At 38.2% G+C, this 72,089-nt stretch overlaps 2 protein-coding genes across 12 annotated transcripts; one reads left to right on the top strand and one right to left on the bottom strand.

Annotated features, from left to right (window-relative positions):
* Nucleotides 1-27,545: 27,545 nt before the first annotated feature.
* On the top strand, nucleotides 27,546-48,897 carry OCIAD1 (OCIA domain containing 1). Of its 4 annotated transcripts, XM_081050222.1 has the most exons (9): nucleotides 27,546-27,803; nucleotides 29,170-29,235; nucleotides 29,646-29,726; nucleotides 33,665-33,718; nucleotides 39,740-39,787; nucleotides 40,785-40,920; nucleotides 41,610-41,785; nucleotides 45,796-45,948; nucleotides 48,395-48,897. In XM_081050222.1, the coding sequence occupies exons 2-9, from the start codon at nucleotides 29,175-29,177 to the stop codon at nucleotides 48,430-48,432; spliced, it is 747 nt and encodes a 248-aa protein (XP_080906348.1). In that variant the 5' UTR covers nucleotides 27,546-27,803; nucleotides 29,170-29,174; the 3' UTR covers nucleotides 48,433-48,897. The 4 variants fall into 4 exon arrangements, 3 of the variants coding, with proteins under 3 accessions (XP_080906348.1, XP_080906350.1, XP_080906349.1); XM_081050224.1 differs by lacking the exon at nucleotides 45,796-45,948 and having other exon boundaries at nucleotides 27,584-27,803; nucleotides 41,610-41,830; XR_013993462.1 differs by lacking the exons at nucleotides 45,796-45,948; nucleotides 48,395-48,897 and adding an exon at nucleotides 42,234-42,312 and having other exon boundaries at nucleotides 27,587-27,803; nucleotides 41,610-42,069.
* Nucleotides 48,898-56,302: 7,405 nt separating this feature from the next.
* Nucleotides 56,303-71,859, bottom strand: OCIAD2 (OCIA domain containing 2). Of its 8 annotated transcripts, XM_081050144.1 has the most exons (8): nucleotides 71,654-71,675; nucleotides 70,709-70,961; nucleotides 69,267-69,390; nucleotides 64,710-64,806; nucleotides 63,058-63,111; nucleotides 62,331-62,378; nucleotides 61,109-61,226; nucleotides 58,283-60,182 (listed from the first exon to the last, which is right to left on the bottom strand). In XM_081050144.1, exons 3-8 carry the CDS (start codon nucleotides 69,330-69,332, stop codon nucleotides 60,101-60,103), a joined length of 465 nt encoding a protein of 154 aa, XP_080906270.1. In that variant the 5' UTR covers nucleotides 69,333-69,390; nucleotides 70,709-70,961; nucleotides 71,654-71,675; the 3' UTR covers nucleotides 58,283-60,100. The 8 variants fall into 8 exon arrangements, with proteins under 8 accessions (XP_080906267.1, XP_080906268.1, XP_080906269.1 ...); XM_081050141.1 differs by lacking the exon at nucleotides 70,709-70,961 and having other exon boundaries at nucleotides 56,303-60,182; nucleotides 71,673-71,859; XM_081050142.1 differs by lacking the exon at nucleotides 70,709-70,961 and having other exon boundaries at nucleotides 56,303-60,182; nucleotides 71,654-71,721.
* Between the last annotated feature and the right edge of the window lie 230 nt (nucleotides 71,860-72,089).

Raw genomic sequence — 72,089 nt, 5'->3', positions numbered from 1 at the left:
TCAATAATTTCCATTAATAGTGCCGTTTCATTCACGTCCTCTGTGTTGTCCTGGCGTTTGTCACAAGAGCTAAGTTTCTCTTCTGAAAAGATTGAATAGATGGCCCCCCTCTTTGCCAAAGTTGATGACGTCTGTCCCCCTTGCTGGAACTGTGGCGAAGGGAGCCCAGGTTGACCCCAAGCAAGCACAATAAGGCTATTCCTTGACGGTAAGGAGCTTGGCACCGGATACCTAACCCTGCAACAAAACCTCTCCAAGAAAAGGGAGATTCTGCGGCCGCCGGGTGGGTGCGTTAGGATGTCCTCAGTTTCCCACCGGAGCCGTAAGAACCGAAAGGGTTGTGAGTACTGAAATGGGGTAGAGTGAGTACTTTGGTACTCGTCTGAGAATGTTAGGGGGAAATGTTTAAGTTTTCCAATGAAGTTTGAGACTTTGGACCTCAGGAAATGTAATGCATTTGCAGTGATAGCCCAGCAGAACTCAGTAGTGCCAATAAAGTGGCAGTGCTCGGCAGTGCTCCAGAAAGGGAGAAATAAACAGCGGTGGTCGAAAAGACGTTTCCGCGAGTGCAGGTGAAAAATCTCCTGGGGGAGATCCATTAAAATAATATTAAAGCGTGAGAAAAGAGACACGTTGTAGATGGTTTAGGTGTTTCTAGTGGGGGCAAAGGACAAGGAAATATCTGGGTCATATGTATATGGCCTCCATAGGTACATGTCTCATTAAGTGTCAATGACTAAACCCCTATTTTCAGTCTATTCTATTTGTTGGGTTTTTTCTTTTTCCTGAAGTCAAGGTAAAATGACACTCCTGGTTTTCTCCCGATTTACTACTCTCAAGCTTTGAGACTGCTTCTGTATTAAAAGAAAATCAGAATAAGAATATTCTACATTCTAATATCTAGCATGATCTTGAAATAAAGACATCTAACCTAGTATTCCAGATGTGTGCACAACTGCAAGTTTTTGTTCAAGGTCTAGGTGATGTTTTCAACTTCCTTCTAAGACACCTGCTTTATGAGCTCCAGATTGTTTTGTTACACTAGTACATTGGACTCATAACTCCAGAGGACAGTCTACAGTAACCTCTAAATTGTCTTCCTTAAACTTAACTAACCATGCTGAGATCATCACCCTACAAATATAATTTATATTATTTTTTTTTCTATTTCACACTTGCCCACAATAGCATTATTTATCACTTTTTAGCTCATATACCCAGCCTCTTGGTACAACTACTCCTACTGGTATTTCACATGGAGGAAGAATTTAGAAAATCTGCAATCCTGGAGCTTCCAATATGTAGATCATTCTAAAGACTGTTCAGTGTTACTACACATGGCCCCAGTTCTAATCCTGGAGAAATTTACAATTTGCACTTTCCCCTTCAGAGATATTTTATCTACTACTTTCATTTCCCATATCTAAGCCAAATCCCCATTCTTTAAAAAGAAATATTCCCCCAATGTGCCAATATGACTAAAGCTTTTTAATATCCTTGTATCTAGATCTCTGTTAAACTCATTTAGAGAGTGAAATACATTATGATCACTTATTCTCCCTCTTTATATACAGAGGTAAACCACATCAGAGAACTACCAGTTAAGTTAATAGTATTCCTCAGGAAAAAATGTTACTATTTATATAGAAATTTCTTTTTAATTCACCATACATATATATAGTAACTATTATGTGTTGAATAAAGAGTAGGGAAAGAAATGATAAATGTATCTCCATTCTCCAGAGAGTATAATGAATGGCCAAATTCTATCTGTAAGTGGCACAATTTTACCCCTCACTCAGCAACTGTGGATACCATCTATTAACCAATGATTATCTACAGTAAAATTAAGAGAAATCCAATTACTAAAAGCTGTCAACCAAAATCTCTTCCCCTAGCCCTTTATTAATATTAACAAGAATGAAACAGATTAAGAGAAAATAAGTTAATAGCAATTTGAATTCATAAAGAAATTTCAACAGTTCCTGAGTCTATAGAAGAAGGCCCAGATCCTCCACATATATTTCAATGTGTTCCTTTGTGAAATGAGAACTGACATTCATTGAGTCTATCACTGAAAAATCTTCAATCATTGGCAAAAGATTCAATTATGTTCAGTACATTCTCCTAGTGTGTGTGACATGCTGTTGAGTGGGCTCGGACTCCTGGAGACTCTATCAGTGAGTGATGTCCACACCATCCTGTCCTCAAAAGTCCTGCTCAGCTCCCGTAGACTCATGCCTTTGACTTCTTTTAGTCAGTCAATCCATCTCATATTTGGTCTTCCTCTTTTCCTGCTGCTATTCTACTTATGGAGACAGAAAGGAAATACTAATACATTTTCAGAAAAGTTTCCAATTCCTTCCTGCGTAAAACCCTTCCAATTCCTTCCTGCGTAAAACCCTTCAAAGATTCTCTAGGTACATATTGAATATAGCCCAAGCATCTCAGCAAAACATACAAATCCCTTTATCATCTGACTCCAGGCTACCTCTCAGATTTTTTCTCTGGCCACGTCTTCCTTGGCTACTCCATCAATAGCAATGATCCTGCTCTTTCAAGACTCAGTGCCTTTGGGCACACAGTTCCCTTTGGGTAGAACAACCTTCTAGTCTATACTCACCTGGAGGACTCTCCATTCTGTCCATCAAACCTCAACAGAAGCATACCCTTCTTTGTGAAGACTTCTCTGGTTGCATCCCCTTTTCCTCACTTATTTCTCTACCATGTACGTACATCCAGCATTCTAATTCACAATGAAGACAGAACTTAAATGTTTCTTTTTCTGTCTCTTGCACTAATCTGGTTTGCTCTCAAAAGCAAAGGCCATATTTAACAGATCTTTGCATCAGCATCGTTTCAGATGATGCCTAGCATAACTGAGGGCTTTCAATAAATGCATATCAAATCAAGTTGAATGAGCAAGGCTGAAACAAAAAGGTTAACCTACAATGTGGAAATCTAATTAATTGGAATACTATTCCAGGAGTATTCTAATTAATGTTTTATTGTAAGTCTAGCTTAACAATTAGCCTAGATCACTGGTTCCCACACTTTTTAATTTCACAGATCAGTAAAATTTGCATGGAATTTTTGGGAACTGATACAGGCTTAACAATTTTTTATTTTGCAAAGTAAAAATATAAAAACAAATATAAATAAATCCTCTATTTATTCTCCCCCATTATTTCATTAAATAAGAACACTTTAAAACCGAAAATTGGGAAGGTTACAACTTCAGAATGAAAGTCCTTTCATTAAATTTGACATGAAAAACTTGCACAAACCTCCAACTGAGTCTAGAATACTCACTGCTCTTCACATTACTGATGCTTCTTTTCATCTATTTTAAAGGTTTAGAAATTAAAATATGCCTAAGGTGTTTTTCCCCCATATTGTCCATGGGGAGGACACTTTGACTTTTTGTTAATTTTCACTCTGTTAATGAGTAAATATTAGAGTATCATCACTAATTGACTTGCTAGCTTCATGCCAGAATATTTGCAGAGAAACACTTGGTTATGGAGGCTCTTGCAAAAAGCTTCTTGAATTCCTTTTTGCATTTATCATGTCTCACAGAGTTCCCATCCTTCCCTTTTGAGAAGCTTATCACTCTTTAAAAACCATTGCTTAGTCCTTAGGAAATCCCCCCATTGTTTGTCAATGCATTAAATAATAAAATTTAAGTGCTTTTTAAAATGTTTTTACCCATATATTTTCTGATCTTCCAAAAATTTAGGTTAAATGCCTGATAACTATCAATGACTATCACAGGGTCTAGGCTGCATCATAGTTATGATAATGATAATATGAGCTATAGTAAAATATAGAGAAATGTTTGTGTTATATTACTGAAAATATATATGGGGGTACCAAAAAATGTATACAAGTAGACACTTTGGTCAACTTTCCTTAAGCAGTAATTCGCCATAATCAAAAGTGTCTGGACGCTGATGGTAACCACTTTGAGCACCTCTTATAATTGCAGAAGTTAAACATGACTTGTATTCATCTTTTGTTATTGGTATATGTTGACTATTACAATTTTAATACAGTTTTTTCTGTTCTTAAAATTTGTACATATTTTTTGGCACCCTGTTTGTGTGTGTACACAAACACACACACGATGTCTGACAATTAAGTTCGCTAACTAATCCTAGAAAAACTGCTACATACCTCATTGCTGAATATCACTACGGTTACCTTCCAAGTACTCCCCTTGGGAAGCTATGCACTGACGCCAGTGCCTAGTCCACCCTTCAAAGCAATTTTGGAACTCTTTTTCTGGAATGGCCATCAGAGCTGTCGTCATATTACCTTTGATGTCCTGAATGTCATCAAAATGTCTTCCTTTCAATATTTCCTTTATCTTTGTGTAAAGAAAGAAGTCACTGGGGGCCAGATCAGGTGGTGTTCCAATACAGTCATTTGTTTACTGGCTAAAAACTCCCTCACAGACAATGCCGTGTGAGCTGGTGCATTGTCGTGTTGCAAGAGCCATGAATTGTTGGCGAAAAGTTCAGGTCGTCTAACTTTTTCATGCAGCCTTTTCAGCACTTCCAAATAGTAAACTTGGCTAACTGTCCAGTTGGTACAAATTCATAATGAATTATCCCTCTGATATAAAAAAAAAGGTTAGCAATATTGGCACAACAAGTTTGCGAACTTAATTGTCAGACCTCATCTACACTACATATATGTATATATATACACATACTTTCTTAAATAGTGCAACCCAATCAGATATACATTCTTTATGATGGAGGAGCACATAATGGCTGAGCATCATATAGAAAAAAAATCTTCTGATGCCATGGTAAATGTCTAGAAATACCACCTTCTAAACTGGGTCAAATAATTGATTTCTTGTCTTATGGGATACAAAAATAATATATATGAGATCATCTTCTATTTAATAAAATATAATATTAATTAATCTTACTTTAATTTCTATACCTATTTTAGATCATTTAGGAGCTTTACATTTTAATATTATTTTTATTAATTTTTGTATCTTTATTAATAAGCTCTTAACTTTATCCAAAATACATATACTACTGCTGGTATATTAGTATTCTGCCTATTTTTTTCCTTTTATCATTACAAGGGACTTCCACTGTAAACAGATCCATTGCATGAAAATGTGAATTTAAAAAAAAGGGAAGTCAAGGATTAAATATTGACTTCACAAATCAATTACTCTGAGGGATTTTTTTAGCACATTATTCAGCTTAGATCTCGTTCCACTCACAAACAGCTTTTTAGAAGTAAGTCATTGTATAAAGAAAGACACCTATATTCAGTACAATTTCCTTTGTGTCCTCTATCTCTAAAAATATCTGAACTCAGCAGCCAAGAACATAAGACAGTGTGGTTACTTTTCAGTTTAGATTTTTAAATTAACTTATTTAAAGGAATGAACAGTTCATCTGTCCATGTTGGGATGGTTGTCTAGTACTATGGTGAAATCCCTTTGAAACTGTCTTAAAGGCTTGATAGATTTTAATGTGTATTTTTAAAGTGTTGCTCTGGTAAGTATGAATTTGTAACTGGAGAGAGATATAGTCCCCTTAAAAGAAGATAGAAAGCAGTTTTTAATCTGTTCCCAGTATATGAGTTGAAGGAAATTGGTGGGAAAATGTCGACACTCTTTTTCTAATAGTTCATTGCTACCACCTATCAACTCGTTATCTCATTTGGGAAAGGAACTCATGAATTATCCAAAGAACTGGGAAATAGTGTGACTGTACAGAAAACAGTTACATGATCAAACCACTGGCAGAAGAATATACCATATGACTGATCTCCTTTGGGGGGCTTCTGTCTGTTGATAGAAAAGCAGAAAAACAAAGGACAAAGGAAAGTCTCTTTAACTAATCCTACCAACTAAGCAAAATAAATAGATCACTTGTTTCAGCAACAGAAGCAAACTGTTAACAATTGAGAAAAGCCACCTGCAGGTGCTTTTGCACACAAGCTTCCCCAGAGCCCAGAACTGCTATTGTTGAACACGAGGGTCAGCAAACTTTTTCCTCAAAGAGCTAGCTAGGGAATATTTTTGGCTTTGGGGTCTATATGCTCTTTGTCACAACGATTCAACTCTGTCACTGTAGCACAAAAGTGGCCATGAAGACTACATAAATGAACATGCAGGGCTATGTTCCAATAAAACTTTATGGACACTGAAATGGAATTTTAATTTTCATGTATCAAGATATATCATTCTTATTTTTTTCAATCATTTAAAAATATATAAACCATTCCTAGCTTGTAGATCATGCAAAAAGAGGTAGTGTACTGAATTTGCCTATGTATTGACCCCTGGTCTCAACTTAACTCTAATTCATTCATTTAAACATTTGGGGGTTTTCTTTTTTTTTGGTTGAGTATCTAATATGTGCCAGGTACTATGCTAAGCCTTAGGGATATAATGGCTAACAAGATAATGAGGTGGGACAATTAAGTTCTTGAACTTGTTGCAACCATGTTGCTAACTTTTTTTCATATCAGAGTGATTATTCATTACGAATTTGTACCAACTGAACCAACACTTAACCAACTTTACTATTTGGAAGTGCTGAAAAGGCTGCGTGAAAAAGTTAGATGACCTGAACTTTTCACCAACAATTCATGGATCTTGTATCATGACAGCCAGCTCACACGGCACTGTCTATGAAGGAGTTTTTAGCCAGTAAACAAATAACTGTATTGGAACACCCTTCCTACTCACCTGATCTGGTCCCCAATGACTTCTTTCTTTACCAGAAGATACAGGAAATATTGAAAGGAAGACATTTTGATGACATTCAGGACATCAAGGGTAATACGATGACAGCTCTAATGGCCATTCCAGAAAAAAAGTTCCAAAACTGCTTTTAAGGGTGGACGAGGTGCTGGCATTGGTGCATAGCTTTCCAAGGGGAGGACTTCGAAGGTGACTGTAGTGATATTCAGCAACGAGGTATGTAGCACTTTTTCTAGGATGAGTTCACGAACTTAATTGTCTGACCTCATAGACATGGTCCCTGTCCTCGTGGAGCTTATGGTATAATAATCACATGAATAGATAATTAGAATAAACAGTAATAAATAATTATGAAGGAAAAGTACAGCTGAGAGTTGTAATCTAGAGTAGGAGGTCAGAGAAGGCTTCCCGGAGACAGTATTCTTTGACAAGAACTGAAAAATTAGAATAAATTGGGGTGATGAAGTGGGGGTGAGGAGGAAAATATTTCAGGCAGAAGGGACAGCATGTGCGGCAACTCGATGGCACTAAAAGGCCCGTGTGCTTGGAAAATACAAAGTGAAGGGAGCAGAGATAAGCAGTTAAGATGGAGAAGTAGGTGAAAGCAAAAGCTTCAGAGCCTCGTCAGTCTTCATTCAGAGTAGTAGAAAGCCATTGGAAGGCTTTAACTCAAAGCTATGAAGTGATCAGGTTTGCATTTTTAGAAGATCACTAGCTATATAGTATGGAGAGTAGATTAGTAAAGGGCAACTGTGATGACTGTAATAGTAAAAGGCACCTAGACCCTAGAGTCACCATTACTATTTTACCATGCCAAGTGCTGTTCTTAATACTTTACATGTATTAACTCATTGAAACTTCACAACCACCCCTAAATAGGCATTATCTTCTCTTTATGGAGGAGGAGACTTAATACATGCTGCTTCTCAGTTTCCTCCCTTAATGCACCCTCAGCGGCTTCTCATTTACAGAATTCTGGGAGGTAATTGCAGGAAAAAGGTAAGAGTGAAGAAGAAATAGGAGGCAGAGAGAAATTTAAAAGGTATGTTCTGTGGGACCATAGCCTCGGCTCAAACCCTGTCTTTTTTCCAAGAGATTATATTGTTTACTGGGGATGAGGCCTAAATTAAATGAGGTAGCTACCTTGGGTGCCTGTGAAAGCCCTTGTAAGTACTCGTTCCTACAAAAATATACCCAATGCAATGTTTGGCATATATGTACACTAAAAATGTCCCCACTATTGGTCTAAAAGTCAGATCTAACTGGAAATCCTGTATGTTATCTGGCAAGCTTACACTAAAAAAGCAAACACATTCCTTTCCCATAAACACTTCAATATCAGCTAGACACACCTGGACCCTTAATACACAGGAAAGGAGTGCAAACATCTTATACAGGTCCAAAAGCCTGCCCAAAGACTTTTGTGGACTACCAGGCCAGGGGTGTGGGACAGGGAATTCTATTTTCACCTTTGCCTCCAGGTTCATTCTTTCTCCCTAAAGACTCATTTCTGAGCTCTTCCAATACCAAGAAAACCAACAAACATTATGGAAACATTATAAGAGTGGTAGATTTCATGGGAAAGCTGGAAGTTGAAGAGAGCAGTCCCGTTAGTCACAGCCTTGTAAATACTGAGAGTGCCAAAAAAACGTATACGTATTTTAAGAGATGGCCAACGTTGCTCAAGCAGTAGTTTGCCATAATCAGAAGTGTCTGGATCCTGATGGTAACCACTTTGAGTGAGCACCTCTTGTAATTGCAGAAGTCAAACGTGACTTGTATTCATCTTTTGTTATCAGTATATATTGAGTATTACAATTTTAATAGTTTTTTCCTTTCTTAAAATGTGTATATATTTTTTTTGGCACCCTCTGTAGTTTGAAGTAGTATTTTCTTATACTCTCTTCTTTCAACCACCAATATGTTCTCCCGGCTCCCTGCCATGATCCCTGGGTCATTCTCCCCGTCTTGACAGGCCCTTTTCCCTCCTCCGCTTTCTTCTGCACATTTTCCCAGTAACCAAGAATTTTTCTCCCATCAAGCAAATTCCCAAACTAAGCAGTTCTGATTCTCTCTCTAAAGCTTTGTCACCAGCTGATCCAAGACCTCAGGCTCTCAATCACTTATTGAGGCATTTTTTCCAAAACGACAATTTGAAATTCTTCCTAAGAATTGTGATGCCAGCGGTTGAGACAATAATCATTTTTTCTTAAGTTATTGTCACGATACCTTTTTTTTTCTGCCAGCATGCAGGAAAAATAAGCCTAGCTCTTTTGGTTGTATCCCATGGAGCCCATTTTTACTAGTTACATCTTTGTTTTCTTGGGGAAAGTATGATTCCTCTTTGCCTTGTGGCTAGATACATCAAAAGTTTAGGAAAAACGTAATGGGCTGCATTTTAGATTCCATCAAAACTTTTTTTTCCCCTCTACCTTTAACTCTTATTGAAAATTAAAGTTGATTATGTTTTTCAAGGTAAAGGAAGAATAATTTACTATAATTTACTATAGTAATAATTTACCATAATTTACTATAGCTGAAAGCACTACTTGATTTTTATTGAAAAAAAAAATGAATGAAATGTACTATCAGGAAAACTCCTCAGGTTAGAGAGAGGAGAGAGGAAGCAGAATGGTATGAAAAATATGGTCTCTGTGGAACCACTGTGTGTGCCTTGACTTAACCCCATTCCATTAACATTTCCAAGTTTAGCTTATAAATTTAGCTTTACTTGCCTATTTTCCAGACGGTTCCTAGATAAACCACACAAGATACTCAAATATAGTAATCCTGCTAGTGAATTAGAATAACAATAATAAGAATACAAAGACTTACAAATACATATTTCTGTGAGGTCATCTAAAGGAAATAGAGAATTTGATCAATCATATGGACACATTTAAAATTATCTCAATATTTAGTCATCTATTGATTAGTATCTGTTTTTTGTTTGAACTATAAAAATCGTAATGCTTTACAAATAACACCTTAACATTTTACTCCCTTTCTGCAGGTGTAAATTTGGCCTGAATTTTAGTGTATTGATCACTGACATTGAGACTAGATGTATATTTATATTTCTATATTACCCATATATTAATTATGTAAATGAGAAGCTGATAAGCAATATAGTAGCCACACTGGTAATATGATAATGCACCAGAAATTGTTTATCTTCTACATATAATAAAAGTATCAACATAGTAAATATTTTTATAAATCAACTAAAAAAATAAAATCCTCTTTCAGTCAACTACTCCTTTAATATAGAAAAAAAGTACATAATAACTAAATAATAGTCTAAATTTTCCTTCAGGAGACATCATATCTTTAGAGAAATTGTTCTTTCAGTGAAGCAATTTAAATCTTTATCTGTGAGGGGATTTTTTCCCCCTGAAGAAAATCTTCAATTTTCCATATCCTGGCACTTTAACAGGTCACATTTTCCATAAGACAAGTTTTACAAACTCTATGTAAATATTTGATGACTATTGTGAAATCCCACTCAACACAATTTAGTATTTTGTATCTATTTATAGAAGTCCTGCTATGTGAACATTTTTAGCCTGTCTGATGTCAGCCTGGTAATTTTCTTGCAAATAAGAAAACAGTGTGTTCTAGCCTCCAAAATGGTACTGACATCAAAAGCGTCCTTCACATTGGAGAACTGGTGACTGAAGAAGGTACAGCAGTGAAAATGGTGGCAAATCTGAAGTGGCTCTGCTAATGGGAGAGCTGTGGGTCTTCCCGGACAGCAGAGTGGAGCCAGCAGGAATTGCTGAGTGAGGGCCAGGGAGAAAGCCTCTGTGCTGCAAGTTAATCTCTCCCCCAACATGGAAATTCTGCCAACCTCAGAGAATCTGGGTTAGTGTTGTTTTTAATGGCAATTACATTACAGACCCCAGCCTATTTTTCTAGCACCATTTCCCATTATTCTGTAAAATTTGGATCAAATTGGTGTATATTATATTCCCAGGATTCCTTCATTACTCTTGCCTACATCACAGAGGAAGCTCTCAGAAGAGTAGGGTCCAAGAAGGTTAACAGAGACATCAAGATAGTAGTATTTAATCATGGTGGCTTTAGAGCCACTGAGATAGAGAAGCCTGGCTGTTGCCTCTATGAATTGCTCTAAGAAACCTATAAATGAATCTACGAAAGGTAAGAATAAAACAGAGAACAGAGTCATTAAGACCTTTCAGTTTATTCAATACCCAAGAGCCAAGTTGGGCATAAACTATTGTCTGTGCTTGGAGACTGCATTTAAGTGTCTTAAGGAATCTGGAAATGAGAGGGGTCTAAAGGTCATCTTGGAATTCATTGTAAAACCAACACATAATAATTTAGAGAGGAGAAATCCTAAGTCCCCACAAAGAGAATGGCTCCCAACCCTACAAGATTTGTCTGAAAAGGATAAAATGTGACATCATATTTAACTAAAAAAGAGTCCATCAGAATGGGAATGGTTAGCCATTGGAGGCAGAGAAATGGGAGAGTCAGAAAACTGCAGCCTTCATCCAAGCCCTTTTGGAGAGTGGACACCTTGACTGAAGGAGTCAATTTCTCAATCCTAATGGCAGGAGTACTATTATTACATGTATTCTACATGTGCTACCTTACTGACTTCCTCAAAATACCATGCAATGCTATATTGGTCAAGGTTTTTTCACTGTGAATGGAAGAAACCAACTGTAACTAGCTTAAGCAAGAAGAGTATATTTGTGAGAGAACACAGGGATGTGTCAGAAAAGGTAAAGCCACTGAGCCTCTGAAGGACCTAGGACAGGGAGCTCTCTGCCACAGGCTCTCTCTTCAGTGCTAATGGTCTTAGTCTCTACTTATCTTGGAAAGTCGGCTTCACTCCCCTCTCCCTTTCTCTGCAGACCAGCTTTAACTAGCTCTCGCAGCACATGGACATCATTACTCTATAGTGGCAACCTCTAGTCCCAAATTCATGTCACTTCATTCAAGCAAACAGGGAAAACTGAATGGAATCTCTGGGTCTAATTTGCTAATTTCTGAGAGAGAGCATCTGATTAGCCCCACCTAAATAAGAGTCCATCCCTCATTCATTTCCCTGTGGACAGTGGTAGATGGACATAATATAAAAACACAGATACTAGAGACACACATTTATGGAAGGAAGGAAGGGAAGGAGGAAAAGAGGGAGGGAGGGAGGGAAGGAGGGAGGGAAAAAGGGAGGGAAGGAAGGAAGGAGGGAGAAAGAGAGGAAGGGAAGGTGGTTTTACTTAGAGGAAGTGAACCATGTGACCTGTGAAGACATCCCAAAAGGTATCTTCTACAGGTAGGGACCATTATTCTCCCCATTTTACACATAAGGAAATTAAGACATTGGGAGCATAAGTAATTTGCCCAAGGTCACAGAGCTAGTCAGTGGCAGATAGGATCTGAAGTCAAGTGTGTCTGAGTCTTAACAACTATTTTGTAATGGGTCTACAATCCCTATTCAACAAACAAGCATATTTCATATGTATAGTTATATATTTCATATGTATAGTACATATTTCACATGTATAGGTATTATATACTGTATTCTTACAATAAAGTAAGCTAGAGAAAATGTTACTAAGAAAATCATAAGGAAAATACTGTATTTATTGAAAAAAATCTGTGTATAAGTGGACCCACACACTTCAAAATGTGTTGTTCAAGGGTCAAATATATTCCAATTCTTATGAGGATTATAGTTCTTCTGATCAACTAATAAATTAGCATTCTGGTTCAAATGGCATTATGATGAGTTTGAGTAATGTCAGTCCAGACCTAAGAAATGGATTTGTCCTCAGTATGTTGACAAAATTGGGTTTCAGAGCCTGTAAAAGCTAAGGCTAAGATTCTCAACAATGGACATGATGCTTGTAAATTCCACCATTTGGATGATTGCAGGTCCTAGAGGATTCCTTAAAGGATAGTTGCTGGCCTTTCTGATATGATAATCCTTTTCTTACTGCATGAACCATTTTGATTTCTACAAAGATTGGGTCTTTTTATGTTAGGCCCTAACAAAAATATGCTGCGCTTCTGTGTACAAACTGAGGAATTTTTCTTTTCCATTATCTGTTCATTCCACAATTATAATGAATGCCAATTATATGCCAAACACCGTGCTGGGTACTGTGAATGCCGTGAATAACACAGGCATGTTCTTTGCCTTCAGATTGCTTATAGTGTAGACTAGCTTAGAATTTGAGGCCAGTAAAATTTCTCCTAACAGGTTTTGGGAGGAGAATGAGACTGAAGGGAAAAGAGAAGAAATTGAAAAAGAGATGTGTGGGCCTTTTCCCATAGGAGAGATGAAGAAAGAGGTTGTAGAGAAGAAGAATCCTGAGTTAATTCAACCATAACAATAACAATAGGTTTCATGAGTGCTTATTCATAAATTAATCATGAGAGCGAGAGCGGTGTCTTCTATCTCACATCCCACTGGAAAAAAGGAAGTACACATTTGCATAAATAACCCAAATCAAGGCAGTTTTGATCAAGGAGAAACTAGCATCAGCCACAACCAAAGTACCATAGGTTTGTGAGTTTTCTGACATGTCCATAAAGTTCACTGCCTCATCAACAATCAATGCAGAAATATATACTGCATTTTCAATCATATATATATATATATGAGCATTTCAATCGTACATGATTGAAAATGCAACTTGATTCAACTATTAGATCCATCTGAGCCTCCACATGCTTAATTAACCAAAACACTAAGTTTTTGTCTATCCTAAAAGCAAAATTAGATTCTCTACAAGCTGTATTCCCACCCCCACCTCCATGACAGTAACAAGTTTGGCATGTTCAAAGAAGAGCAGGAAATCCCAGTTGCTAAATCAGAGTGAAGGAGAGGGAGAGTTATAGGGATGAGGTCAGAGAGGAGGGCCATGTCATTAGGGCCTTGTAAACATGGGTAAAGACTGGGTTTACCCAAAAGAAAACCATTGTAGGGCTTTACTCTGATGAATGATATAATCTAATTTACCAATTAAAGAAGGTCATTTTGGATTCCATGTAATGAATGAATTGTGTGAGGGCAAGAATTGAACTGGAGAAACCTGTTAGAAGAATATTGCAAAAGACTGGAGGAGAGATTATGTTAGCCTGGACTTGAATGGTAACAAAGGAGTCAATGAGATTTCACTGGATCCTGGATATATTATGACAATAGAGCTGACAGGAGTTGCTGAGGGGTTGAATATGATGGAAAGAAATAAGTTTAGGATGACTCTCAGGTAAGTGGAGTAACAGGTGAGTGTCAGTTGCCGAGAAGAAAGACACGTGGAAAAGGAGCAGGTTTGGGGAATGAACATAAGAGTTGAAGTTGGAGATACCAAGTAGATATCCAAGGGGAGTTGTAAAACAGGAGCTAGGACATGAGTCTGGAGCTCAGGGAAGCAGATAGGGCCAGAGAGATAAACTGGGAGGCTTCGGTATACAGATGGTACTTAAGGCCACGGGACTAGGTGAGGGCATCTAGGATATGAGCACAGATGAGCATAGATAAAGAAAAGACCAACAACTGAGCCCTAGTGTGCACTAACATGTAACAGTCTTGGAAGAACTGGCCAGTGAAGTAGGAGAAACAGGAAAGAGATGTGATCTAGAAGCCAAGTGAAGAAATATTTAGGAGGAAATGATCATCAAATCAAATGCTATTAAGAGGATAAGCAGGGTGAGAACTGAGACATGACAACTGGATTTGGCAAGAGGAAGGTTATTTGATCTTGACAAGAGTATTCTTGGAGCAGTCAGTGCTAATGCCAGAAATGGAGTGAGTTGAATTAAAAGTATGAGGTGACAAACTGGAGACAGTAATAATAGACAATTTTTAATGAACTATTGCAATAAAAAGGAGTAGAAAAATGTGACATTACTCGAGGGGGACAAGGATACTAGAGAGAATTTGTATCCATCTTATAGCCTGACGGAAATGATCAAGATTAGAAGGGAAAATTGTGGATGTGGGGGAGAGGGGATATTGCTAGACTGAAATCACAGTTGGACCAAAAGGATCTGATGTACATGTAGAAATGTTGGCTTCAGGTGGGAGCACTGATGGTTATACAGGACAACATGAGGAAAGGCAGAGAACATATGTACAGATGCTGGCTTCATAGACTTAGTGAAGATAAAAATTAGGTTATTTTCTTCCTACTGCTTCTATTTGCTTAGTCAAATTACAAGAGCAGTTGTTATCTAAGAAGTAGGGTAGGGATGTTTGGGGTTTGAAGATAGAGGAGAAGTTAGGAGAAGATAGAGGAGAAGTGAAATAATTATCTAGGAAAGTGGGAAAGACCAGGGAAAGGTAGCAAGATTATTGAACAGGTAAGGCTGGCTTGGAATCTATGGTTTAAAATTTTTGAAGTAAGAGCAATAAACATTGTTCTCTATTCATGTTCAACGGCTTAGTGCTGATATGAAGTAGGTAAAGAATTATGTTTAAGACAGCGCTGGGTTTTTCTAGTGAGTCAGATGGAAAGTGAGAGGGGTGAGGCAATGGAGTAATTAATTCCAGTAAGCCACATAAGGTAAAAAGACAGTGGCATAGATAGAAAAATGGACAGTGAAGAATCAGTAGATGACTAGATTAGTTGTTCTAAAGGGATTGATGGGAGGCGCGATGGTAGAGCTAGAAAGATAAGCGATGATCAGTTAGAAGAATATGGAATACTGGAAATCAAGATTTTTGGAGGTAATATAGTGATTTGGTAAGAAGTTCTCCCAGGCATATGACCATATTAGTGTTTTGCTGAAATGTAATAGAGGACAATAACATTAGAAGTCAGAATATTAAGGAATTCAGAGAGTAGGTGTTTACATGGACAATTTTTGTGGATGCTAAAGTCACCAAGCATAGAAATACGAAGTAGTGGTGGAGAGAATGACAAAGGACCAGAATCTAAACTCTTCGTTGAATAAGGAAGTTAGGAAGGGGCTGTTAGATGACTCAATAAAGAGAGGCAGTAATCTGATAACATCTGCTCCAAAGAGGCTGCATTGGAGGTGGTTGTTATTGTTGTTGAAGAAGGAAGAACAATAAAAACATCTCAAAGTCTCAACAAGACTCAAGGACATCACTTCTAGGTCCTCTGTTGGGGTGTAGGAGAGAACACAGCAACCACGTGAGAAAGCTGAGAGGGAGGTAGTGTCTTCAAAGGCTAGCCAAGCTCCAGTTAATGAACAAGGAACCAGACATTTCCAAGCACACAGTGGAGGATTTGGCTGGTTGGGGAGGAGGGGAAGATTGATCCAGATCAGTGGACGTATTATACTCTGTGAATGATAATGAATGACCCAGGGGCTGAGACTTCTGTTTGTGCTACCGAAGAATATAAGACATTTGGCATAATGAGATTAGGTCTGATGGTCACTTAAGAGAAGGTGGGTATGAATCTCCATTGTAACTTCTGCTTTGTGCTTGATTTCTTGGCACTTTGTAAGAGAGAAGCAGGTCGTTTCATCATCATTGGGAGGTGGCAGCCTTGCCAGCTGTGTGTCCCTCCCTTCCATCCTGCTGAAGGTGGTGTGACCGGGAGAGGGCTGCTTTTATTAAGGTCAAATGAGTTCTCCCTCCCTTGCCTTAATTCTCTGAGTCTTTCTACAGATATATTCCATTAAGCCATCAAGAACGCATTCTCTTGGAAAACTCCTTCCTTCAGGGTCCAATGGCATATGCTGTGACTCCCAATCAACGGCTCAATCAGTTCTACTGTAGCCTGCTTATCCTCCAGGATTAGGACGAAAAAGCATCCATCCAGGAATAGCATTGGCCTTTCCTCAATTACACCAACGAAAACTGATACGATGTAATGGCTCTGTCCCAAAGCACTTACATCGAGTCACTAAGAAAAAGTCTCATAATTCATGTTCATTAAACTTCTTAAATTCCGTGACAAAAAATAGCACGCATGAAAATAACAACTGTTTAAAGTACATTATTTTCTGTTTTGACAATTCTGATCTGACTTCCCAGCATACTTCAAATACATTAACATTCACGATTCGTCTGGATATAATTTAAAAATACAAAGCAACTCGGTGCTAAATAAATTAGCAACAGTTTTGAAAATTAAGAATAAAAACAAAAACAAGAGAAAACTTACAAGCTGCTAGGTGATGATCCAACAATGAATTATTCTGGATAAAGAGCAGGCAGACTGGAGCATAAAGAATTGAAACTCACATCCCAACAAGCTAAAAGCTATCAAATGAGCCAGAGTAACAGCCTTTCATACCAACCCCAACACCTCAACATAAATTCATGACACAGTATGATGTTTGAAATAATGGGTGTTTTGTTTTAAAGTTTCGAGTCCAAGGTGCTAACGCTTACTCCTGGAGTTCGGAATGCCCAGACAATTGGCTTGACAATCTGTTCAACATGCCTGGGTCTTGTTGGGACGCAACATAAGGTTAATGCAGGTGGTCAAAGCAGACAATTTTCAAATACACTGTTTTATGATTTTGAGTAGGTCTTAATCAAAGCCAAATTCAAAAGTATAGTGTTGAGCCATGAAAAACACGATTTGATTAAAGGGACTTGAACTAGATAGCTTCCATAAAGTCTAAAACGGATGATTTTTTTTTTAATTTATTGGGCTGACAATTGTTAGTAAAATTACATAGATTTTAGGTGTACAATTCTATATTATATCATCTATAAATCCCATTGTGTGTTCACCACTCAGAGTCAGTTCTCCTTCCAGAAGATTCTTACATGGTCATACCTTTCCATTTTTACAACTCCACCCGTGTATATAGTATGGTCATTACTCCCTTTGAGTAAAGCCTCTTCTCCAGACTTTTTTTTCCTCCTCAAGTCCTTTCCCAAAGCTGCTGCCAAAATCAACTTCCTCTGTTCCCATTCTGACAATGTCACTCCCTTCCTAAACTCCCTTGAATGGCCTCTGCTGGTTTTTGTGTGAGTGGCAGACTTCTTGCCCTGCCTTAGGGCAAACACACTGTTCCTGCCCAGTTGTATTTAAGGTTCCTACATGTTTTTACAAAACCTTGTGTCGTTTTCCTTTTTATGTAGACTGACTACCTTTTGGCTTCACAACTTTTTTATGCCCATTAATGTTTCGATTGTAAATATTTTGTTTAGTTTTGATCAATAAGAATTCTTCATTTTACCTCTACCTTCTCCTTCAACCCCACCCCAACACACACTAAAAAACTTTAGTTCTATTTGCCTTATTCAAATTTCTCCTGATATTTGATTATTTTTGTAAGAACTACACAAGTAATCATCCACACCGAACATTTTTGTGTAATAAAAACCAAACAAGAGCAAAGATAAAATACTCTTAAAAGACAAAAATAATGTTGTGGAATTTCCCTAAGGAGTGAAAAGATTATTCAAAATGAGTCACAGGAAAAAAGTATCTAGTATTATTAACATGGGCAACTTCTAGGAAAAGTTTCTTCAATTTCTGTAATAGCATCATTGCTATGTTTTTTTTTTCTTTTTCATCTTTGTTTTTTAACCTAAGAGACCTGAATTGCCATTCCAGCTTTGTTATTTGCAAGTTGTTATTTTTATCATTTAATCTCTTTGAGCATCAGCTTCTTGTTTATAAAGTGGTAAAAGTATCTGTAAGTTTTTCTGACGATTCAATAGCATTTGCAAAAATGCTTTGTAAAGTAAAATGTGCTACACGAATACAATATATTATTATTACTTCCTTCAAATGTTCCCTTTTAACAGAGAACTTTCCCAGGATTTCCCCTTTCCCATGCATTTTTATCTAGAGATAAATCTGGTAGTGTAGTTATAAACTTACCTTCTAAACAAGAACTGCTCTAAATCTTTCAGAAATATTGAGTATTGTTGCTGATAATTTCTCTGTCATCATTTTATTTTATAAAAACACAGATACACTAATCTCATTTTTATGATTATAATTTTTATAATATAGAAAATGAATGAAACATTTATCAGTAACCTCACCACTCCAAATAACTATTAAAATTTTTAGATAATCTCTCCTAATAGTTTCATAAATATTCTTCCAGGATTGTTTTTCTTATTTTTATATTTTTTACAAAAATGGAATCATCCTGTATGTTTTGCATCTTGCATTTTTTTGTTTTTGCAGGAATTCGTAGACATCTTTCCATGTCAGTCCATGTGTTAATTAATCAGGATTCTTTCTGGGGCAAGAATTAGATACCAATTCAAAATAAGTTAGATTACAAAGGGACTTATTTTTTGCTCATGTAATTGCGAACTCCAAAGACAGAGCTGTACCTCATGTGCAGCTGGATCCAAGCACTCTAAAGACAGAATCAAGAATCTCTCTCTCCCTTACCCTCCCCCTTCTTTTCACCTTCCCCCTCTCTCTTCCCCTCCTCCCCCTTCCTCTGCATTGGCTTCCTTCCCTGCCGGCACCAGCAGTTTTCCAACACCCTTGGAAGGAGTGCACCTCTTTCCCAATAACTTTCAGCCAAAATCCCAGACAATCATCAGCCAGCTTGTGTCGGGGCCCATAGCTAGATGTGAGGGGTAGAATCAGCTCCAACCATACCACACTAACTGAAAGTGAGCAACTCTTGGTGTCACAAAGGAAAATCAGGCACTGCTATCGAAAGAAGGAAGAAAGGAGGCCAGCAGGTGCACCAATAAATGTTGCTATGGTACATATAGATCTGTCTCACCAAGTGGGATAGTTTAGTGTGTTAGTTTTGTTGTTTTTTTGTTTTTCCAGGACCCATCAGCTTCAAGTCAAGTAGTTGTTTCAATCCACTTGTGGCGGACGCAGCTCACAGTGGCCCATGTGGGGACTAAACCAGCAACCTTGTTGTTAAGGGCACCATGCTCTAACTAACTGAGCTAACCGGCAGGCCCGATAGGTTAGTTTTTAACTTGACAATCGAATGTAACTTGTTTAATTAATGTATTGACTAAGCTATTCTTATTAAATAGTCTTAACTATTATAGTTTATACTTACGTTGTCTGATTTTAAAAAATGTAAGTATCTTTAGTACTCAACTTATTTCATATTTGTTACATAATACACACAACTTTCTCATTAATTGGCAGTGCTTCACATGGAAATAAATATACCATGTGTTATGGGTTGATTTATGTATCTCCAAAATTCGTGGAAGTCCTAACCCCCAGTACCTCAGAATGTGACCTTATTTCGAAATACCGTGTTTTCCCGAAAATAAGACCTAGCCGGACCATGAGCTCTAATGCGTCTTTTGGAGCAAAAATTAATGTAAGACCCAGTCTGATATTATATTATATTAGACCCGGTCTTATATTAAAATAATACCAGGTCTTATATTAATTTTTGCTCCAAAAGATGCATTAGAGCTTATGGTCTGGCTAGGTCTTATTTTGGGGGAAACACAGTAGGGTGTTTACAGAGGTAATCAACTTAAAATGAAGTCATTAGCATAGACCCTAATCCAGTATGAGTGGTATCCTTATAGAAAGGGGAAATTCAGATACAGAGAGAAACTCACAGAGGGAGACCATGTGGAGATACAGGGAGAAAATGGACATGCGACTGGAGGGATGTATCTACAAGCCAAGGAACATCAAGGATTGCCAGCAAACACCAGAAGCTTCTAGAAGCAAGGAAGGATTCTTTTCTAGAGCCATAACCGTATGACCCTACTGACACCTTGATTTCAGACTTCTGGTTTCTCGAACTGTGAAATAAATTTCTGGTTTTAAGCCACCCAAATTTTGGTATTTTGTTATGGGATCCTTAGAAAACTAATACACTGTACTAACTTTCCTGGAGGACTCGACTTCAAAAATGTCAGTGAAATACAAATAAAAACAACAGTGAGAACATTATGTGTAAAAGACTGGCAAAAATTAGAAAGGTGGGTTGTACAGTCAGGTTAAGAAACTACTATATGAATACACCACAACGGAAACAGAAACAGTATCGTATCAAAAGCTGAAAGAAAAGATAACTTCACCTAGGGAATGATTAACAGTATCAAATGCTGCAGAGATATGAAAATAAGATGTAAAAGGTATCCAATTCAATTAGCAACTAAGAAATATCATTAGTGACCTTTGGAGAAGTTCAGAGGAAAAGTGGGGGTAAAGTGGGGGTAAAAGATTGTAGTTTGAGAAATTAATAGGAAGTGAGATACTGAATATATGGAAGGTAGATGACTTTTTCCAGAAAAACACATAATCATCCACTTGACAACCTTGATAACAAGCTGTAGTTTTAAATGACAGGGGCCCCTTCAAGGGGCGGAGCTTAATTTCCCCACCTCTTGAGTGCGGGCTGGACAAAATGACTTGCTTCTAACAACAACAACAAAAATATGGAGGAAGTGATGGTGATGGCCTCTCACAAAAGGCATGACAGCTTCTTCCTCTTTCTTTCTTGGAAAACTCACTCTGCAGAAGACAGTTGTCTGATCATAAGGACACTCAAGGTACCCTATGGAGAGAAACTGAGGCCCTTGTCAGAAACCATGTGAGTAAGTTGTTTTGAAAATGGAGACTCCAGCCCCAAGCAAAGCCTTCAGATTCTTGTAACCAGCTTGCATCTTGACCAGAGCCCCATAAGAGGCGTTGAGCCAGAACCACGTAGCTAACCCACTCCTGAGTTCCCAGCCCACAAACACACAATAAAAATGTATTGTTTTAAGCTGCTAAATTTGAGGGTAATTTGTTACTCAGCAATGGATATCTAATACAGAGAATATACAGAATATACAGATAGTAAACAATTTAAATCCTCACATGGCTAATACTGGCTAATTTAAACCCTCACATGGCTAATAGATTTGAAGACACATCATAAAAGATTTACCAGAAATCTCCCTTGTCTTTTATCCAAATTTGTCTAAATATCCATTCATATATGCTTTGTTTGCACTTATTTAGAAGAAAATTATATCATTTAACTTTAAGTGGTGAGCAGTTTTATTTTTTTATTATGTGGGTATTTAGATGTATACATTTTATGCTGTAAATGTATACATCTATAAATTTATCCTGTATCATTAATTTATAAATTAATTATCTCCACAAAAGACAATATCCCTGTCTTCTAAAATTAGAAACACTCACATTTCATTAGTTTACAGTGTCATGTCTGGTTTTAACATTTGTCATTTAATTTGGGAAAACATTTGAAAGAAAGTAATCAATTTTTACTGCTTTCATTAGAACATTTTCTTTGTGAATTTGGGAATGGAGTTTATACTTTATTGGTTTTCTTCCTTTCTCTAAATTACCTTTATAATTTTCTTTGTTTACCTTTTCTCTACTCAGAAATCTCTACTTTTTCTTTAGATATACAAAATATGTTTAAAAACCATTTCAAATTATAGCTTTTTATAATTAGATCATCGATGCACATAATTAGACTAACCGTACCCTTTGGTTGATGGCCCACTATCAACACTACCCTTTCCCCACCCTTTTAAAATTAATTTAAATCAGTTTTAATACTCCATCTCCACCCCCAGTTTCTTCCCTGCCCAGATCCCACACCCAAAGATTCTGCTTGAACTAGTTTGGGGTGCGACATGAGTCTCACTAGTTTTAAGAATCTGTCCAGGTGACTCTAATAAGTAACCAAGTTGAGAACCTGTGTGTAGGGGATCCTTGCTATTCAACGCGATCCTAAGAGCAGAAGCATCTGCTTCACCTGGGAGTTTGTTAAATGTGCTGAATTTCCGTTCCCATCTCAGACCCACTCCATCAGAATCTGCTTTTTAAACAAATTCCCCAGGTGATTATAAGCATGTTCAAGTTTGAGAGACACTGATACAAAGCATGGGCTAGATTCAAATCCTGGCTCTACCATTTATCAGCTATGTAAACTTGAATAAGTACTCAACCTCCCTGTACCTCAAATCCCTCATTGGTAAACTGAGAATAATAAGACCTACGATCTACAGGGTTGTTGTGAGGATTTCATACAATACTGTACTAAAATGTTTAGAACAGGGCTTCACTCATAGTAAGTGCACAACAAATGTTAAGTATTATTAATAACCTTTTCTTGGCTTAACTTTTAAACATTTGGTGAGAATTGTTAAAATACATATAATAGTTTTTAAATGCTTTCAGAGAACAGAATTTTAAGGCCCACTCGCTTAGTAGTTATTATGAAATGAATTATTCACTTTGTGGTTCTAATCTCATAAAACATAATTTCGAAACTGAGAGTGATGAGTAGAGCCCAGCTGCAAAAATTTAAAAGCGGCTACATGCAGCTGCACTCTGGTTCCCCTAATTCATCTAATAGCTTTTAGTAGGTTTTATAAGTGACATTAGAAAAGGCACAGCAGATGTGCAAGACGGCTCCTGAAATCTAAAGTGGGACAGATGGTTCTCTGGTTGATTGACAGCATGAGGAGCACTGCAGCAAGGGTCACCTACTGTGGAAGATCCCCCCCACCTTCCCCCCCCCAACCATTCTGCCTGCAAATGAAACTGTTATACAAGAAAGAAAAGCAGGGATGGCTATTCAGAAAGTCTTTGTTTTCAAATATTCATTGTAGTGAAAAGATTCTCGCAAAAGAGTCACCTATATGTGGAAAAAATGTCTCCTGCTCTAACCTTCGACAAAGAACTGACTTTTTGCATAGTTACAATGAAGCAGGCAGATTTCCTGTTTGGACACAATACTCAGGATACTGGAGTTAGAGCTGAGATTTAAGAAAGAACAAAGAAATAATCTAATTGGATTTATCAGCCACCAAACAGCATTGATTAGTACCAGACTATTTCATTATTAGAAGCCCTATATTGCCCTCAAAAATAAACGTTTTAATTTTTAATTGGAAAGCTGGACAACTACCGTGTTTCCCCGAAAATAAGACTAGGTCTTATATTAATTTTTGCTCCAAAAGATGCAGTAGGGCTTATGTACAGGGGATGTCATCCTGAAAAATCATGCTAGGATTTATTTTTGGGGAAACATGGTATTTGCAATTGTTAATCAGGAATTTACAGTGTAGGCTGCATCTCTGCTTACCCCTCTCTCTCACTTCTTTTTTCAAATTCCTTTCTAGTACCTCAGATCTTCAAGAAAAAAAATTTTTAAACCTCATATTTATTGCATGTCAACTAATGGCTGGACCCTATGCTAGATGCTTTCTTATAACTTTTTGTGATTTAGGATCTCAGAGATACTAATCGACTCTGTGTTTTTAGGTTCATATTAATATGAATGGGCCCGTCATTTTATTGATGTTTCTCTTCTCCTTTTCTGTAAAAGGGAAACCAAGCACAAATTATGCGCCATGAAAGTATGTCCAAGCATAACTTCAGAAGTGGACACATGAACTACAGAAGGCCAGACATGTCCAGTTCCCATGAAGACTGAGATTTGGTGCTGCTCCCCAGGGCAACTCTCTAAAGCTGAACCACTAGGAGCCCCTGTACTGTCTCCTTGTATCTCCACCTCACCAGATGCACCTTGGCATACCTGCCATGTTCCCTGAGCAACTAGAACATAAATATATCCAGCAACCCCAAGGGCTCCTTGCCCAGAATAAGCAGCAATGTGCCCTTGTGCTGAATTTTCTTGCATTTAGGTGGTGAACAGTTGAATGTTGTCCATTGCTCTCATCACCTGCGGAGTACAGAGCCATGCCATTAGGCTTTATTCCCTCCGAGCTAGCTAGTACCCCTCAGAGGACCTCAAAGAAGGTTGCTCAAGCTACAGACAATTGGTTGGGGAGCTCTTCACACAGCTCATCCCATAGGCTGAATGGATCAATGCTTGTGGTACATTCATGGTACATACCAGCTGGGAAATGTACCTTATGCTATTAATTATCCCTTCTCACTCCTATATTTTCAACTCTTCTTTTTATTGGTTCTTCCCCTTTAACAATTACAGTCAAGTCTCTATGGAATTAAAAAAAACAAAACCAAAACTAACCTTCATCCATTCTTTATTTTCCTCTCAGCTACCATTCCATGTCTTCCTTTCACCAAACAGCTAAGCTTTTGGAAAGAGTAGTCTACATCTTTCATCCTGTTATCCCCAATCACTCTTCTCATCCCATTATCATGTAGATGTTAATGAAACTACTTTTGCCAAAGTTATAAATAACCTTATTGCTATATTTAACGGCTAGTTCTCAGTCCTTATCAGCATTTGATATGATTGAACATTCCTTCCTTCTTAGGACATTCTCTACCCTTGGCTTCTATGACATTACATTTTGAGGAATGAGTATGTGTTGAATACTAAGAATAAGATACAACCTCTACCCTCACGGAGCATAAATGGAAATATGCTGAATAATAATTGTGATTAGAAGTTCCAGAGTTCATCGGAAAAAACAAACTTTTCTTGACACTGAAATCAAGGAATTTATTACACGGGCTTCATTTATATGAATTAATGAATACCCTAAATGATTCCTTTATAATTTTTTTAAAGTTTTGTCTAACAAGTGGGCATTTCTTATGGTGATGTTTCATTAAATCTTAATTCTGTGAATTGAAGTGAGTTGATTTAATTTAATCTAGGTAGATTTTTTTTCTGGTTATCTCATAGTTCAAGGGGGGAAGGGGAAAAGGGGAGGGGGAAGGGAGGAGGAGGAAGGGGGAGGGGGGAGGGAGGCAGAAGAAGGGGGCAAAAAAAAAATTTAAAACCCCGAAGGTCTTCATTGGCTAATAAATACTGTAGCCTCTATCAAATGTGAATCAATTTCCAGTTTGGATCTTACCAATTTATGTTTGAATTATTTGTTGCATTGCTCAAATTACCAATGGACTCAATACCTCTAAACGCCAGAATGCCAGCACAGAAAATGGCAATTTACCTTGAATGTTTAGAATCTTACTTGTTCCGACACAAACAGCATCATACCCTGTCATCAGTAGAAGTCCAATTTATGAATTGACTTGATTGCTGAGAAATATGTGAGCAACAGAAAATATACTCATCAATAGCTATCATTTGTTAGGCGTGGCTCACTGAACATAAAGAATATGATAAAACAGGATTCTGGAATCTTACGATCTAGTCAGAAAAGATTTTGCTTTAAGCATAAAGCTCACTCATTATATCTTTTAATTTTCTGATTTTTGTTTTTTCCCTTATAAAAATGTACTCAGCAAATTCATTTAAGAAATGTTTATTGATTTCATACTATGTGCCAATCATTTTGATGCCAGACAGGCTCCCACTTTCCTGGATCTTCTATTTTAGTGAGTGGAGACAGAGAGACAATCAAACAAATAATTGTTTGAGATCATAAGAGCTCTGAAAATAAACGAGGTAACATGGAAGAGAGGTATTTTAATTGGGTGATCAGGGAAGGGCCTCTTTGATGAGGTGTCTCAGGTGACATCAGCTGCAACCTGAGACAAGTTCCTGCGAACGGTGTTCTCAAAGAAGTTAAGAGCAGTTGCAAAGGCCCTGAGCCCAGAACCAGCTCGACGTGTCCCAGGAATGAAATGAATATTAATGACTAACAGCAATTATCTTAGAGTGTAAGATATATTTGGGAGTGTAAAGATGTATACGCCAAGGTCTCTGTCCTAAAGCTCTGTAACAGAGACAGACACAAGCAAGAGGATCAACACACAGCGCAGGACATTGTAGTAATAGAAGTATGTACAAAGCTAAGAGGTGCTAAGAAGGAGGACTGATTAATTCTCCGGGGTGTGTTTCGGGGAAGGCTTCACCAGGGAGGGAATGTAAAAGCAGGATTTTGAATATCAATGGTTGACAAGGCAAGGAGGAGGCTGGGAGCCGGGAGACAGCAGACGGGAGACCACAGACAGGCTGTTTCTTACTGGTGAACACGGCGGTAGAAGAAAGCGAGGCTCCGGAGTTCGCAGGCCAGGCCAGGAAGGGCCGTATGGACTGTGCATGACGGGCACAATTAAACGGCGTTCAGGAAGGAACTACAGGACTGCATTTGTGTGTTACGTGGATCACTATCGGCGGTCTCTCCTAAATGTATCTGTGGGAGAAGAAATGTGGGGCAGCTCCAGAGGCAGCAAACACGAAATGAGGACAGAGGCAGAGGGTCTCAGAGAGACGCGAGGGTTTTAGTTGATGAAGCAAAGGGGGAGGGATGATTGTTCGCCGTCAAATCCCCGAGTAGCTTTCAGTACCTGGCTCACAGCAGGCAGGCAGTCTGTGCGGTGAGGAAGTGATCGAATGGGGGCTGGGGGTGTGGCGGCTCGGTCTCGGGTGCACAGAAGTCACCGGCCCCGCATTCCAATATAAACTCTTCCAACAGAGAACCTTTGCGTGCTTAAGCCTCTTTGCAGGTGTGTTGCTTCCATCCTAACCACCTATGAGGTAGGTGTTCCTTCCATGTTGCAGATGAGACACACCTGAGGCTCAGAGAGGTAACCCAGCATGCCTGAGGGTCAGAAGCCTGACTCAAAACCAGTCTGGCACGCCGCCAGGTGCGCTGGCTTGCTAATTACTACTTCCTACTCCTTAGCCTGGAGGCTCGAGGAACGGAATGAGTTATGCAAAGCCTACAGCGACGTCTAAGAAAAATCGGTCATTTTCAACAAAGAGATACAAGGGGGCGGGGTTCCAGAACTTTCCGGTCAGGCGGTCACTAGAAGATCAGAGCGGTGCGTCACGACAGCCTCCAGCCAAGCCTCCCCCCGTTTCCCGGGGAGGGGGCGGGGCGGGCTCCCCGGCGGCGGAGGCCAGCGCAGCCGCAGTGCAGCTCGTGAGCGCCGCGGCCTGGGGAGGGGGGGGTGCAGGCCAGAGGCTCGCGCAGTGGGCGGTGCAGAGAGACGCAGGCGCAGAGAGACGCCGGCGCCGCCGTCCGCTCCGAGACTACTCGCTTTACGACACCGCAGAGAGAGCTGACGTCATTTCCGTCCGTAGGTCGCTAGTGCTTCCGGATTGCGGTCATTTTGTGCCCGTCTCGGGGTGATTTCTGGGCTGCGGAGTCGCTGTCTGCACCTCACCGCTACCTCTGCTGTGGTGCCACTCGCCTCCCGATTTCCCCGCGCTTTTCCTCCTTCCTGACTCCTCTTAGGTTCCCTCCGAGCCTTCTGCCCCTGATCGCCCGGGTTCGCCGCGCCATCGCCTGTCGCTGTGGTCCGAGGTGGGTGAGCTGAGGCTGAGAGCCCGGTGCCGCCCCCCCACCTACCCACTCAACCGCCTCAGCGCTTCCAGCTGCTACCTTGCACCTTCCGCCATTTTCCCGCCTGCGAGGCTGGACCGATCGCGCTGTGGGTCTCGGGCTCCCGCGTTTCGGTGACCGGGGGAAGAGACGGAGTGGTTCTGGGGTGTGTGGAGGGGACACGTTCTTGGTGACGGTGCGTCTGTGGGAGTTGCAGCTGGATATGCAGCCATAATAGATGGGGGATGGAGTGCGAGAATCGACGGTGGCTGGACGACGGGGCTTCAATTCCGTTGTTTTCTTTGGGATTTAAGAGATTCAAATGATCCTGTCCAAAGGGGCCGTGTCGGCCTCGATAGTCTCTTTCTAGGGTTTCTACGTAGGATGCTGTTTGGGAAATAAAAGGGTTTCATTTCTCCTTTTACGGCTGTCTTAGGATTTAAGTAGTTCAGTTAAGCGTGCTCCGTCATCCATGAATTCATCTCACCCTTTTGTTCCTTTTTCTTAGCTAAGGAATTGGCATGTCGTAGGCCCCCGATGATGGCTTCATAAATACGTGAATCATGGGAGGGCCCAAATTGCTATCCTCTTCGTGTAGGCCATTAACCGTTTACGTGTAAATTGGGAATAATCATGGTGCTATGTGAATATTCTGTAAAATACACAATAATCTGTTGGTCTCTTAAGTCACGAGGCATGGGTTACAAACAATAATAAAGGTGTATGTTCTTGAAATGCTGTGCATGTTTTGCGCGTCCTATTTCTCTTAAGTGTTCATTTGGGGAGGGAGGAAAGTTTGGAGGATCCATAATTTGCTGCTAGCTTTAGACCACTGGGAAAAGGACATGACGTCTCTGTTATTCCATTTTTGGAGAGTGGTGTTTTGTGGGAGAGGTGTTTCCTGATGATTATTTTTTTCTAATGGAATGACTTTGAGATTTTTCCTCCTTTATTTGGGGGAATTAATAATCATTGGGCATATATGTTTGAAAGGATCCAAACATAGGATAATGTGAAATAAAGTAGCGATAGGAGGAAAACTGCCTTGTTTTATTGATGTCCTTTTAATAACAATAGAATCAGTTGATAAATACTGTACTTATAAAGCATCTATTTTATTTTTTTTTCAGTTAAGGGACCTAAGATGACTAGTCATTTCCAAATTAGTTAATAGGTCTGTGACTTTTATTTAGGTAACTATTAGGTATGTCAAGTATTTCAGACATAGTGTTTAGTAAATACTAGTTGATTGATTGCCATGTAGGCTAGTAATTTTGCTATACCATATCCTGACTTCGACCTATTTCATAATTATTTCCGATGCTAACTGTAAATGTTTTTGATGCAGGAAAGATGAATGGGAGGGCTGATTTTCGAGAGCGGAATGCAGACGAAGTTCCAAGACCAATTCCTCGTAACTATCAATTACGTATTTATAATTAGAAGCACGTTCTCTGTAGAGAAATTTTTACTCCCATGAGGAACAGTATAGCAGCTGGGCTGACTTCATGGGTGTGACCTGTGCAGTCACATAGGGACCCACACTTCGTTAATGATCTGTTGCCATCTTGAAATTCTTAATTTGAACAAGAGGTCCCAAGTATTCCATTTTGCACTGGACATAGCACATTATGTAGTCAGTTCTAACTAGCAGATAGTAACATTGACTTCTGTTTGAAGTCAAAGTTTAAAGTTTTCAAGCCAGTTGTTTCATAAGTTCATTTAAAAAATGAGTGTTTTGTTAATGTATAAAAATAAGGTAATTTTTTAGACTTAGTTGTTCCATAGGTGTTTTAATGTTTGTCGATTTTCCTTGGTAAAAAGACATAGGGGCTGATTACATTCCAACAGAGGAAGAAAGAAGGGTCTTCGCAGAATGCAATGATGAAAGCTTCTGGTTCAGATGTAAGTTACATTTTCTAATCAACAAAATTTGACCTTTAGTACCTGATATTTTAATGACTTCGTATAGAAAAATTGGCACACTTTTGGCATAGTGTGTTTATTACTAAAAGAGGTTATTAAGGAAATAGAATTGTACACATTTTAAAGTAATAAATTTCTAGAACTTTTTCAAGACAGATGTATTTTTGTTGGTAACAGTAATAGCATTTACTGAGTGTACATGGATTATATATTTTAAAAAACCTAATGTTGATAACTATTACTTTCACTTTACAGATGAAGAAATTGAGGTTTAGAGATGTGAAATGAGTTACCTAATGTTACACAGCTGTTAAGTCATGATGTCTTGACTTGAAGCCAGGTCTGTCTGAAACAGAAGCTCATGATTTGAACTCAACTTTTAATCACTACATGATAAAAATTGATTACTTCCCACTTATCATACTGAAATGCTATTACACTACCAGCTTTTGATTCTGACTAGAGACCTTATACATGAAGATTTTATTGTTTTAAATACAGGAACTATTGAAAGAAACATAAAACATTATCTTACTTTTGAACAGAACCCTTCGTGTTCCTTCACTTGGTCATTGCAGTCCTTACAGATAAGGTAATTCTAACAAAAAAGCAGGATGGAATTTTTAAAGGATGGGGTGACTTAGGTAATTAAAGAGGATGTACATTTTCATCAGTCAGCCTGGTATTTATACTTTCAACATATAATTATAAGGAGACAGACTAGTAATCGTGCATTAGAAAATTTTTTACTTTCCATTTGTTTCTTCAAATAAGGATAGTCTATGTATTTGTGATGTTTACATGTATTTAATAAGAATAATGGAATCCATATTTCTATGGAGAGTTTTGTGTCTATTGATTTACAAAGGTTGCGATGAAAGTAGGAATGTGTGGAAAAAGTACTTACTAAGGTAATTTTTACACATTTTTAAGTTTGTTAAATGCTATCTTCATCTTGGTTTAAAATTAGACTTACTGATCTAGGGACTATTTTTTTCCTTAAGGTGACTTTATTTCTACTCTGATCTCCTTTCTGTTAATCTTAAAGCATAATTATGAAGGCATGTTATTTGCATTTATTTATAATTGTGACCCTATGCACTGACAACACCATTTGTATCTGTGCCAAACGTACAGCTAATGAAAGAATGTACACAAGAGAGGTCAGTTTAGTGTGTATTATATGTTACAGTTCTCAACCTTTGGAATTACTGAAAAGGTAGGTATATGAATTCATAGTAGTTTTCACGCATTATTTATAGATCTTTGAGAATGATATTTTATACATGTGTACTCCTGGTTTTCAAGTGAGTAAGTATAATGAAAGATAAGAGCATAGGCCTGACTGTCTGGATTCAAATCCCAGCTCCACACGTATTGTGAGATTTCAGGCAAGATCCTGATGTCTGTGTTTGCCTCGGTTTCCTTATCTGTAATATGGGGATAATAACCCATCTGATTGAATTGTTTATGGGGATTAATTCAATTTAATTTATTATATAAATGTTAAGCTACCTTTTATTAAATGGCTGTTGGTGCTGTTGTGATTAATGAAATAACAATTTCAATTGAAAACAATTGTAATTTAGAATAGCACTGTGCTATTGTCAGTGAAGAAGAGTTAAAAGATTTTTAGGGGTCCTGGTATTGGATGTGGTTGGGACCATGGTCATAACACAAAATAGTTTTTGGACAGCAGTGTCAGCAGTTTGCCTAAAACATTTAACAGTCTCTGAAATGGTACTCATGGTATAGTGGAAAAGGCCACAGACATGAGAGTCAGGAGACTTGGGTTTTGATCTAAGCTCTTCCACAAACTAACTGTCGCTATTGCTTTGAGCAAATGACTTGTCCTTTCTGGATATCAATTTACTCTGATTAGGATGAAGACTAGACACTAAGCTCTGAAGTCCCTTTCAATTTTACCATTCCCTTTTCCTGTGGCGGAATACATGAGTTGGAAAGAGACCTTACTTCTAATCTATTAATCTTTATAGCATGAAAAGAAGAGATTTATGAGAAGACATAGTGATGAATATCATAACTATTAGGTTGGTGCAAAAGTAATTGCGGTTTTTGCAATTTAACCTTTTAAACCGCAATTACCGTGTTTTGCGGAAAATAAGACCTAGCCGGACAATCAGCTCTACTGCGTCTTTTGGAGCAAAAATTAATATAAGACCCGGTCTTACTTTACTGGAATATAAGACCGGGTCTTGTGTGATGTAATATAAGACCTGGTATAATATAATTAATATAATATACCAGGTCTAATATTAATTTTTGCTCCAAAAGACGCATTAGAGCTGATTGTCCGGCTAGGTCTTATTTTTTGGGGAAACACGGTACTTTTTCACCAACTTAATAGTACTACAATCTCCATAACCAGACTGTTACTCTTTGCATTGTACCATCTTCGTCTAAGAAGAAAGTGAAATAGGGAAAGCATAATCCATTGGAGAGATGGCCAACTAACTCATCACTAACTCATTGTTTTATCTTTATATATTTCTTCATGTTGCAATCCTTGAACCAAGTTGAAGGAGAAAAATGGTTGCAAATTGTACTGATGCTGTAATCAAAAGGGAATTGTCCTTTGAAAAACCTTGGATAATAATACATTAAGGCACTCTAACCAACAATACAGAAACTATTTTTCCAGATAGGTAAAATTTGTTAGTAAGTAGTAGAGTGAGGATTCAAACCTTAGGGTTTCTGCAGATTGTTTCTGATGGCAAAACTAATGACCTATTCCAAAGTTACAGACTTTAATCATGAAATCTAATAATGTCTTAATTACTTTCATTCTTAAATTGCCCATATGTAGTCTAGACCAGGGTTGAGCAAACTACAGCCTAAGGGTTAAATTTGGTTTTCACATTTTCAAATGGTTTTAAATGGAAACAAATTAAAAGAATATATTTTGTTATATGTTAAACTTACTGATAAACAGTTCCCTATGCTGATTGATACAAAACTTTCCCTGAGTGATAAGTGGCTCACTGTGCCTAAGATGCCTAAATTTTTAATTTTGCAGCCATAAATAAAATTGTATTGGAACGCAGCTATGTTCATTTGTTTATGTATTGTCTCAGTTCTTTTGCTTTAAAATGGCATTTGAATAGTTGGAACACAGACTGACCCATGAAAACTTGAAATGTTTACCTTCTTGCTCTTTACAGGACATTTCCCAACGTCTGGTCTGGAACTGCACTATCCAATGTGGCAGCCACATGTAACTATTAAATTTAAAACAATTTACAGCGGAAAGGATACCAAGCAAAATGAGTAAAGCGAAAAGGAGTATGGGGTGAAGTCCGGAGGAGACTAGGCAAAAGCTTCCAAGAGTCATCTTCCAGGGGAGGGCAGAGGAGGAGACACAAATGTGCTAAATGTCTCCAGCTACTAGTTAGTTGTAGTAACACCTGTGAGGTGTTACCTAGGAAGGGATCTCATTAGAGACTCAGTACCTGAAATTTTTATTGGGGGCTGGTTATATAGGTATTCTCAGCCTAGCAGGTCCCAAAATTCCAGAATCAGAAGGAAAGCAGGTGTTCAGCATAAACTATTTGTAGAAGCCATTTAGGGACAGTGAGCCACTTATTTGGATAAAGTTTTATATCAGTTTTGGGAACTGTTTACTAGTCAAGTTTCCAGACATCAGCCAATAACTTTTGCAAGCAGGTCTTCTTGAATTGTATTGTTTAATATTTTGTAATGTTTTCTTAAATTTAAAATGTTTCTTTTGTATTTCCACTGACTAGACAGTACAGCTTTTAAAAATGGAAAACTCTCTTTTAAAGATCTTAATTGTGCGACATACTTCCTGGATGGTTTTATTGGTATACATTTTTCTGTCCTAATGAACTCAGACAAAATCTTTTGTTGATGTTGACAAGTTCTTTTTTCTCCTGTAGCTGTGCCTTTGGCTGCAACAAGTATGTTGATCACTCAAGGATTAATTAGTAAAGGTAAATACTTAAAATTTGAATTTATTTCGCATTTTGGATGTTATGTTTTTATGTTCTTTTCCTGAGTTTTAGATAAAGTAAATATGATAATGTGTTATATCATGATAATGTATCATATTAAACATCATTGATGAATTTCTACACCATCAGAAGACTTACATCTTCATGGACTGACACAAATATCTTGATTTGAGAATTTGATGTCCTCTTGCTCTGTAGCAACACTAAGAGTCTGTAAGAGTAAAAAAGTAAAAACCTGTGGATGGTTTACTGGGGTTAGAGAGACAAACCTGGCCTAGAGAGGCCATCTACCTCACTGTTACCTAGCAGCAGGTTTGAAATGCACATTCCTGGACCCATCCCACACTCTCACTGGGCCCAGGAATTCTTTTAACAAACTCCTGGTTACCCTTATGCACTGGTTTAAAGATGAATGGCTCCCTAAACTAGCTTCATCTTACAATAATGGGGGGAGGGGGCATTTTCTTGTCCCAAATTCTGTTGTTTTAAATAGTACAGTATATTCCATGTGTGGAATTGAGTTTAGAGTAAGTATTAAATGTATCTTAAAATTATCTCTGCATCTTAAAATTAAATGCACATTGCATTTATTCTGTGAACTATTTCCTTGCAATGAGAAGATGTCCTAGGATGGCCTCCACATATTTTAAAACCCTGTTCTCTTAGCTAGCTCCTAAAACATGACTGTGATAGGAAATTTTAGCCTTTTCACATTAGCAGTATTTCACATTAGCAGTATGTAGTACTTAGATAGTATTGACACAACTAGTTGAGAAAGTAGTTTAGGAGGGAAATGGGAGGATTTGGGGAGTTCAAATTTTGTTTATTTAAAGTATTCCCAAGAACTTCATTACAAAGTGCTACCATGATAGAAATCTTAAAAATGGAAACAATATACATGTTCACTTAAGTGCTTTAGGACTAAGTTGTTTGATATACTAAGATTGTTTCTATAGTGTGAAACAACATTTTTATCACATTGCTTTTAAGGAAAAACTGGCACAGGGAGTTATGAACGGAGAAATTACAGTGTCTTATTGTACTGCCCATTTTATCTATCTTAATCCAGTCATTTAATAATGATTGGAGCTAGGCATGAGGGGATTTTACAAAACAAATTTAAGAGCTGCTAGTAATTCATCTGAACAAACTGAACACAATGTGAAGCAAATTGAGAATATAATTAAATATTTAATAAACTACTAAGTTGTGTAGTGGAGACTTCAAGAGCTATAGGTCTTCAAAGAAATATTTCTGCAGAGCTGCTACGATCAAAGAAAGTTTTTTGACAGAAGTGGATTTTGAAGATAGACAGGATTTGGGTGAGAAGGAAGAGTATCAAAAGGAAAGAGGGATCTGATTATCAAAATAATAAGCATGATTATTGGGAGGGACAGTCAGAAGATTGATATGGCTAGACTGGCAAAATCATGCAGGGAAGAATGAAAAGTCCATTGACTAGCTCAGGTAGAACCAGGAGAAATGGTAATTCTGATTAGGTTACAGAGAAAGTAAACTTGGATCTTTGGGGCTTAGGTAGAATAGGAGACTTAGAGGGCCTGAAGTTAGAAGCAGTCACAGTGGGAGAATGAGATTGCACATACTCATTTAGACAGACTTTGTATCTTCAACAATAAAAATCACTGCTGGTTTTGTTTTTGTTTGTTTGTTTTGGGTCTTTTTTTTTTCCTAGCTTGGGAATACCTTGCTCCTACACATAACTGAATCACAGAGTAATTCCCTTTTTCAAGTTATAGTTATATCCTTGTAGAACTATTATCATATATATAAGGTGAAGCCTCCTAAAAATACTAGGATCTATTACTGAGGAGGCAAATTATTCTTGTAGCCAGAATCCTCCTGAATTCGTAGTCACCATTTGGTGATTATTTTACTTGTTACCAATGGCAATTTATACCTGTATGATTTCATTTACAAAAGTCTTAACACATGAACAACAACATTGTTCCAACATCATCTGTAATTGTCCATGACTGACCCTGGAACCTTATAGTGGAATTTAGTGTTCTATTTTTTAGAGAACATAAAATTGTTGAAAACGATTTAACCTAATTCATAGAATAATACTATTTTCTATTGAGCATGTCACATGTCATCTTTTTAACTTTGTCAGAGTTGTTTTTTATTGGGATTTTGATACTTTAAAATAAAATACAAAAAGTAGCATTGGATGATATATAACTCATGTAACTATTTCCCAGAATTATGGTCTTTTGTTGAAATTTTATTCGGGTCTTATATTTTTGGGTGGGTTATTCAAATAAAGTATCTCAAAAAAAGGGGGAGGGAGAGAGACTGTAGAAAAAGGAATTCAGAATCCACCAAGACATTTTGCATTTAATCAAAAAGCCTAAAATTTTGTATATGCTTTCATCCACAGTATGTCATATTCAGCATAGTCTTAGTTGCTCTTTCTCTACTTGATCCTTTTTTATCAAAACATTTAAATGTGCTCAGGTCTGTTCTCACTTGAGAATATAAAACAGAAAAAAATCTTCCCTTATATCCCTTTCCAGCTGCTCCCAGCTGTCCTGCATCTGAAGCCAGACTTCAAGAATGAGCACTTCACTTTGTACTACTTTAACCCATTGCAGTCTGTGTCACAGATTATGGATGTATTCTAACATTTACCAAAAGTTTTTAAAAAGTTATCACCACAACCTCCTGTTGCTTAAATTCGGTGGACAATTTTTGTTCTTGACTGTTACACAACTTTAACCAGTCCTCCTTGAAACATTCTCTTGCCTTGACTTCTACAATAGCACGTACTTCTAATTTTTCTCATACCTCAAGCAACTCCCTCCTTTTTCACATTTTTTGAGTGATATGTACCGTACAGTTTTTGGAAATAGCATTATAAGACATAAATTCATGACCTCTTGGTGCTTATATTCTAGTGTGGGTTTTCTTCTTCCACTTGTGTTTTTCTTCAGAGTTCTGCTCTTTCAGTTTTCAATCTATATACTATTTCCTAGCAATACTCTGGGCTTCAGAAACCATTTGTTGCTCTAAATCCCCAGGATTATCTCTAGCTTAGACATCTGCTTCAGAACCATGTTCTGTGCATTTCCACGTAGGTCGCCTTCCCTACAGGCTCCTCAAACTGAACTCGTTTCATCCCAAACTGAATTCATTTCCCCCAAAACCAAATTCTCTTGTTTTCTCCATATCTGAATGACATCACTATCCAGCCATGAAACTGAGGTGTTATCCTTCACTCTGTCCCTTACCTGCCTGTCCAATAAATGCCCATGCTAGTCCGGTTCCTAAATATTCTTTGTATACTATACTGTACCTTTTTCTGCCTGGCCACTATAGAGCAACCATCTGCTAGTAGGATTGCCTTAGCCTTCAGCAAGTCTGTTTGCCACCATTCTTGCTACTTCCTCTTAGAAAATGGACTATCTCTGTCATCTGTCAGAGCATAGTACACGTTGATAATCAAATATTAGAGTGAATGGATAGCAACCAACACACTATTTTTGTCTTCACCTCTCTGGATTGGAAACTATAAGGGTAAAGAGAGTATCTTATTTACCATTATATATCTGTACTTCCTACAGTGTTTCCCCGAAATTAAGACCTAGCTGGACCCATCAGTTCTAATGTGTCTTTTGGAGCAATAATTAACATAAGATCCGGCCTTATACCAGGTCTTATATTAATTTTTGTTCCGAAAGACACATTAGAACTGATGGTCCGGTTAGGTCTTATTTTCGGGGAAACATGGTAGTTTGTAGTGCCTGTATGTTTGTTGTAAGTGGTCTATAACTATTTGGTGACAGAATGAAGGAAAAACTTACATAAATGTAGATATTACCATCCTCCATTTCTCATCTGGTTTGTGTAAATGAAGGAACTGAGGCTAACAGCATTAAAGAATTCTATTTTTATACTTTGTATGCATTAAATCAGGCAACTATTTATTCTTATACATTCTTTCAATATTTGTGAAATTCACCCAGTGGTATGCTGGAACTGGCTTGTACTGGCTTCAGAGAGCTGATTTTTAAATTTTCAAGAACTTGGCAAGCTGGTTTTTAAACCATACATGGTCCATGTATTTGCTCCTCAGAAATCAACCAACATTACAAATCAGGGCTTTTTATTTGGAGAGCTGGTTTACCAGCACATCACTAGATTCATCCATGTTGTTGCATGTAGTTGCAGGTTACATACTCTCATTGCCATCTAGTTTTCCGCTGTGTGACTACCACAGCAGTGTTTATCCATCGTCTTGTTACATAGGCAATTGAGTAGTTTCCAGTTTTGACTATTACAAATAGTTCAGCCATGAATACAGTGTCTGTTGGTAGACATTTTGCTGGGTCATAGATTATGTATACGTTTTGTAGATACTACCAAACTGGACCAATTTACACTCCTACTGCCAATTTATTAGGAGAATTCTATTTGTATCAGATCACCAACACTTGGTGTTTTCATTGTCTTCGTACTTTAGCCATTATGGCGACAGGGATACTGATTGCATTGTAGTTTTAGTTTTCATCTGATATCTAAGGATTGTTAAGGGTCATTTCTTTTGTCTGTATCCCTTTTGGACATACCCTGCTTTATGAAGTATCTATTTAAGTCTGTTGTCCATTTTTCCACTGAATTGTCTTTTTCCTATTGGTTTTGTGAGAGTTCTCTATGTATTCTGGAAATGAGTCTTTTGTCATACACACACATTAATTTTTTTCTTTGATTAACTGTAGTTCTTAATGTAATATCGAGTTCAATTTATCAGATCTCTCCTTATGATGAGTGCTTCTTGTAGTCTGTTTAAGATCTTTGTCTATTACAAGATCATGAAGAAGTTCATGCTTTCTTCTATAAGCTTTATTTTATCTTTAATACTTAAATTTTGAAGTCATCTGGAATTGTTTTGGAATATTGTATGAGGTAGGATCAATCTACATTTTTCCCCCTTGTGGATATGTGGTTGACCCAGAATTACATTTTGAAAGAACTCTGTTCACTGCAGTGCAGTGTTGCTTTTGTTATAAATCAAGTGATGGCATATATGGGTCTGTTTCTGGACTCTCTTTTGGTTTGGTCAGTTTATTCTTATAAGAGACTGTCTTAATTACTGTAGTCATAGATCTTGATATCTGTTGGTAGTTCTCCAATTTTGTTCTTCAATATTGCCTTGCTTATTCTTGTCCCTTTGTGTTTCCACATGATTTTTAGAATAAACTTTCCAGTTTTGGGGAAAACTTTTCTTTGATTTTAATTAGCATTGCGTTGAATTTATAGATGAATTTCTGAAGCATTGCCATCTTTATGATATTTAGTCTTTCGGTTTGTGAACATGGTATATTTCTCCATTTTAGTTTTCATTTCTCCAGTAAGTTTTGTAGTTTTCAATGTAGAGATCTTTGATATTTTTCATTAGATTACTCCTGAGTCTGATTTTTTTTTTCTTTTTTTGGGGCTGTAATTGTATCTTCCAAAATATGGGTTGTTTTTTTTGTTTGTTCGAGATATAAAGAAATTTTTTTTTGGTATATTGGTCTTGTATGTATCAAGTGATCTTGCTAAATTCACCTAGTCTAATAAATTGTGGAGTTTTTGATTTCCTTCATGTTTCTGTTAATACTGAATTTACTTGGTTCTCTCTTTAAATGGCTTAGGTTCTAGAGCTAATGTTGTTAGGTAGTATTTCAAGAGAGCCTACACTGATTTTTCCTTATTTATTGTGGGTTGTACAAAGCTGCTGAGAAATAGATATGTCTTACTTTATATTGCATTGCTAAACTTCCCACTTTTGTCTCACACTAGAGATCACGTAGTAACTAGTAGAAATAGTTCCTTTGCATTTTTTACCATAATTTCTGTGTCATTTTCTTATATACTCTTAGCATAAACTTGGCACAAGCCTATTTTATCGTAATAAAAGATGTAACATCTTAATTATGTGAATGTGTCTTCCTTTAACAGTATTAACTCAGAAATATTTACTCTTTTTATCTTTAGGAATTCTTTCAAGTCATCCCAAATATGGTTCCATCCCTAAACTCATATGTAAGTATGACTACTAGTTTCCTTAGCTTTTGTCTAAGTAAAATAGTGTTTTTATCAAATATTTTGTTTTACTCATAGCAGTTACTTGATTATTTGCTTTAATAAATCAGTTTAAGCTTTTCATTAAATGGACTAGTAGAGCTTTTTATTGTTCACATTAAAAATCATGAGTTACTTCAAAGAGGAATTTTTTTATAATAGAGTATTAATTTTAAATTGTTTTGTAAAGATAGAGTATTTGAAAATAAATCCTCTGCATCTGTCTATGAGGAAAGAACTCAGATTCTGATTAATCAAAACAGTGTATTTTAAAATTAAGCCTAATTTTAAAAAGAAGTATTTAATTTACATTAAAAATGTAAATAAGCATAACTTACATTTAAGTGCAAAACTTATTTACATTTTGTGATATGGTAATAGAAAAGAAGCTAAATTGCTCTAAAAAATACCTGAGGTTTTTAATGATAAATACCAGCATAGGCTCTCTTTTGTATTGGAAACAGACATTTGATGCAACAATAGCCAGATTTAGGTAACATTTCATGATTCATTATTGTAAGAGATATATTGCACCTGATTTTAAAAATAATCTTAAGAAATTATCTGGGCAAATGGTATGATCCCTATTTTACAGGAAAAGAAATGGCCCAAATCCCTGTGACTAGACTAGAGCTCTGATGTTTTGATTCCTTATTCCATTATACCTTTACCATATCTTTCCTATCTATATTAATAAAGTAATTAGTAAAATAGAATTTATTTTATCTTACAGCAACTTTATTTTGGGTTGTTTGATTTTGTGAAAGTGAATTATAATCCACTGAATCTGGGAACTCTGAATCTGATTTAATGTGATGCTTTTACATTATTTCAGGAAATATTAGTCTTTCCACACCAAAGACATAATTAGGATCACATTTTTTTTAAATGTTCTTGTAGAAAAGTGCCTAAAAAGGCACACACATTGAGTCACACTCTGTTTGTTTTTACAAATAAGTTGCTTGTATCATGGGATACTTTGCTGGAAAGCTTTCTTATGTGAAAACTTGCCAAGAGAAATTCAAGAATCTTGAAAATTCCCCTCTTGGAGAAGCTTTACGATCGGGACAGGCACGACGATCTTCACCACCTGGGTATGCCAGATTCTGACCTTTATAACGTTTTTTTAATTTTAGCTAAAAAATTGTAACTGGATATTGCCATAATTCAGGCCATGAAACATTGCCTAACTGAGGGACCATTGGAAACTTGCCACTTTGTTGCAAGCTAAAGCTAATTTTGTTTTAAAAAGGAGGAGTGAGATTTGACTGCCTTTGTTTTAAATACAGTCGCATCCCATTGGGAGTGCATATTCCAGAATAAAGGATTTTAATTTGGCAAACACCTTTGGTTAGCTATATTTTGGGCTTTTCTTTTGAATTCCCAAATATTTATCAATCCCAGCTCAACAAATTTCAACTGTTTTAATCTGTCTTTTGTTACAAATAGTAGAGAAATTGTATAAGTATAAATAAATGAACTTGAATAGGCAGTAATAAGGAAATTAAGTAGATTTGACAGGTAAATTGTCATAACATAAATGGCAAGCAGTGTAAACCCCAGGAGGGCTAGACTTATATCTGCTTTAGCACAATAGAGTTTATATGGACTGCTAATTTTTTTATGGCAGAAAGAAACAGACTTTTTTTTGCTATTTAAATAACTACGTTAAACTTACATGATCTCTTTAGAAAATAAGATAACTAGTTTCATACCTTTCATACGTTTAAATAAGTATAGGCAATGACTCATGTTTCTTATATAGTATGATTTTCTTTTATAGGTACTATTCACAAAAGTCAAAATACGATTCAAATGTGAGTGATCGTTCATCTTTTGTGACATCCCCAGCAGCAGACAACATGGAAAAAGAGGTGTTACCTCGTTATGAGCCAATTCCATTCAGTGCTGCTATGAATGAATCTACTCCTACTGGTATTACTGATCATATTGCCCAAGGTAGAAACTTCTCTTGAAATGAATGTCAGCATTTTATGGTCCAACGTATGTATAAATTTTATTTGATGACCTTTTCTGATGGATATCACCTCTATGTTCCACCATCAGCCTAAACTCAGCATGTTTGTTCATTTGTTTCTTCATTCATTCAACGTTTTTTGAGGTCCTGTAGGTGTCAGGCATTCTGCTAGGTGTGGAAGAAGTGAAGATGAATAAGAGCTGGTCCTTGTCGCTGGGAAACTCTCTGTCTGTTAGAAGATACAGAAATTAAGGATAAATTACTAGTATGTCCCATTAGTTGAAAATACTAACCAAGTTTAGTGGAATAGTAAAGAAACGCTAATTTGTGCCTCGTGGAAGCTTTAAGAAGGTTATATATGTTAGACTGGTCTTAAAGGCTTTCAGCTTTTTTGTAATGTGAGAAAAATAATAATTACCTGCCTTACAGAACTGTTGTCAAGTGAGAAAATCCATGTGAAAATGCTTTGTGAAGTTTGTATAAATACTAGCTTTGAAGATCACATAATGTAAGTGAAGAACATCAACTTTGGATTAAGGCCCGAATTTAAATCATGGTTGACATTTACTAGCTATGTGACTTTCGACAAGTAACTAATTTGTGATCCCTTTAGTTTCTTGATCTCTCGGAATGGAGATGAGAATACCTTTTTTAAAGAACTTTTGAGATGAGATGAGATAGCCAGAGATAATGCCTGGCAAATAATAGGCTCTCAATAAACGTTAGTTTCCTTCCTTTCTTCTATAGTCTAGTTTGCAGTGAAAAGTGAGGAATTAGAAACAGAAAGTGCAGGTTGCAATTCCTTATCTAAAATCCAAAAAGCTTTGAAAACCAAAGTTTTTTTAATAATTGGACCGGTGATAAAGTCTGACCTGAACTCATTTCAAACCCTGACCTAAACTTGATGTGTTTATTTATAATCTTTATTTTAATATGATTTTTCCTAAGTTTTATTGTAGAAGTATTAATGTATTTGCTTATTGAAATTGCTGCTCTAAACTTCTGAATGGATGAATATTAAATGATGTAAGGGCTATATATTGTAATTTTCTAAACTCAGAAAGTCTGAATTTTTGAAACATTTCTGATTCCAAGGATTTGGATAAGGAATTGTGGACCTATAGAGTATTTTTTGAAAATGCTTGCTTTGAATCAATTGTAAGTCAGAAACTATGGAGAGCAAACAAGGTTAAAGGAACATTTGGATTTTTCTTTTGTTTAAGATGGGAGACATTTGACTATATATATATATATAATATATACATATATATATTACATATATATATGTATATATGATAAAGGGAGGGAAGGCATACAGTGGAAAGGGAGAAGGTGATTGTAGATCAGGTAAGGTTCGAGATGACACAGTTCTTAGACAGGTTGGGATATAAAATAGCCACTGGCTATATATGGCTGTTTAAAATAATATTAAACTGAAAATGTAATTCCTTAGTTGCTTTGACAGCATTTCAGTTGCTCAGTAGCCACATGTGCTAGTGGCTACTCTGTAGGACTGCAGATGTAGAACATTGTCACATTACAGAAAATTATATTGGACAGCACTGCTTTAGAGCAAATGTGAGGGGGGTGACTATTAACTTTACAGAAAAAAAGAGACAGGAGAGAATGGAAGTTACAGATAACTTACATTCTTAAGTGGTTGAAAGTTATTCGGCGTCTGTTAATTCTGAACTGTTTTCTTTTCTCTGGATGGTCTAAAGACATCCAATTACAGCTGACCCTTGAACAAGGCAGGTTTGAATTGCGCAGGTCCACTGAACACAAACCCTCTTATAAGTGGACCGGCATGGTCCAAACCCGTGTTGTTCAAGGGTCAACTATAGTCAGAAAGGGAAGGAGGTGGGTAGATGAGAGAGAGTGGTTAAAGTCGTTATTTTATCTCCCAAGGCAGCTATTCTTGTCTCTCACTGCATCTCTCCATTTTCCCATCTCTCAAGTTGACATCCATTCTACTTGTGTTCTAGCTGTGCACCAATTCTTCCTTTGTAATGACTTCCATCTTTTCATGCATTTGCATTAGCAGATTCCATTTCATGTTATATAATTTCTTTACCAAATAAACAAAAAAGTGCCTTTGGTATCTGCCCAGACTACAGCAAGGCCCATATTTTAGTATATGGCCTTCCATCCGCTGCTCTGCTTTCTCACCCGATTCTCTAAGTTAAGATTTTTGCTCTTTGACTGCTCTCCACATGGGCCAGCAGTAGCCTCCTTTTTGTTTAAGGAGAGCTACTTGTCCTCTTCAGTTCTGCTTTCTCTTACCAGAAATTCAAAGTAGAAAGTACTCCTTCATAGTTTATTACAGTTAGATTTAAATCAGTGCTATTTTACATTGTCTCATTCCTTCCAGCTCTGAATAACCTTCCCAAAGGAGTAAATTATGCTCCCTACACAATGCAGGATATTTTCATTTGGCTTTTGTAAGTGTAAAAACTTCTCCCTAATTTTCTGCCTGATTTATGTTTTCATTATTTGTTGCAGAATTTCAGAACAATGGAAAACTATTAGACCTGGAAGGAACTTTAAAGATAGATTATTTAGTTAAACTTTCTTGTTTCACAATTGACAAAACCAAGATTTCAAAGAAGCTTAGTAATTTGCCCAAGGACATCCATTAATTGTCAGCATAGTAGAAATGAGAACCTAGGGTTTCTAACTATTAATCTAGTAGTACACAGTATCTCCTTCAGAATTTTAAAAATATCATTTGTGGTGAAAGGAAACGAGTCCAATAATTACGCATTATTAGTGAAATAAAAAGCGCTTTTTAAACCCAATATAAGGTTACAATATTTTTTTTGTATTTTTTTATTTTAGCAAGAAAAATTTACTTTTTAACAATGATTTGAACTAATAAGGAGAAATTAAAATGTTCTGTGTCAGAGCAATATACTTTGAATTAAGATAAAAGATAATAGTTGAAAGCATTTAATGTATAGTTATATTGCTTTAAAAATTCTGAGTATTTACTGGGCTGTACCTTTGAGTTCCAAAATAGTACCATTTAACAAAAAAATTTTTTAATTGTTTTAATTAATATGTTATGTTAATTAAAATAATGCGCCCAATTTGTATGTCTTAGTATAAAGCTCTTTGAAAAACACTACTTTTGGAGTGGTGCGTAAGATTGTAAGTTAAGTAGTTGTTTACTGGATGTTATGTTAACATTAGTTAATTTCTCTAAAATTTTTATATGACCTTTTTTGCTGGTTATACATTTTATAAAGTATGTTCAATATTTGGCCTTGTCAGCCAATATTAAGAGTAATCATGTATGTTTATGTGAGTATTTGACTCTTTGATAATATGTATTCATACCTTGACTCTCTTTGGGAGAGAGAGAATAAATGCTGGTTCCCCCGGTGAAATTATAGTTGCCACCTTCTTCTGCCTCAGTATTGTGTTCATTGGACCTGAGTGAAGATGATGCACGCTATGATTAAAGGCTATGTTTTATACTTTTCAGTAGCTATTTTCAAGTATTTTTGTTTAGATGTAAAGATGATAAAATAATTTTTTTTTAAATAGTTGGAGTTGTTTGCATATAGACTGGTTATAGGAACATTTAGCTATGGAAATATTAAATAAAATGTATACTATTTCAAGTTTTTTTCAGTTGTCAGTATATTTTTCTTCATATAAACACTGAATGACTTTCCAGTATAAAACTCTAACATGTTAATGAGTCTAAATTGTGCTGGTATGTATTATGAGATCTGTTCTGTCCATGGTGAGTTTGTAATTTTTTTATGTTAATTTTAAATTTTAGAAATAAAAGTTTAAAGTGTAAGAGGAAGTTGATTTTAGTTTTTCATACCTTGGGGAAAATATAGTATTTTTGGAATGGTGGTGGTAATTTGATCCTTTATTTCACTTTACTTTTTATTGTAGGTAAGGAGCATGTATAAAATTTAGTTGTTTTGGATTTATTCAAATCCTTTTATCATTTATTAACTGTTTGTTGTTTTAGGACCTGATCCCAACTTTGAAGAAAGTCCTAAAAGAAAAAATATTACATATGAGGAATTAAGGAATAAGAACAGAGAGTCATATGAAGTAACTTTAGCACATAAGACTGACCACTCAGTCAGGCCTATGCAGGAAAGAGTGCCCAAAAAAGAAGGTATGATAGTTTAGTCTAACCACTTTATTCTTTAGGAATGGAAACTGCAGCATTAGTTTAAAACATTAATTATACTAACGTGATTGAATTCCACAAGTAATTAACCAAAGTAACATTTTTTTAAAAAGAAGAGCTATTTTACAGTTATCACTTCTTCCTTTTTTTTTTTTTTTTTTTTTTTTTTACTTCTTCCTTTTTAAGGCGTTCCAAAGGCCATGTTGTGTTGGAAAATAACGAAGTCTAAATAGTAGTGTGACTGAAGATAGTAAGACTAGTTTTTGTAATACAGTGTAAAATGTATACTTCCGATGTGACAGTTTTCCCTTATAAAAAGTCACCTTGGAAACTTACCATTTTTTTAATGATGCATTTATTTCCTAAAATCAGATCTGGTGACTTTAAGGTTGATAATTGGGCTGTAATGCCACTTATATGTTTGTGAAATTGAAATAAGAATTATATACTTTACAAACCAGCTTTTAGGACACTTCCAAAAGAGGAGTTTGACTTTTTTACAAATAGTACTTTTGCTCTATAATTAATTACAAATTTTAAAATCGCAGTTTAAGTCAATTCGAAGCAGTTATACATTAAGTAAATTCTGTGACACAGAAGTTTACCTCTAATGGAAGGGGGCATTGTGAATAGGGGTTTGTAGCTATTTTAATATAGAATTTTAGAGGATGTGTCCTTGTTTAAGGTTTTCTATTTACTACTTTAAAAATGGAAGGAATAGATTCTCGGTACCTCCTTGAGAGTTGTATCCCACAAGAATGTAAAACTACATAAAAATTCTTAGTATTTCTTATGATTACTCTTTAGAGCCAGTTTTATTTCTAATTGTTAGTTGCTGCATTTAGAATTTTGTTTTCATAATGATGGAGAATATCTATCATATGATTGATGTGAAAAAATCTAGCTTTAAAATGGATTTGTAATCAGTATTACTTGTTAATGTTTGTCATTAAAAAATTAGGGTAAGCCTTATGCATTCAGTGGCCATTACACTGTAATACGTAAAGATTTACTGGTACTTTGTTCTAATTAATTTGAAGATTTAGACTGTAAGCTCCATGAGGGCAGACAGTAATATTTTTCTCATTTTTGTAATCTTTTGTGTGTTTGCACAGCATAGTACCATACACTTGATAAATCAGAAATGGAGTGTTGCTTTGGGTCTTCCATAGGAAAGGTTAAGAAAAGAAAATGTAGAACTTTGGCATTTGCTAGATTTTGACATTTGTGGGTTTTGACTGTAAGCAGTCTTAAAAGTTGTGTTATATGACACAGTAATATGAAATAATTTCTTTGTAAAAAGAAAGCTGTTTTTTTGTGCTTTATATAAAGAAAAAAAGTTACAAATTAGTTTCAATGATTTTCTACAATATTCTATTCTAGAATCCAGACAGAAAATTTGACATTAGTACAATGTAGATTCATTGGGTCAAGAAGTGTCACTTGAAGTTTTCAGCTTTAGTTTGTGTGAATGACATTTATCTAATTAAAAATTAAGACTGAGGAAATTTAAAACTGTAAGCACATTTTTGGTTAGCTGTCAGGGAGATGATGTCACCACACGTCATGTAGCCTCTAGAAAACTATCTTGTACTAATGAGGGAATGAAAGCAAGGAGAAAAGGCAAAATATGAAGGAAAAGGGTATATAAGTCTTAGTAAAATAATGAAATAGTTTTGACTTCACGAATTCCTTGAAAGAGTCTTGGGTAAGGGGTCCTAGTCCATACTCTGATAACTGCTTCTTTACATTGTTAGGACTACTTGGGCCTTCTGTAAGTCACAGATGAAGGCTATGTAAAAGAGAGGCCAAAAGGTGAAAGAGGAGAGAAGTCAGGAGCATGTTTCAAAATGTAATTTATATAAAATGCAGGAATATTGGAAACTGTTTTCTCTTTGCACTAGTAGTACGGCTCATGGGAGAGAAGATTGAATGAACCAGAACCTAAAGTCCTGACCATTTCTATTACTGTATTTTTGTGATAAACAAAAATCAGTTTTTTATCACTGTGTCTTTAATTTCCCAGTAATTTTTTTGTGTGTGCTGTAATTCATACCAAACTTACTTAGGTAGTATGGTAAAAGTTGTAAAGGCACCAAGGCTTTGGACCTAATCAGATCTGTGTTCAAATTGTAGTTCTACTTATTAGGCTTGTACCTTGGGCAAGTTACTAATCTGTTTCCTCACCCTTAAAATGGGGGTTGTGTTTATAAGGTTGTTAAGAGGATCAACTATTTATGTAAATTTCTTGCTATAGTGCATTAGTATTTGCGTCTAACCTCTAGTTCACTAAAGTCTAGTTAGCCCTTTTTAAATTGACTCATGTCCATTCAAATGAGAGAGAAACATAACTTTTCATCATCATCATAGCAAACTTAAAATACCGCCTTATCACTTTTGGAATCATCAATTATTTGTGCTTTTTTCCTAGTCAAAGTAAACAAATATGGAGATGCTTGGGATGAGTGAAAAATTGCATCATTGGACCTACAGAAGGAGTTTCAATATCCATCTTCATCTAGGTGGTCATGAATACCTGCATGCTTTGAGCTCAGCAGCAGTCTTCATAAACACATTTAAAAACTAGTACCTAGATTTTCGTGGTTTGGCTTATTAAAATGATGTTTGAAAAACACAAAATTTAATGTTAATGTGTGAATGTATTCACCTTGGGGAACTATATGAATGATAGTATTATACCATGATTGTATACAGTTTGTGCAATTTAAGTTGCAGGGCAAGGATACTCTCCTATAAAACTATTGAGAGATTGTAATGCTGTACATGATACCTGCATGTTGAATTGGGGTGGGTGGGGGAGCAAGCATAGTTTTAAATGTTAAGCTTTACATCAAAAATTACTTAAAAGCTTTTCTCCAGTGTTCGCTGTATTCTCTTAATGTTTCTGGTAAATAAAATATAAAGGAACATGCATCTTCATTGATTTAATGTTCTTATTGTTTGCACTCTTTTTAAGACAATTATAAGTGGTGTTTTGTAGGGATAGGAAATAAAGTCTATCTCTGAATATTTAAAAATGATACGATAAATGGATTAATCAACATACAGTAAATGGCTCAATGCCTTAAAAAAAGCAGTGGTCATGTTTGAAAACTGCAAATTTCAGGGGAATAAAAATTTGGTATACTTTCTTCACTGTTGACCTAATGTTTGCTCCTGGAAAATGAAATTGTGGTCTCATCTAAATTCTGCTTAACTCGTAGACATTTTTGCCAGAAACGTAGTGTTTCAGTTACGTATTGCTGCAAATTATCCCAAAATTTGGTCGCTTAAAACATTAGTCATTTATTATCCCACTTTTTCTGTGGATCAGGAATTAAGGATTCAGCTGAGTAATTTGGTCTCTTGGTCTTTTATTTGCAGTTGGGGGCTGGAAGAAGCTGAAATGGAGCTAGAGCAGCGGGTCCTGGCCAGGGCATCATTCCTCCAGTTAGTTTCAGGACCTCACCATGTTGTGTCCATGAGTTAGTGTGGGCTCCTCACAGCAGTGTGCTCACGGCAGTCAGTTTACATGATTAGGGTTCTGGCATGAGTTTCAGTAAGCACGTGAAAAGCTGCATTGCCCTTCGTTGATGACCTAGACTCAGAAGTTGGTAGCATCATTTCTGCACAAACCTGCCTATCAAAGGGCAGGAACATAAGACTCCCACTAGACATTTAAAAAAAAACACGTGGGATGGAAGGTGTTGCAACTCTTTTTAGTGCACCATTTGGCCACAGTAATTCACATCCCTCCCACGTGCATAGTCAACTCACAGGACCTCTGATTCCAAGCCATCAAAATCTAGGAGCTCATCTAATCAGGTCCTGGTATGGATGAGGCGTTTGAGTAAAGCGTGAGTACCACTCTTAGTCGGAATACCTGTGAATTTAGGAGTTAATCTGCCCTGTTCAACCCAAATACCAAGTAGGCATAACATTACTTGTCCAGAAATCCCCATTCAAACAGTGAAATGAAAGGCACACACCAGTCACTTGGCCATAGCAATTCTGAAGTAGAACCAGCCTCATTGCTAATTCTTTTACTAGGGCTAAGGCAATCCCCCAGGGGTTTGCCATGCCTTTTCGTCCTACCTTTCCCATTAAGGTAGCTCGTGCAGCTAAGCAGCTTTCTCAGTCTGCCTGTAGAAAGCAGGGACTCCAATGCCTGTTTGTATCTACTATCCCTGTCAAAACGAGTATATAATTTTTTATATCTGTGGAGTTAAGTGTCAATTGAAAATCCATTCTGTTATACAAAAGCCACCCATGTCTACTGGAAACAGTCCCTTTTCTATGTTGGGCTCCCTGTGAGGCTTGTGAAAAACATCTTAGAAGCGTTGGGCAAGGTCTACAAGGTTGTGCCTTTAAGACATGAAAAGAGCCATTTGTGTTTCTGGAATGTCCAATGTTGTACTGTCATCTTTCTGAAGTCTTGAACAAAAAGTTACTGCCCCACTCTGGATTTGATCTTTACCTAAAAGCTTTTTTTTTTTTCAAGGTATGGAAAGATGTATATGCAACACAGAAGATAAACAGGGTTAATATATATCACACACAAGGGTTTCTTAGAAATCCAAAGAAAAACAAATCACAAAATAGAAAAGCAAAAGATGTGAATTAGGTCACAAGAGCAAAGCAAATGACCATAAATTGTGTGTGCCAGTGTTAAAAATCACAAGTTGACAGGAAAATTGCAGTTAAAACAAGAGCGTTGAGTACCCATCAAATGGGTGACTATTTTTTTTAAAGATTTTTTATTAAAAAGTATAGCTAACATACAACCTTTTATCAGTTCCAGGTGTACACTATAGTTTAACATTTATACGCTTAAAGAAGTGCATGGTAAGTCCAGCAACCATCTGACACTGTACCACACTAACAGTATTAACTATATTCCCCATGCTGTACATTACAGTCCCATGACTTACTTGTTTTATACCTGGAAATTTGGACCTCTTATTCCCCTTTTCCCGCCTTTTAAAAATTTTCAGTTACAGTTGAAATTCAATATATTAATTTCAGGTGTACAGCATAGTGGTTAGACATTTATATAACTTAAGAAGTGATCCCCTGATTAGTCTAATGCCCACCTGGCACTATACGTAGTTATTACCATACTATTGACTATGTTCCCTGTGCTTTACACTCCCTGACTTTTGTAACTATCAATTTACGTAGTTATTACCATACTATTGACTATGTTCCCTGTGCTTTACACTCCCTGACTTTTGTAACTCAATTTGTACCTCTTAAATGCTCTAACCTTTTCCACTTGCACCCGCAACCCTTCCATCTATCAACCCGATAAATCTAGTACCCATCTGACACTATAAATAGTTAATACAACATTGACTATATTCCTTATGCTATACTCTACATCCCCATGACTACTGTGCAACAATTTATACTACTGAATCCCTTCCCCTTTTTTCACCCACTTCCAAACCCTCTCCCATCTGATAACGATTAAAATGTTTTCTGTATGAGTTTGTTTCTGTTTTCTTTGTTAACTTTGTTCTTTAGATTCCACATGTAAGTGAAATCACATTGCATCTGTCTTTCTCTGTCTGACATTCTCCACTCAGCACAATACCCTCCAGTTCCATCCATGCCACTGCAGATGGCAAGAACCCATTCCCTTCCATGGACGAGCAATATTCCATTGTATTTATGAACCGAACTTCCTCTTTATCCATTCATCCATTGACAGACACCCAGGCTGCCTCCGCATCTTGGCCATTGTAAACAATGCTGCAATGAACATATGGATACACTTGAAATACACTTGAAATAGTGTTTTGGATTTCTTCAGATAATCAGAAGTGGGATTACTGGGTCATTCTTTGTCTCTTGTTATAGCCTTTGTTTTAAAGTTTATTTTGTCTGGTATAAGTATTGCTTCACCAGTTTTTTATGTTCCCCTTTTCATGAAATAATGTTTTTCATCCTTTTACTTTCTGTCTGTGTGTGTGTCTTTCGATCCAAAGTGAGTCTCTTGTAGGCAGCATATGTAAGGGTTTTATTTTTTTATCCAGCCCTCAAATGTCTTTTGATTGGAGTTTTTAATCCATTTACATTGAAAGTAATTGTTGATAGATATGTAGCTATTGCCATTTTATTATTAAAAAATTTGATTTTATTCCATCTTAAAGAAGCCCCTCTAACATTTTTGTAATAGTGGTTTAGTGGTGATAAACTCCTTTAGCTTTTTCTTTTCTGGGCAGCTCTTTATCTGTCCTTTGATTTTAAATGATAGCCTTGATGGGTAATCTTGGCTGTAGTTTCTTGCTTTTCATCACTTTGAATATTTTGTGCAAATTCCTTCTGGCCTGCAAAGTTTCTGTTGAGAAATCAGCTGAAAATCTTATGGGGGCTCCCTTATAAGTTACTAGTTGCCTTTTTCTTGCTGCTTTTAGGATTCTCTCTTTGTCTTTAACCTTTGCCGTTTTAATTACAATATGTTTTGGTGTGGGCCTATTTGGGTTCATCTTGTTTGTGATTCTCTGTGTTTCCTGGACTTGCATATCTATTTCCTTCTCCAGGTTAGGAAAATTTTCTATCATTGTGTCTTCAAATACATTCTCAATCCCTAGCTTTCTCTCTTCTTCTGGTACCCCTATGATGCAAATGTTGTTACAATTGATGTTGTCTGAGAGTTCTCTTAAACTATCCTTGTTATTTTTTATTCTTTTTTCCTTTTGCTGTTCTGATTGGGTGTTTTCTGCTACTTTGTCTTCCAAATCATTGTTTCGATCCTATGCTTCATCTAGTCTGCTGGTGATTCCTTCTAGTGCATTCTTCATTTCAGTTATTCTTCTCTTTTGACTGGTTCTTTTTGGTGGTTTCTATGTCCATTTTTATGTTTCCTATCTCATTCTTGAAGTTCTTACTAAGTTCCTTGTATAAAGGTTCCGTTATAACCATTGTTTTGAATGCTGTCTCTGGTAGGTTGTTTGCCTCCATTTCATTTAGTTCTTTTTCTGGAGTTTTCTCCTGTTCTTTCATTTGGGACATATTTCTCTGTCTCCTCATTTTGGCTGCCTCTCTGTGTTTGTTTCTATGTATTACGTAGATCTGCTATGTGTCCCAGTCTTGGCCAGGTGGCCTTATGTAGTAGGTATCCTGTGGGGCTCAGTGGCACAATCTCTCTGGTTACCTGCTCTGCGTGCTTCAGGAGTGTCCTTTATGTGGGTTTTGTGTGCCCTGCTGTTATAGTTGAGCCTTAATTGATTTTGGCATGCCAGTGGGTGGGATTGACACTCAGGCTGACTGGTTGTGGGGTTTGGTCATGTCCACAGATTTTGGGCTGCTGTATAGGAGGGAGGCTTACCCCACTGAGTGGGAATCACCCCAGTGGGCTCTAGTGCTCGTTGAGACTGCCCTTTGTATGTGCCATTCGTGGGGCTAGTTGGGTGGTGCTCTGCTGTGGTCTGAAGCCAACCTCCAAGTACGTTGTTCTGGGGCCACTTGGGAGGAGCCCCAGTGCAGGCCCAGGTCACCCACTGCCTGTGACCAGCTGGGAACTACCTGATAAGAACTACAAAGCGATTGTGGTTGGTTGCTGCCTGTGCTGGGCCTGGAGGTGCATGGGAGAGACCATGCTGCAAACCGAGCTCTTCTGCCACCAGTACTGGGCTTGGGGTAGCTCTACAAAAATCCAGGATACCCCAAGGCCTGCTGCCACTTGCTGGCTCCCTTAAGGTTCAACCACTGATAAAGCCTGATGCTGTCCATAGTTGGGTGCGTAGAGTGGGAAGCATTGTAGCCACCAGGTTAATGTAGACTCTGGTTTGTTGCCAGTGCTGAACCTGTAGCTACTCAGAGTCTCAGAGCTCACTGAGGCCACTTGCTGCAGTCCTGGGACCTATAGACCAGGAGAGTTTTCCAAGAAGGTGTAATGTGGGTGGGGCTGGCTGCTGGGGAGAATGTGCCTCCTGTGTTGGGGGAGTTGGGTGGGGCGGGGTCCCAATGAATCAGCAGGGCGGAGCTGTGGAGCTCACCAGGCCAATCACATTCAGATTTGGCCATATGCATGGGGGCGGGCTCAATGCAGGAAAGATGCCACCTGTGTTCCTGCTACATGGCTGCATGGGAGAAGGACCCCCACACGATGCTGACTGTCCTCCAGCCCTCTCCCTGCAGCGACACACCTCAGCCTGTCCCCCCGTATGCCTCTGACATCCCGGCGTAACCATCCCTCCGACAGAACCCAAGGTGAGTGCCTGAGAGCGAGTGAGTCTGTGCGCAGCCTATTTAAGAGGACGTCTGGGTTTACTGCCGCTTTTTGTCCCTCAGAATCCCGTTTTTCACAGCCAGATGTTGTGGGGTTTCCTCCTCTCAGCACCAGTACTCTGGGCTGGGGAGCCCATATGGGGTTGGGGTCTGTCGCTCCTCCTGCGGGTTATCTTCACAGCTGAAATATCCCTCCTGGTTCTTATCCAGGAGTCAATTTCGTGTCTCTGCCCCTCCTACCAGTCTTGGTGTAGTTTCTTTTTGTATCCTAAGTTATAATGCATTTGTTCAGCTAGACTTCAGATAGTTCTCCATGTTGAGTGTTCTATAATTTAGTTATAATTTTAATGTGTTCACAGACAGAAACAGGCACAGTGTTTACTCTGACATCTTGGATCTGTAGCAGCCTAGAAGCCATTTCTAAATACGAGAACCCTTTGCTGGCTTGAAAGGCTGTTCTGAGCCTTTGTATTTTCTCTCAATCACATTTGGAAATGGAATACTTTGTTCTTTATGTCTCTCATTTTATTTTAGACAGAAGAAGCCAGGTGGCACCCTCAACACTGCCCAGAAATCTTAGCAAATCATCAAGTTCATTAGTTCCATTTATTATTTTCCATGTTACCACAGGTAACGTTTTGCTAAACTTTACTGCATATTTGTTGTCTCTTCCAGCTTCCAGTAGTGTTTTCCTCTCTCTTCTGTAATCCCACCTTGACAGCCTCCTTGGAAGCTCCTTAGGCTTCTGTTAACACCCTCACCTAGGCCCTTTAGTGAAAGGTTTTCACTAACAATCTCCTCAAGTTCCTGCCAGAATCCACCTGTGGCTTGTTCTCAAAACCAATGCCACATGTTTTAGATTTTTGTTATGGCAGCACCCCACTTCCTGCTACCCAGTTTCTGGGTTAGAATTTAGTAGAAAAGCAGAATTTCTCTGAATGATAGAGTAAGGGGTTTATGGCAATTAGATTTTTGCCAATTGTGGAACTAGTGGATCAGTCTCCAGGCTATTGCTTATGCATTTAGTGTCAGGCATGTTCTTTATGTTCATGATGGAGACATGGTAGAAACACACAGGTCTCTCTAGGTGTGAGCTTGGAACTGGCACATCTTCATTTCTGCCTCACATTTTGTCTAAGGCAAGTCATATGGACAAGCCCAAAGTCAAAAGATACATAAGTGTGCTCTGCTCACAGCAGGAAGGAAATACAAAATTCATAACAAAAGGCATGGATGGATTCGAGGAGTGGTAAAGAACAGGGCCGGTAATACAATCTGCAAGGGCAACAAGAGTAACCACTACTGCCCCTGAATTCTAGTGGCATTTAGTATATTCTAGCTCACTGTCATGTGGGGTGTCTGCGGGGTCTCCTGTCCTGCTCCCCACATAAGAACGCAGGACATGGTGAGGCCAAAAAGGAACTCCCACGGAGCCATAGATAGGGGAGTCATACCACTATATTCTTGCTGGCGGCTGTTCGAGACACAGGAAGCAGGAGCCACACTCTCCGCAACCTGCCGACCTAACTGCAATCCACGCTTGCCAGCCACCATCTTGCTAGCCCCCATTTTCTGCTGATGTACTCACGGTAGTTATATCAGTGGCCAATGGCTCACTGGTTACAGCTGACGGCCAACTAGCCACAGCTGATGGCCATCCAATCACAGTTGATGCCCATTTACTACCTGAGCCAGTGCCTTTCCACAAGAGGGCGAGACCCTGGAAACTGCACTCCTGGCTCTGTCCCCATACTCACACAGAAAGAGATTTAAATTGTATTTCAGCTATTTATTTATATATCTCATCTACTTAACCTCTCAAAGGGCACGGACTATCTTATGTATGAATGTACCCCAGTTTTAGCACATGGCCTTACATATAGTAAGTACTGAAAAATATTTGTTGAATTAATGAAGCCATTTCTGGGCTTCCACGTTATAAGGCCTATGGTGGCAGCCCTGATTGTCAAAACCTTATTCGGGGAGGTTACTGTTTGGTATTTCTTTCCCCATCATTGTTGACTTCTGTCACCTTGCCATTCCTACCCTCATTCTTTACCCACTCACATCTAAAGATGAAAGAATGTCTCTAATAAACCAAACTGCTATTTGAGGTTTGTATTTTATAATAAATTCTGCTCCTTCAAGACAATCAGTCAGTTAATAAAAGACTGTTTGAGTATATGCCACGAACCCTGTACATTAAGAAACCAAAGGAGTAAACAATATTTTCCAGTGCAGGTGACACATGACTCACCAGTTAAATCACAAATTTTAGACTGAAAAGGACAGGTAGTTGGACCTGAAAATAGCATCATGAAATTAAAAAGTTAAGTGTACAATTGAATTTCAGTTATACTGAAATTCAGAATGACCAGCTGCATAAGCATAAAATAGGGAGACTTGACTTAAAGGCAGGTCATGTGGAAAAGCCTAACATGGGCCAAAAGTGGGACACAATTACACGTTTTGGACAGCACAAGTTGTAGCAGCAGCAGCAGCAGCAGCAGCCGCAGCACTAGTAATAGTAGTAGCTAACATCGTTGAGTGGTTACTCTGAGCCATGCACTGTTCTAAGCATTTGACAAGTATCAGCTCATTTTATTTACATGAACAACCTGTCAGGTAAGCCTAACAATTTTCCATTTTACAGATGAGAAAACCGAGTCCCAGAGCAGATAAATAACTGTCAGGTAGCCAGTAAGTGGTAGAGCCTGGATTTGAGCCAGGGCCTGATGCAGAGCCACTCTCACTATCAGTTCAGGAGCCTAAAACAAAACGCACGACAATCGTGCTCTTCTCTAAACTGATTCATCCAATTCTGGAGTGTGAGGCCATCACAAACCAAAGGGTGTCCCAAGACCAGGATGTGACAGGACTGGAAACCCACTCCAGTGGTTGAAAAAAACTGGGGCCCTTTTGCCAGAATTCTGAAAGGAATGTGCCTTCCAACATTTAAAGGCTATTATGTGCAAGAAGAAAAAGAATTCTGTTCTGTAGCCACAGGGAATTTACAGGTTTAGGTGTCTAATCTGGCCAAGAACTCTGCTGGGTCCTGGAGATTCAGAGATAAGTTGAAAAAGGCACACTTTCTGTCCTGGAGGAGCTTCCAGTTAGGGAGTAGGGAGGCAAACCTGGGTTCCCACAGACCTTTCTGGATAGTTTGGCAGCCAGGCAGTGTGCTTGCCCTGGAAGTACATATGTAGGTCCTGGAATCTCAGCTGTCCAGACAGCAGTGGGGGGCATTGCCACAGTGGCTGGGAGGCTGGGGTGGATCTCAAGCCTCAGACTGGTGATGAAAATCTAAGCTCCAGGAAGGTGTGGAATTTTGTTGGTTGAGCTCATTGTTACATTCCCAGGACCCGGGACAGTGCCTGGCACAGCAGAGTGCGTCCTCAATAACTGAATATAGGAAAGAATGAACATTTTAAAACCAGGATATTTCACATAAAAACCTGCACTGATTTGTTTTAAAAAACTGGAAGGTTTGACAACAGCGGACCTACCCCATTGTGTGTGTGGAAGTGAAGACTATGCCTCTGTTTAACATGCCACTAATCCAGCTTCACTCAATTACATTATCTCTTTGATCCTGGACTTTGCAGCCTCTGGGTTAATCACTGAAATCTCTGCCAACTCTAAATGTCTATGAAATCAAATTCTATAGTTGAAATTTGGGGGCAGAGTTCCAAAGTGGAAAAGTTTTTTGTCAATGAACGCATTGCATTATCTGAATATCAAAAAAATTACCTACATGATGTTTTCATTGCTTAATCACATCATTCAAAAAAAATTTTATACTTTCATGTTAACAGAAAATAGATAAATCATCTATTCAGACAGCTAGGGAAGAGAATATCTTTGCTTAAGTGAGTCTTTTAAAAATGTATAAGCATTATGTCCCGTACATCATTTTTTTTCCCATCATGAAGGTACTACTTTCATATGACAAACTTGGTGATGAATTGGTAATTGCTAAATGATAAATATTGATCTTTTAACACATCTTTCTACAAGAAACAAACATTCTTCCCCAGATAGTTGCTTCCTAACGTATACAATAGATATTCCAGCAAAATATTCAAGATTTCTTGGGTGACCTTCCAGTTTTTTCTTTATTGATTTCTTTTCACACTAAAATCATTGTGAAAAACTGCTTCAGTGAATAACTTATCTACTTAAGAAAAGCAGAGAGCTCGAACAATAAGCCCAATTTGATTCAGACGAACTATGAAGATGTCAGCAGTAAAAACAGTTTGCCTTTTAAGCAACAGATCTATCTTTTCTCAGTACCCAAAGACTGATTTCAACACTGATTTGCTGTGTGTAACAATGTGAAAATGTTCTGATCCCTGGGAAATCGTTTTCTGGAACGCAGGAAATAAATGTGCCCAATTTTGAATTTTTGGCAATAGTTGAGACAACAAAGAGTCCCCAATTGCTAGTTGTCAGAGCCAAGAGTTAAACTGTATCTAAGAAGCTAGGATATTGGCTCTGCATTCTGATTTATAGAAACAGAACTTAATCGACTGAGAAACCAGGATATCTATCTATCTATCTATCTATCTATCTGGTCAAAATCACTCCATTTCGTACTTAATGTTCATGTAAAAACAAAAACTTCCAAATATTTTTTATGTTTAAAATAAAATATTTCATAACAAGTGTTAACTTCTGATGAGGTTTCCCTTTTTACCTCCATGGTACAGGTTTCAAGACATATTATGCAAAACACAAACATGTACACATGTACACATGCCGTGTTTCCGTGAAAATAAGACCAGGTCTTATATTAATTTTTGCTCCAAAAGATGCATTAGGGCTTATGTTCAGGGGATGTCATCCTGAAAAATCCTGAAAAATCATGCTAGGGCTTATTTTCCAGTTAGGTCTTATCTTCGGGGAAACATGGTATATAAATGGTGACACATATATAAAGTATTTTCCTGAGAAAATGCAAAGATGCAAGAGAAGTTTTCAAGTAGGGCTCAGACAGCCTACCATAGAAAAAAAAAAAGAAAAGGTCCCCAATAGAAGAGCTTTCATTTTTTCCATGCAAAATCCTGGCGTGAGACTAGGAATCCAGCTCATGGGGCAGGCTTGGCTGCTTCTGAGCTCCCTATAGCTCTAAAAGTTTTTCATTCTATGAATTTATTCTTCCCGTGATTTCTCCCATAAATAAAGTGTTCCTTTGGAGAAGGAGGGACTCTTTGGGAAGTTGTGTTTTGTCTGTCAGGCCATGAGCAATTTATAAAAGAACCTGGTTCTTGAGTGCTCACCACAAGCATGTAGCCATTAGCTAAACAAGTAACCCAAAGATGAGTTTGGTCAAAACTCCACCATACTGATGAGACGTAAAGTCATCGAGGTCACTGAAAGGACAGTTAATTTATATTGTGACTCTTTCAAGTAAAATATTTTTCATTAAGTTAAAAGTGTTGGTTCCCTACCATTTCGAAAGCACTTCACATACTTATAAGATGCAATCTTTCTTGCCCTGTGTGCCTACATCTATGCACAATGGTTTTCTTTGGGGCAGGATTTCCCAAGTTCCTCAACAGTCATTCCTGTCCTCTATCAGAGATCTTAAAACCCAGAACAAAAGCAGATTGAAAGAATGGATGGAGAGAATCAGAGAAGACTAAATTCTTTTACTTAACTATAAGCAAGTTAGAATGTAACATAATTTCTTTTTGACATGTGAATGCTCCCAACATGTTCTTAAATATTAAAAAGACATACAATGCTCAATTCAATTGAGAACCTTCCACAGAAAGTATTTCAATAGAATAAGCGAATCATAATGTTTCCGTTTCACCATATTATTTTAAAGTACAGTTGAAAATTTACATGTGTATAAATTCAGAGGTTTAAGAAATTTCAAAAGCCATAGATACAGAGTTCAGGAAGCGGAAGGCTGGGAACTTCCCTGCTCACTTAATTCGTGCTTAGTTTTACACTCCTCACAGGTAAGCAGGCAGTGCCTAGAATAGAAGCAAAAATAGAGGTTTGTACTTTGACCCTGGAAGCTCTAGTCTTAACACAATATTATTAAGAAACATTTTCTATATTAAAGTTCACAAGCCCATTTTATTTTTTTGGAATAATAGGAGTTATTTCTTGGTTTGAGACCCTAGAATTTCATTTTTTTTTAAAAAAAGGCCAATAATGATCTTCATGTCCACTGTTTTCACAGTATCATGCTGCCTCTCAAATAGAATCCACTGTGACAAGAGAGAGCCTTTAGGGAAATGTGTCCCCAACACTAGTCCTGTAATACTGTAGTAGAAATAGCTATTATTTACTGAGGACTTACTGAGTGTCATAAATAGTAATTTCTATACCTTATAACATCCCATGAAAACAAATCTGCTCACCATTTTATGCAGATGAGACAACGGAAGATTAGAGAGTTTAAGAAACTTTTCCAAGTTTACGTAGTTTAGTAAGTGATAGAATTGGTTTTCAACCCAGGTACTCTAAGAGCAGAAGCAACAATGCCTTTAACTCCAGAGTCCTACTACTTATGAGAATCACGGTATATATTGACATAACAAAGGCTCTGAGAAGTCCTGCAGTAAAGAAACCTGTTTAAATGTGGTGTAATTCTGTGATGGTAGAAGCCATGTCAGCTGATTAAGGTAGTCTTCTGAGATTTGCACAAGGCCCTGCACATAGTAGGTACTCACTAAATGTTTGTCAAGCAAATGAAATAGTTAACTAAGTTAAATAATAAATAATTATTAGTGAAGTTGAATAGCAACAACTCAAAGTTTGAGGGTTAAAGAGGTTTTTTTTTTAAATAAATGGATGTTAAAAAAGACTTTAATATTATAAATGGTGACTGACCTCTCATTTACATTTTTATAATTGTCTTCATTACAATCCCACAACCAAACAGATTACAAACCTGTTATGCCCTGGACCAAAACCAGCCCCACGTAGCTGATCATCAAGGGAATGGAATTTACTCTGGCATATTCCTATGTATGATGCCTTTCCAAGGCCAAACCCCAAGATACCAGCAACTGTAAAAACAGGTTAGGAAAGATAGATTATATAAAGGTTTAGGATTTCCTCCATCAATTACCTTCTAGAACTTTCTTTCTTAACAGTAGTAATTTTTATATTAAAAATACAATGATAGGGGTGGCCGGTTAGCTCAGTTGGTTAGAGCATGGTGCTAATAACACCAGGGTCGCCTGTTCGATCCCCACATGGGCCACTGTGAGCTGTGCCCTCCTTAAAACAAAACAAAACAATACAAAACAATACAAAACAAAAACCATAGTACATCAATGAACAAAAACTCTGAGAATGAAGCTCCCTAGTAATGAGCAGGATTCAGAACTGGAGACTTTCTGATCTCAGTTTTGAACTGGTGATAGAAGGATCAGGACAGAGCAAGCAAACATGTGACCCTGAGCCAGGCAGCCTGAGGGAGGCACCCAGCAAGTCTGAGGTCTGAGGCCACCAGGGAAGGTGGAGATGGGGTTCGGGTTATGGCTCTAGGTAGCCTCCAGATCAATGGGTAGGGAATTCTCATTAGGGATTGGAGTTTGGGGAGCTGCAGTCCAGCCCGTCTGTGGGGCAGAGAGGTCACGAGGCAGAGAGAACCTCCCATGGAAGAAATCGCCAACCTGCTCCTCCCACTGGGAATGAGGTTTCAGACTGTAAACTGTAAACTGGAAAGCATCCTCTTTGTACATAATAGGTCTAGGTCTAGGTATCCTGAGTGGAAGATGAACCCCAAGTTTGTGGCAAGTGTGTTATTAGAAAGTCCCTGATTAAAAAAAAAATCATTCATTTGTTATGTCCATTGTAGAAAATATTTTGAAAAGACTAGCCAAAAGGAGAACGTTAAAACCCCTGATGGACCTATCATCCTGAGGCTGTTCTGTTGAAATCCTTTGTAGACCCTGCCAGTCCCTCCTAATCCATGTTTTAAAGAGGACTAAGGTGAAGTCTCTATTGCTCCGTTTTATATCAGAAAATGTTGAGTAAACTGCAAAGTGGCAAAAAGAGAAGACTGATTTTTCACAGAGTCAATTTGGTGAACCTGGACATACATATCTATATGCTATAAACATTTTCTTTTAAAAAAATGATTCTTTTTTACATCTATGACTTACGTGCAACTTTAGGCAATGATCCAAATCTTGGGTTAGCTGCTAAATAATCTAAGGAGTCATATGAAAATACATTATTATTTCATTTTGTAACATTTAAATTTGTAAAGTATAATGAAATCAAACTCTAAGAGATACACAGATTCTTAATCTAAAGAGATGGTCTTCAAAGAGTTATAATTCAAAGCCAGCAATGCTGAGCCAAGTCCTTCTCATGCTGCCATCTCTCTGGTTCCATCTTCTGATTCACTCTCACTTTTAAGAACCCTTTTGATTACACTGGGTCCATCTGGATAATACAAAATAATCTATTTTAAGGTCAGCTGATTAACAGCCTTTCCATCTGCAATTTTAATTTCCCTTTGCCATGTAACCTAACACCGGGGGTGCCAAAAAAATACGCACACATGACTTGTATTTATCTTTCGTTATCGGTATATATTGATATATTACATTATCAATATATATTGATTATATTACAATTTTAATAGTTTTTTCCTTTCTTAAAATGTGTATACATTTTTTTGGCACCCTGTATATATTCATTCACTCATTCCAGATATTAGAACATCTACCAGAGGGGTAGGAGTAGGGGCTTATGCTGAAAATAGGCAAAAGCCTGAATACATAAATTGTTCACCAAAAAATAAATACCAAGCATTAAAAAGCTGCCAGGATGCTCACAGAAAACGGGGCTCCCTTACATTATTGAACAAATATTGAATCTTACCTTGGTGGACTAGTCCTTGGGTAACAAGCATGCTTACAAGAGAAAAAGGCAGAGCTGTAAAACATAAATGACCTTTAATACTGGCATTTTGGAACATGGCACCTCATCCAGAAGTCAGGGAGAATTACTCTGAGTTTTTTTCTCTTAGCTACTTTGGCAATGAGTTGTTAGTCATTTGCTAGTTTACTTATTCAACAAATGTTTGTTAAGTACTGACTGAAGAATTTTCTTGGTGTCTGCCCCAGGCACCGAACCTGATGTACAGCTTTAATCTGACAAAAGTTAAATCCCATGGTATTCCACCTCCGATATCCCCTTTTACCGAATGCCCACCGTGTACCAAATTTGGACCACTGAATACAACACAGACATCTTGTGTGTGTGTGTGTGTGTGTGTGTGTTTGTGTACACTTTGCTGTTGACTTTGGAAATGGCCTTTCACTATATATTTTGAAAATTTCAGTCCTACATAAAAGTTAAAAACCAGTACAATAAACTCCTGCCTATCCTTTCTAGGATAGTTCCCTGCCTTTGTCTTTTATGGCATTTTGTCGCACAATTTGGATGTCTATTTTCTGAGGATTCCAAGATTACTACATTCATGTTAAACATGAGTAATGTTTAGCTGTGATTTTTTAAAACAGGCAAGTTAGTCTGGCAAAGGCAGTTTCTAGTTCTGTCAAAATGTGTCAAATGATTTTTTTCTAAAAGCAGAGAGCAGTGATAAACATCTAGCTCTTTCTACCAACCAAGACAAATAAAATAACAACCAATTTTCCCTCTCATATCTACCTGATGGTAGGCAAATGGGTCATACTGAAATGTTAGTCTACTAGGGCTTCATTAAATTGCTTACTCATAGGTTGTCAGAAAAGACATGAATGAATTGTTAGGAACACAACCAATAATCATAGTAATGCATAGTGAGTATCAACTTCTAAAGAGCATTACTGCCCAAACAATTGATACTGAATTTGAATTAGACTTAAGAAATGAAAATGAGTATTTCGAAATAAAATTATGCTTATCAGCAATGTTGTAAATATTGGGGCTATACCTGTAGGGTCTACTATGATATTTTCAAATTACAAATCATGAATTTTTGAACACACAGCCTAAATTCACACCCTTGTCTGACTTATACATGGCAGGCCCAGGAAGAGGAGGCTACTCAGCAGAAAAGATTATTTCAAAGACGTTGTAAGAGAAGTATTAATGGATGCTGCCACTTTTCATTCATTCCACAAATACTGAATAGGTGCTTTCTCTATGTGAAGCACTGTGGTTGGCTCTGGGATGAAGCAATCATCCTGACATTATTTCTGAACTCAGTGAGGTTAGAGTCAAGTGGAATTTAGGAAGGTTTACTCTCAAGAAATTCTAAATAATATTCTTGGCACATGTACTTGGACACATGACGGAAAGTATTTCGAGTGTATCACTTTTTGCAAAATGAGGTAAATCAGATATTATTTCTGCCCTTAAAAGATTCTCAATACAGATTTAAACTCTAAACAGCTCCCTGTATCAAAAGTCTTTAGTGAACTATGCAAAGTCCCTGCTCAAAAATAAACGACCATAATTCGAATAGGATACTCAGGCAGTTGACTGCAGCACATGCAGTGTTACAGATTAAGACGGGTGCGATTTACCTCTCTTCCAGAAACTTTCTTCTTGACATTCTCGGATAATCTTTGAAATCTCCCCTCTGTGGATGTGCAGTTTTGATTTTGGACAAAACAACAGGCTCTGTAAGGAAAGTTCGATGGTGAATCGACTGAAATCATTAGAAAAGCATCCATTCTGTCTTCTCTGGAGGAGGGCAGGATGGTCTCTTCTGCCTGGTCATCAGCCTGTCGTTCTGGGCTGGCCGCCAGCACAGAGTAAAGACCAGTTTCAGGGAGCGCCTCCCAGCAACAAATGCTGGATGGCCTTGAACAAGGAAAGAATTCCAGTTGCAGATGCAAAGAGTGTGACTCATTAATTAGCGAGCATGGAGCAGGTACCGTGTTCCCCCCAAAATAAGACCTAGCCGGACCATGAGCTCTACTACGTCTTTCGGAGCAAAAAATTAATAGAAGACCCGGTCTTATTTTACTATAAAACCTGGTCTATAATATAATATAATACAATATAATATAATATATAATAAATATAATTAATATAATATAATATAATACATATAAAATAATATAATAATATAATACCAGGTTTTATATTAATTTTTGCTCCAAAAGACACATTAGAGCTGATTGTCCAGCTAGGTCCTATTTTCGGGGAAACAAGGTACCTGGTGAGAATGAATTCCTGCTGAGACCACATTTTCTTTCTTACCTCCAGCCTCTGTCCGTGCAGTTCATGATCCCTGCAGTGCTACTCACTCTCTTTGACTACCTGGTCTCCCCAGGTCAGTGTGGCCTCCACCTTAAAGAGAGGTTTCCCCTACAGCACAGTATTTACACATCTGGGATCGCACTCTGGGCACTGTATTACAAGTTATCTATTTATAGATCTGTATTACAATTTACCTATTTATACTTCTGCATGCATTTTTAGCCTAGGAACTCATCAACAGGGTGCTTTTAATTTTTCTATAGTTTCCTTTCTATCTTGACTTTTTTTTTTTAAAGATTTAATTGGGGAAGGGGAACAGGACTTTATTGGGGAACAGTGTGTACTTCCAGGTCTTTTTCCAAGTCAAGCTGCTATCCTTTTTCAATCTTAGTTGTGGAGGTCACAGCTCAGCTCCATGTCCAGTTGCCTTTGTTAGTTGCAGGGGCTGCAGCCCACCATCCCTTGCAGGAGTCGAGGAATCGAACTGGCAACCTTGTGGTTGAGAGGATGCACTCCAACCGAGTGACCCGGCAGCTCAGCGGCAGCTCAGCTCAAGGTGCTGTGTTCAATCTTAGTTGCAGGGGGCAGAGCCCACCTTCCCTTGTGGGAGATGAGGAGTTGAACCAGCAACCTTGTGGTTGAGAGCCCACTGGCCCATGTGGGAATCGAACCGGCAGCCTTCGGAGTTAGGAACACTGAGCTCCAACTACCTGAGCCACTGGGCCTTGACATTTAAAAAATATACATCTGTACATGGTCTGCAAATAATTTCTGGTAGAACTATTGACATGGTTAACAATAATTTTTACTAGTTCTGCAATATTTTTTTATCATGTTGATATGCTGCAATTGGGACTAACGCTCATCTTTTATGATTCTTCCCCTTTTATAGATATGCATGTATTATTCACTCAGTCTTATCCACGTTCTCTACTCTCATTGTCCTCTGCCTATCACCCCCACTCTGGATGTTTCATGTGGACCTTTTGTGTGGATGCATCTTGGCAAAATGTTGTCTTGGGTGCATGCACCTTTAAAAATGTAATTGTTTCATATAGTTAATTTTATTTTAAAAATACGTCCAACTTGGTTCTATGCTTTTACGATCCCTCCCTATTGCTCTCTACGTTGTGTTTCTAACTGTTGCGTACTTCTCCAGGATGCATCCAAATCCCACCATCACATGTCCCCTCACAGACCCATGTGAGAACATTTTTCAGATATATATCTACATGTAAAATACAGGGTGTAGTCCCAGTTTGATGACGTCTTCACAGACTGCTCTCCCCAGTGTCCTGTGTCATTCTCCACTCCCACCAGCAGTGCCCAGACATTTCTCTGGGCCTCTGGAGCCTAATACAGCTAGTTAAACTGGATTCCAAGCAGGTTAGAATAAAGAAAGGATTTTCCAGCACTTGGCCAGTTTTTCTAAATTTTGGCAGTCTAATAGGTATGAAGTAATAATTTATTGTCTCACTTGCATTTCTCTGGTAACTAATGTGTTTGGGCCAGACTGCCCTGGTCCTCTACTGTTGAGGTAATGAATCCCTGCAACTGGCCCTGGGCTGTCATCTTTCATTATATATTGGCTCATTAATTTTTTATTATGGTAAACTACACATAATATTTACCTTTTAGCCATTTTAAAGTGTACAGTTCAGCGGCATTAAGTACGTCCACAATGCTGGGCAGACATCATTACTGTCTAGTTCCAGAACGTTTTCATCAACCCAAAAGGCAACTCCATATACATTAAGGAGTCTCTCCTCATTTTCTCCTCTTTCTAGAACCTTGGCAACTGCTAATCTGCTTTTTGTCTCTATGAACTTGCCAATTTGGATATTTTATGTAAATGGTATCACACAATATATGACCTTTTGTGGCTGGCTTCTTTTCCTTTGCATAATGTTTTCAAAGTTCATTCCTGCTGTAGCATGTATCAGTATTTCATTTGTTCTTATGGCTCAATAATATTCCATTGTATGGAAAGACCACATATTGTCCATTCATCCCCTGGTGGATATTTGAGTTGTTTCCATCTTTGGACCATTGTGAATAGAAGTGTTATGAATATTCCTGGTTTTTGTTCAAACACCTGGTTTTAATTCTGCTGGGCAATCTAGTAGTTCCATGTTTGTCTAATTGAGGAAGAGCCAAACTGTTTTCTATAGGAGCTGCACAATTTCTCTACATCCTTGTCAACTCCTGTTTTTCCTGTTTTGTTTTGTTTTGAATTATGGCCATGCTAGTGGGAGTAAAATGGTATCTCACTGTGGTTTTGATTTGCATTTCTCTAATGACTAATGACATTGAGCATCTTTTTAATTGCTTGTTTCACATTTATGTATCTCCTTTGGAGAAATACCTATTCAAGTCCTTTGCCCATTTTTTAATTGGGTTGTTTGTCTTTTTGTTGTTGAGTTTTAAGAGCTCTTTATATATTCTGGATACTAGACCGTTATCAGAGGTATGACTTGCAAATAATTTTTCCCATTCCATGCGTGGTTCATTCATTTTCTTTAAAATAAATTTTATTAAATAATTTGTTCCTTACTATAAAGTGACACTTGTGTTTCCTTGTTTGTGAATTATTTATGTAGATCCTCTGCCATTTACCTCTTGAAGTTTTAATGTTTTTCTCATTGAGGTGCAACCATTTTGTTGATTGTGCCAATATTCTTTTTGGAACTATTTGTTTGTAGTAGATGTCAGCATGGATGATGGTCATCATTTCCTGAGCACTGTCCCATGGTCTGGTCACTGTGTCAAGCACTTATATGCATGCTGACAAGGTGGAAGGACCCCATGGCACCTATGCCTTCAAAGCTCTACAAACAACCCAAACAGGCAACCCGTCATCTTTCTCTATAGCTCCCCACAGTGCAGCACAGCACACGGAGGTGGTGGTCAGCGTTAGTCACAGCGATGAGAGAAGGAGCTGTTTTCACTCTCCACTTATCTTAGCTCCTCAGCAAGCACGCCTCCTTATCCCATTGTAAAGATCTCCTCTTGGTTCTTGCTGTGGTTGTGACAGAAATAAGGAACACCTGTTTCCCTGCCCTCCCTCAAACACACACATATATTTGCATCTAGGGTCACAATGCTATGAGTCCTGCAGTCAAGATGGAATCTCCTGCAGCCTCCCCAGAGGAGCTCTGGAGATCCTTTTCTGTACAGCCATCAATGTTTCATAGCACTCAAGTTCACAAAGGCAACTCAGGTGTCTAAATTTTTTTCCTTGTGACTTGATATCATCTGTCTGCTTGCCTCTCTGAACTTTGCTCCTTAAATATCACTTCCTCCATAAACTATTTTTAGCTTGAAAAGCTAACCCTGGAGAACATGAACTCCATTTACGCATCGCAGTACTTTGGCTTTTCTTCATTTATGTGTCCCTGAAACACATAATACTTATTCTTAACGAGATGAAAATTGAGTTCTCAGTCTGGTGGTTAATTTAGTAGTTAAGAACTCTGCTACCCTTAACAGGAGCACCTTTCAGTAGCATATACGTAGTATGGTTAGCCCTGGCAACAAAAATATAAAAACAAGCATCAATATCATTCTGTTAGATTCAATTAAGAGTTTTGCTCCGCCAAAGGAAATCTCTTTAGTCATTGACAGACTATGTAAGAGTTAGTTCAGCTGGATTCTAAACAGGGAAGAGTATAGAAAGGATTTTATAATTAAAAATTTAAAAGATGTCCTTTCAAGTCAGTCAAAAACACATTTTCCTTCTCCATTCTATTGTCCCCTGAACCCATTCAACAAAGTGCCAGACTGAAAAAGTAAGATGACTGGTCAAGGATGAGGTTTAAGGAAAGTATTATACGATGTCGCTCTTCAGATGGTAGATTTCCAAATTAACAATATACCTGCTTGCTTAGTGGTGGCAAATGGGGAGGTTTATCTTGGTTTTCATGAGTAGACAATGAAGCCATGATGACCTTATCTTTGCTTCTCTTCTAGTTGAGTGTACTCAGCTTCTTTACTGGATGTCTAAGGAAAGTAAAAGAGAGTCACTGTGCTGTGACTGAGTGTTTACATCAACCTTAAAAACATCCTTCGTATCAACTAACCTTTTTGGAAAACTCACTTTCATTTTGTCATTAGTCTTAATTTCCAAACACCTGGAAACTCACTTTCTAATGCTCCCCCCCACCAACACACACAAATGTGAAATGTCACACTATGAACAGAGAAATGTTTTACTACTTATAAATAGCGTCCTAAAAAGAGTTTCAAAAAATTACAAGGCCATTAACTACACAAATATTTACTAAGTGTCTATTATATGCCAGGCCAGGGGATAGAAGGAAGGATAGATAAGGCACACTCGGTGCTAAAGGAACTCACGGTGTAAAGGGGAAGACACACAAGTCAGCAGTTACAAAGATGTGAATGGCTCCCCTAGAGGTGTGCCAGGGAGCAAAGGAAGGAATGGAGGCAAAGCCTAGTCTTTCCGGTCAGGTCTGAGACACCAAAGACTAAGATTCGTGAGTTTGTAGAGGGTGGATGGACTCCGGGGCATGAAGCCCAATTGGACAGGTGCTGTAATAGTCCAGGCAAGTAAGTGTAGAGACCTGAACCAACACCCTGCTGGGAAGCATAGGGAGGATAACTTTGAGTTTGGAAATGTTGAATTTGGGTGCCAATGGGGCATACAATGGAATTAGCAGGTGGGGATTAGAATATTTGAGGATTTGGGTCTGGAGTCACAGATTAGGGGGAGGCTGGAAAGATGAATTTGGGAGTTGCCATCATAGAGATGATAGGTAAAGCAAGAAACATGAATAAAATTGTCTAAAAAGAGTATTGAAGTATGTGAACATTGAGGCCAAGGGAATACCAACAAGAGAAGAAAACAAAACAGGTGAAGGAAATGACTAAGAACAAATAGCTGGTACAGAGGAGAGAGAGTTTCTGAAATAGAGAATAAACCACTGCTGTCACATGGCTCAGAACAGTGATTTGGCAACGATGGACATAGTCCAGATGGACTAGGAGCTCCTGTTCTGCCAATGGCCACTGCACCCTGCAGCCCTGGACTCCATGACTGCCATGGAGTTCCCTGCAAAACAAACACCTTATACACAATTCCATTTCCTACCGAACTGCCAGGCATATGAGCCAAGGGGGCCCTCACTTGGAGCAAGTTTCACCTTAGGTACCTAATGTTATTGTAGAGAGAGCGTGATGCCCCACAGTGAAAAGTCCTGGAATCAGAAAGAACTGAGTTCAGATCCTGACTCTACTCCCTGCTAGCCCTGTGCTTTGGGGCGAATGACTTGATGTGTCTGAGCCTCAGCTTTCTCACCTGTTAAGTGGGGGTAATGGACAAAGTAACCTTGAAGGGCTGTTGCAAGGATGAGGGATTAGGATGAGGATGAGGGATGAGGCCCGTAAGCCTCAGCTCCACACTGAGCACCCGGCTCATTGGGAGTGTGTGAGCCGCAAAGGGCAGCTGTCAGAGTGGCCCCGAGCACGCTGTTTCTTGAGGATCTCCAGGAAGTCTTTGCTGACCCAATGTCAAAATAGATGATCTATGCTTCGTCAAGGGTAGGCTATTGCTTCAAATCAAGAAGCAAAGATACGCGTTTCAGCTTTGGTGGTCAGGTCCCCTCGCACCCAATCAAGCATCACATCTAAGCAAGCCGTCTGAGGGGCTTGTCGTCCAGGCGCAGCTCCCACTACCACACCCGGGGTGGTTTGGGGTTCCGCGGCTTCTTCAGTGGGGTGGGGGTGCTGACTGGTGCGCAGCAGGACGGGGCGGGTGCGTGGTGGAGGGACAGCCGAGGGGGTGGCCGCACTCTCCGGTTGTGGGGAAAGCGCGGCCGACCATCAGCCTGCAGCAATCCGCCGCCATCCCCAGGCGGAGGCCGCCCGCACGATCTCAAGCCCTGCACCCTTGCCCGGGTGGCTGCCGGAGCCCGAGCGCCGCGGAGAGGTGTTGGCAGGGGCGACTCTGGGCGGCCGCCGCCGACCCGCGCGAAGTACCCGGCTCCCCGAGGACCCCCGGAATAAAGAGGCCAGAGGCACCCTCTCCTCGCCACCCCTCCCGCTGTCACCTCCAGGCGGGGGGTCACCTGCGGGGTGAGGATGGCCTCGCAAGCTGCGTCTCCCGCGCCCGCTGAGCGTTCCTCGCCGCCCGCCGCTGCCCTGGGACCTCCGCCCCCCCCCCCAACCGCCCCCCCCCCCCCCCCCCCCCCGCGCCCGCCCGCCCTGGCTCCTTGCGGCGCCCCGGGAGCACAGGTCCCCTCACCTCTTTCCCCGGCCCTCACCTCTCTTCTCCGAGCGTCTCTCCTGCCTTCTCCTTCCTCCTCTTGCTCCGCCCCCTCGGCTCGCTGCTTCTCGCTTACTTGCTTAAGCCACTCACAAGTGCACCCCCACCCCCACCTTGAAGTCTTTTGCTCTGTTGGTGACATCAGCACCCACACCCTGCTGCTCAGGCTCCTACTAGAAACTCCCAACCCACTGCCAAAGAATTGTCCCCACACCCGCTAGATTCTACCTCCCCAACGTGTTTCAAATAACTCCTTTCCTCCCAACAATAACGCTACCATCATTTACTGAACACCCTCTCTGGGCCTGGCCTTGACACTCACATTTCTGCAATCCTTTTTTTTTAAATTGAGATATAATGTCATATAATATTATATTCGTTTTAGGTGTACAATAAAAATGATTCCATATTTGTA

The sequence above is a fragment of the Rhinolophus hipposideros genome, assembly GCF_964194185.1.
Source record: "Rhinolophus hipposideros genome assembly, chromosome: 1".
NCBI classification, from domain to species: domain Eukaryota; kingdom Metazoa; phylum Chordata; class Mammalia; order Chiroptera; family Rhinolophidae; genus Rhinolophus; species Rhinolophus hipposideros.
The sequence above is the reverse complement of the archived record's forward strand: the minus strand, read 5'-3'. Positions and strand labels throughout refer to the sequence as shown.

Coding starts and splice junctions, on each gene's coding strand:
- OCIAD2 (XM_081050141.1), bottom strand. CDS start 69,332: ATGGCTTCATTGTCTACTCATGAAAACCAAGATAAACCTCCCCATTTG. Junction 64,807..69,266: donor TGCCACCACTAAGCAAGCAG/GTATATTGTTAA, acceptor CTTTCCTTACAG/AGCCTGTTGTTTTGTCCAAA. Junction 62,379..63,057: donor CCAAGGACTAGTCCACCAAG/GTAAGATTCAAT, acceptor ATGACTCCTTAG/ATTATTTAGCAGCTAACCCA.
- OCIAD1 (XM_081050222.1), top strand. CDS start 29,175: ATGAATGGGAGGGCTGATTTTCGAGAGCGGAATGCAGACGAAGTTCCA. Junction 29,236..29,645: donor AGTTCCAAGACCAATTCCTC/GTAACTATCAAT, acceptor CTTGGTAAAAAG/ACATAGGGGCTGATTACATT. Junction 33,719..39,739: donor TCAAGGATTAATTAGTAAAG/GTAAATACTTAA, acceptor TTTTATCTTTAG/GAATTCTTTCAAGTCATCCC.